This window comes from Cibotium barometz, chromosome 48, assembly GCF_041138505.1.
Source record: "Cibotium barometz isolate CiBa-2024 chromosome 48, ASM4113850v1, whole genome shotgun sequence".
NCBI classification, from domain to species: domain Eukaryota; kingdom Viridiplantae; phylum Streptophyta; class Polypodiopsida; order Cyatheales; family Cibotiaceae; genus Cibotium; species Cibotium barometz.
Genome location: NC_141093.1, coordinates 39,377,360 through 39,449,448, shown reverse-complemented (window position 1 = coordinate 39,449,448; position 72,089 = coordinate 39,377,360).

The following is a 72,089-nucleotide window of genomic DNA, read 5'->3' as shown; positions in this document are numbered from 1 at the left end:
ACAATTAAGACAATTGTTAGAACAGGGATTCGTCAGACCCAGTGTCTCACCTTGGGGTGCGCCCGTTCTCTTTCAAAAGAAGAAAGATGGAACGTTAAGACTCTGTATTGACTATAGAGGACTGAATCAATTAACAATTAAGAATAAGTATCCTATTCCTAGGATTGATGAACTTCTGGATCAATTAAGTGGGACCCAAATGTTCAAAAGATAGATCTCAAATCCGGGTAATACCAGATCAGAATCAAGGAGCAGGACATCCCAAAGATAGCATTCAATACTCTATGGGCATTATGAGTTCACAGTCATGCCATTTGGATTGACTAATTCCCCGACGACATTCAATCGTCTTATGCAAGATATTCTCAGATGATTTTGTTCTTGTCTTCTTTGATGATATCTTGGTATACTCAATTAAAGCTGCAGACCATGAAGATCATGTGCGCAAGGTCCTGAAAATCCTAAGGAAACACCAACTCTTTGCAAAGAAGAGCAAATGTTCTTTCTCTGTTGACCAGGTGGAATACTTGGGATTCATAGTGTCAAAGGATGGGATTTCTCCTGACCTCGCAAAGATCCGAGCAGTCATAGAATGGCCAGAACCCAAGTCAATAAAGGAAGTCAAAGGATTTCTAGGGTTAACCGGATGGTATAGGATCTTTATACCTAGGTATGCTCAGATAGCATCCCCCTTAACTAACCTTCTCAAGAAGAGTACACTTTTTCAGTGGACTGTAATGTGTCAGAGTGCCTTTGACAAGCTAAAAATAGCCTTAGTAACCAACCCTGTCCTTGAATTGCCAGATTTTACCACCCTTTGTGGTAGTTACTGATGCCAGTGGGTTTGCCTTAGGCGGTGCTTTGATGCAGGAAGGTCATGCACTGGGCCTATGAATCCAGAAAACTCAGAACACATGACAGGAATTATGCGTCCATGACTTGGAGTTACTCTTAGTAGTGTATGCTCTGAAGTTGTGGCAACATTATCTTTTGGGACAAAGGTTCACCTTGATGAGAGATCATCAAAGTCTGAAGTGGATCTTCACCTCAACATGCATCAAAGGAGATGGATGCAAACCCTGCATAAATTTGATTTTGAAATAAAGTATCGGTCGGGGAAAGAAAATGTGGTTGTAGATGCGCTCAGCAAAATAGCCTCTTTGCTTGCAATAACAATGGTGTCAAATCCATTGATCAATGAAGCAAAGGAGAAAATCTTGCAGGACAAATTCTTTGCCCCTATTGCTACCCTTCTAATGCAAGAAAGCGAAATTCCTCAGGAAATGAGTCGCGTTCGTGGATACAAACTGGATGAAGGATGCATTTATTATAATAATCGGCTATGTATCCCCAATGATGAGGGAATAAAGGGAAGAATTCTAAGAGAAGCCCATGATAGCCTGATAGGAGGACATCCAAGGTTTATAAAAATCTATATGTCTATGAAGAAAATCTTCTTCTGGCCCACCAGGACTAAAAAAGGATGTACTTGATCATGTGCGAAAATGCTTGATGTGCCAAAGAGTCAAGGCAGAGAGAGTCAACACGCCAGGGAAATTGCAGCCTTGAGATATTCCACAGATGAAGTGGAAATGCATCAATATGGACTTTGTCACTCGATTACCTTCAGTGCAATCAGGTTACAACTCCATTTTTGTGGTAGTTGACAGGCTAACCAAAGTTGCCCATCTGATTCTTGCAGTGAAAGAAACATACTCTGCAGTGGATGTTGCCAGAGTTTTCCTTAAGGAGATCTTCAGATTATTGCATGGTTTACCTAGGAGGATAGTAAGTGACAGAGATCCCAAATTCACATCAAAATTTTGGACTGCGTTCTTTGAAGCAGTAGGAACTTTCTTGGATCTCAGCACAGCCTATCACCCCGAAGTAGATAGCCAGACCGAAAGGGTGAATCAGGTAGTAATAGAAGATATCATTCGGTCATGCTGCAGTAGGGAACCCAAGAAGTGGTTAAGTCATCTCCATCTGGTCGAATTTGCTTACAATGCTTCTTATCATTAGAGCATTGCGATGAGTCCATTCAAAGCTTTGCATGGACAAGATTGCCTTACGCGATTGACTTGGTCTGACCCATTGATCAAAGTCGAAATGTCCAGACAAATGCTTGATGACATGGACCAGCAGATGCAATCAATCCGTAAAGATATAAAGGCAGCCCAATACAGACAAAAGCGATATGCAGATAAAAAGAGGTCATAGAGAGAGTTTGAAGAGTCAGATATGGTCTTCATTTGAGTTCGACCAAAAAGAAGTTCCTTATCCTTAGGGAAGTACAAGAAGCTCTCTCCGAGATACTGTGGGCCGTATGTTGTGATAAAGAAAGTGGACGATCTAGCTTACAAACTTCTTCTGCCTCCCCATCTCAAGGTACATGATGTATTCCATGTCAGTTTGCTTAAGAAGTATGTACCTAGCCCGAGTCACATGCTTGATGAACAATTGATCTCTCTGACTCAAGGCCAGATGGTACTCTAACCTGAGGAAATCCTTGACGTTCGGGAGAAGATTCTCAGGAGCAGAGTCCTCAGAGAATTCTTAGTAAAGTAAAAGTTCTTCCCTCTAGAAGACGCCACCTGGGAGAAAGAAGAAGAGTTGGCGAAGGATTACCCCCACTTTGCGAGATGAGGACATCTCCTGTTTCTCAAGTGGGAGAGGATGTAAGATTTCTCCTCAACCTAAATAACAAATAAGCCTCTACTTCAATCCCTTGTAATCATTCTATGGTTTTGAATACAAGAAAATATTATTTTTCTTTATTTGGCCTAGTGAGATAAAAATTTCTAGAGAGTGGTAAATCAATATTGGGATATTTTTGGATAAATAAATTCTACAAATATAAAAAAAATATTTCCTTGAAATAGAAAATCAAAATAGATTTTCCAAGGTGCAATTGGAATTAATTAAAAATGATTTAGAAGACCTTAGCCTAAGGGTCAAGATTTTTTGAAAATTTTGGATTATGGTCCAATTAAGGTTCCTATGTACCAATAAGATTAATCCAAGTGTTGGGATGAGATATATCCAAAGAATAAAAGAAAATACCCAAAAATGAGTAAATGCCCACATAAGATAAAGAGTTGACTGAGTACTAGATTTATTAGTTAAAAATTATAAAGTATTAAAATAAAAAAAAATGAGATATTGTAGAGTAATCATTCATTTTTGATACATTAGTAACGAGAAGGGGGACCTTCAAGGAGGGGCCTATTTCAAATGTGTGGATGAGTTTTAAACTCAAAAATAATAGGATATTTGTATCTCTCCTCTCCTCTCTCCTGGATCAAACCAAATAAAAAAGGGAGCCAAACTCCTCCAAAACTTGTCCAAACTCAGCCAAACTAAAGCTGGAAAATTCTAGAACTCAGTTGGACTCAGTTAGTGGCCTCCCTCACCTATAAATAGACCCTCATTCTTTTGTATTCTTATCTGTGAACTAAACTATGCTAGTATTACTCTAAGATAAGCTTATTTTCTATTATCCTCTCTGCAAATTGAAGAGATTGGAGCTTCTCTCTCTCTTCAATCTTTCTTGGAGACTTCTTCAACATACCAAACCAATTGATTGGTTGGGGGCCTCTACTTTGATCAAAGAATCAAGCAATCTCGGAGGTAAAATGTGGTTTATGGTCTTTTTTCTTTAATCTCTAAATGTTTCTCTCTTCTCAACCCCTCTCAAGCTTGAGAAGCATTCAATTGAATGGCTTTTTAATACAATTGAAGTTTTTTTAAACAAATTGTAGTGATAAAACACATGAATTTCCATTTATGCTTAAATTATAATATTTTTTAAGCATTTCTCTCTCTCCCCCAAAGAATGGTCATTCCTATGACCTTTCCTATATTCAAATGAAGTTTCTCATGAAGCAATTGTCTAATCTAAAAGTAATTTCTATGCTTGTCAAATTAAGGCCAAATAAGTGGCTTTTTAATGCTTTTATGCTATTTAATTTATGGAAAATTTAAGAATCAAGTCCATAATTGGATATTGATCCAATTAATGGTTATTCTAATCATAGGGACATTACTAAACTTTATGCTTTCAAATTATTGAGAAATATTGGTAATAGTAGCGGAGCTATAGTAAATTTTTTTAAAAGTTAACACATAAATTATTTTCATTCATAATATGAAAAGAGAACTTCCTACCATATTCTAGGATAAATCATCCTAGATTAATTGAATGATTCTCATTATAATCATGGAAAATTTGATTTTTATGTTTATGCATAAATAGTTAATTAGGAAAAAGAGGAATTTCTAGTAATCCATTTTTATGTTAAAAGAGTAATCCCCATGACAATGGAAATCCATATATTCCAATGAAGTAAGAGAAAAATTGGGATGCTAAAATAATGTATATTTTATTTAAAAATTAAAGAAGAATTTTAGTTAAATTTATCTTTTTTCATAGATAAATTTAAATGATGAAAGAGGAATTCCCACTATATTGGAATTTAAATATTTAAATGAGAAAAGTGTAATTGGATTTTCCAAGGTAGATTGAAATTAGTTAAAAATGATTTAGAAGACCTTAGCCTAAGGGTTAAGATTTTGTAAAAATTTTGGATTATGGTCCAATGAAGGTTCCTATGGACCAATAAGATTAATCCAAGTGTTGGGATAAGATAAATCCAAAGAATAAAAGAAAATACCCAAAAATGAGTAAATGCCCACATAAGATGAAGAGTTGATTGAGTACTGGATTTATTAGTTAAAAATTATGAAGTATTAAAAAAAAGAGATATTTTGGAGAAATCATTCATTTTGACACATTGGTAAGGAGAAGGGGGCCCTTCAAGGAGGTGCCTATTTCACATGTGTGGATGAGTTTTAAACTAAAAAATAATAGGATATTTTTATCTCTCCTCTCTCCTGGATCAAACCAAATAAAAAAGGGAGCCAAACTCGTCCAAAACTTGTCCAAATTCAGCCAAACTAAAGCTGGAAAATTCTAGAACTCAGTTGGACTCAGTTAGTGGCCTCCCTCACCTATAAATAGACCCTCATTCTTTTGTATTCTTATCTGTGAACTAAAATATGCTGGTATTACTCTAAGATAAGCTTATTTTCTATTATCCTCTAAAAATCCTCTACAAATTGAAGACATTGGAGCTTCTCTCTCGCTTCAGGAGACTTCATCAACATACCAAACCAATTGATTGGTTGGGGGCCTCTACTTTGATCAAAGACTCAAGCAATCTAGGAGGTAAAATGTGGTTTATGGTCTTTTTTCTTTAATCTCCAAATGTTTCTCTCTTCTCAACCCTTCTCAAGCTTAAGAAGCATTCAATTGAATGGCTTTTCAATACAATTGAAGTTTTTTTAAACAAATTGTAGTGATAAAACACATGAATTTTCATTTATGCTTAAATTATAATGTTTTTTAAGCATTTCTCTCTCTCTCCCAAAGAATGGTCATTCCTACAAACCTATTCTATATTCAAATGAAGCTTCTCATTAAAGTAATTCTCTAATCTAAAAGTAATTTCTATGCTTGTCAAATTGAGGCCAAATAAGTGGCTTTTTAATGCTTTTATGCTATTTAATTTATGGAAAATTTAAGAATCAAGTCCATAATTGGATATTGATCCAATTAATGTTATTCTAATCATAGGGACATTACTATACCTTATGCTTTCAAATTATTGAGAAATATCGGTAATAACCAGCGAAGCTATGGTAAAATTTTTAAAAAATTAACACATAAATTATTTTCATTCATAATATGAAAAAAAGGACTTCCTACCATATTCTAGGATTCATCATCCTAGATTAATTGAATGATTCTCAATATAATCATAGAAAATTTAATTTTTATGTTTATGCATAAATAGTTAATTAGAAAAAAGAGGAATTTCTAGTAATCCATTTTTATGTTAAAAGAGTAATCCCCATGACAATGAAAATCCATGTATTCCAATGAAGTAAGAGAAAAATTGGGATGCTAAAATAATATATATTTTATTTAAAAATTAAAGAAAGATTTTAGTTAAATTTATCTTTTTGCATAGATAAATTTAAATGATGAAAGAGGAATTCCCACTATATTGGAATTCAAATATTTCAATGAGGAAAGTGTAACTCCTAGTGTAAAGGAATTAATGGAGATTTTTATTTAAATTTTAACAAAAAATTTAGTTAAATTTATCTTTTTGCATAGATAAATTTAAATGATGAAAGAGGAATTCCTACCATATTGGAATTCAAATATTTAAGTGAGGAAAGTGTAATTCCTAGTGTAAAGGAGTTCATGGAGATTTTTATTTAAATTTTAAGAGAAAATTTAGTTAAATTTATCTTTTTACATAGATAAGTTTGAATGATGAAAGAGGAATTCCCATCATATTGGAATTCAAATATTTAAATGAGGAAAGTGTAGTTCCTAGTGTAAAGGAATTAATGGAGATTTAAATTTAAATTTTAAGAGAAAATTTAGTTAAATTTATCTTTTTATAGAGATAAATTTAAATGATGAAAGAGGAATTTCCACCATATTGGAATTCAAATATTTAAATGAGAAAAGTGGATTTTTTAGCTTAATGGAATTAATGGATATTTTTACGTAATTTTTAAGAAGAATTTTAGATAGATTTAATTTATGGTAAAAGAAGAATTCCCATGATAATTGGATTACACTCATTGAAATGAGAAAAAAAAGGATTTCAAGTTTATTAAAAAAAAAGGTATTGATATTTTAGTTAAAAGAAGAATTTTTATGATATTTAAGAAAAGATGGATTTGAATTAAATTTTATTGTCAAAAGATGAATTAAGATTGAGAAATTATGTGGGAGAAGGCATATCTTTGGATATTTTAATTGGTAAAATCACTAAATTGATATTTACCCAAAACTAGATGTTTATCTTAAGGGAATCTTTGTAGAACTAAACTGAATGAATTTGGTTAGACTACGTAAAGGAAGGACAGTGAACCTAATTGTCCTTCTCTCGATCTGAATTAGACAAAAACATTGTGACCAATTCCAGCTCCTAAATACAAAGAATAGACTACTGGAACTAAACTAGTTTTTCTTGACCGAACTCATCAAGAATCTAGTTGGACAATCAGACTGGTAGATTACCCTGATGAGAGATCAAGGATCCTCATTATGAAACTGGGAATTATGGAAAAAGGGTTTTTGAAACCAATCTCAAATTGGAATTTTACTTGCATTGGAACCTCTTTTTTTTAAATTCAAAGGATTGTTTTACGCTAGAATGCCGGAGGAAGCATTTGGCTTATGTTTTTCTAAGAGGAGGTTCATTGGAACAGTTGGCGGGGAGTCGTTAAGGGACATCGCTCGTCGCGACGACGGTAAAGCCTGCCGAGGTCTTGACCAGCCTCGGTACGGTTAAAATGGTGCACTTTCGGTTGTACAATGGGTGAGGACCGATGAAGCGGTCCCTGAATGAAGTGCTAGGACACCTAAGGAGGATCCTAGAGAGTTCTGACCAAGCGATGCACGGGCTCACAGTTGCTAGGACACCCATGCAAACGTCGAGGAGAATTTTGGATGGACTAAAAGAAAAGATTTTTGGGAACCAAATTTTGATACTAGATCTCGTTGGTTGGCGAGCTGATCTTCAATGGAGAGTCCAGAGGATAATATTGTAATACAATGGACTCGGAATTTTGAAAAATGATGATAAAAAATATTATGATTTCCTCTGAAGGATTTAAAGCCAGTCAAATCTGTTATATAAATGGTAATTTCATATTGGGTGTATACATGCGTACCTTAATTTTTACATGAATCGTCGGCTAGGGGGCCTGGGATTTCTTTTCCACTGTACCCAGGCAAAAACACAACCAAATAGTTATAAAGGAATCCCACCAATACAGTGGTCAGGTGGTTGGCTAACCCATGGGTGTAGGCTGGATCGGAGGATTCCTGAGAAACAACTAGATATGATTAGTTATGTTAATTAGTTTAAATCTTGAGAAGACCTTGTTCTGTGGGAGGGGATCAGTGACTGTGCCTCGTAAATGAGGAAAAAAGCGGTGATTCCATGGACCAAGTGCAAGTCTCTTCTTGATCTGACTATGTGACTTCTTCAGGCTCAGTCAGATCAGTTTATCTAGTTAAGACTTTGACTCGTAGTGGAAGCGGCTTCAGGACCAGGACAGGAGGCCTGATGAGAGGATAGGCATCTCCCACCTGCACTTCGAACACCTCGTGGATTGGAGATACTACCATTCGCCGATGCTAAGCTAGGTGTTTAAATCAATCACCGGTTCCATCATGCTACAAAGTCTATTCAACATGTCATGGCTCTCTTATCAAAGCCGACCACTAGCACGGTATTCTCCCAAACCCTTCTAGAGTAATTCAATTATTATGATGTGTATTTCTACATTAGGGGGTTATCCACCTATATTTTATCTTGTTTCTACAGGGCCCCACACAGTTTCACACCCAAGCTTTTACTTCACGCTAGGCCAAGGAGAGAGTTGGGGCAGCATCACATTTACCAGCGCCCCCTAGCCATGTGAGAACAATGTTTGAATTATTTTCCCATTGCTCAAGTATGCTTTCTTGTATTTGTCTTAATATTGATCACTTTCACTTTTCAGGATACTGAGCTAGATGAGCTTCATCAATAGGTGTCATAGCTCACTCTAGAGTTTCAGGAGTCACACCAAGAGATTGAGTGCTAGAGACAGTTAGTTTGTGAGGTGGACGTGGAGAGATGGATTGCATACTACCGCGCACATCACTACACGAGGGAGTGGACCAAAGTTGGTAGAGATTCATCTTGCCATCATGTGATGCCGAGCATTGCTATCTATCCCGTTCTGGCCAGACTCTTTGGTTGCATGATCACGTGCGGACACTGGTATTGTAGTTTGTGGAGTTTTCCTCGACGAGTTTGACACTTGGGGGTGGTACACATTAGGGTACCACCACCAGTTTCATCTTTACTGCCTTATCCACTCATTGGCGATGACTGCTAGGTCTTCGACTTATCGGTGCATTGTCGGTGCAGTGTAGAGTTTGGCCTATATTGCCTTTGGATGATAGACGACTTGTCAGCCGGTAACTGTGGATCTTATCTCTCACGAAGGCCCATCATTAGCATTGATCATCAGTAGGCTATCCTAGTTATCATGGAAGATGATGGATATGTTGTTGAGGATATGCCTGGGGATTTTGAGATTACCATAGAGAGGGATTTATCACCAAAGGGGGAGAAGGCATAGAGGGCACGATGGGCAATGAGAAATTTTTAAATGAAGAAGAAGAATTCCCATGACATTTGGAATTCAATCATTTAAATGGTAAAAGTGGAATTCTTGACATATTTGAATTTAAAGAGGAATTTTAGATAAATTTATTTTATGCATGATAAATTTTTAAATCATAAAAGAGGAATTCCCATGACATTTGGAATTCAATCATTTAAATGGTAAAAGTGGAATTCTTGACATATTTGAAATAATGGATATTTTTTAAAGAAAAGATAAATTTTAGATAAATTTATTTTATGCATGAGAAAATTTAAATGATAAAAGAGGAATTCCCATGACAATTGGAATTCAATCATTTAAATGGTAAAAGTGGAATTCTTGGCATATTTGAAATAATGGATATTTTTATTAAAGAAAAGAGAAATTTTAGATAAATTTATTTTATGATAAAAGAGGAATTCCCATGACATTTGGAATTCAATCATTCAAATGTAAAAAGAGGAATTCCCATGATATTTGAGATCCAAGAAATTAAATGGAAAAAGAGAAATTTTTTAACATAATTCAAATTATGAGTATTTATCAAAAGTGGAATTTTGAGCATTATTGGAAAATATGGGTAGAATTGATTTTTGTAAATCCCATGAATCTTTTACTCAAAAGTAGAATATTCAATATATTTCTCTTGAGAAATTTGAGAAAGAATATGAAAATATCCATCAAGAAAAAGTACCTTTAACTAGGCCAAGCGATTGGCAGAAATTTAGAAAAAGTCGCAATACGTTGTGATAAGATGTGAATGCAATGTGATAGTATGTGAGTGGATGTGATAAGATGCGAGTGGATGTGATAAGATGTGAATGTGATGTAAATGGATGTGGATGTGAATGTGATGTAAATGGATGTGGATGTGAAGAGATGTGGATGGGATGCGATGTGATGTAAATGGATGTGGATGTGAAGAGATATGGATGGGATGTAAATGATGTAAATGGATGTGGATGTGAATGTGATGAGATGAGATTGAGATGTGATGATATGCAAAAGGAAGTGATGTGATGTAAATGGATGAGAATGAGATGTGGACGTGATGTGATATAAATGGATGTGGATGGGATGTGATGTGATGTAAATGGATGAGAATGAGATGTGGATGTGATGTGATGTAAATGGATGTGGATGTGAATGTGATGAGATGAGATTGAGATGTGATGATATGTGAAAGGAAGTGATGTGATATAAATGGATGAGAATGAGATGTGGATGTGATGTAATGTGGATGGGATGTATGTGATGTGATGTGGATGTAATGAATGAGATGGATGTGAATGGATGCGATGAGATGTGAATGGATGACATGTGATGTGATGTAAATAGATGTGAATGGATGTGAATGTGATGTGATGTAAATAGATGTGAATAGATGAGATGTGATGTGAATGGATGTGATGTGATGTGAAATAGATGTGATGTGAATTAGGATAGATGTGAATGGATGAGATACAATGTGAATGGATGTGATGTGATGTGATATGGATATGGATAGATGTGAATGGATGATATGTGATGTGAATGGATGTGATGTGATGTGATGTGAATTGAGATAGATGTGAATGGATGAGATGCAATGTGAATGGATGTGATGTGATGTGATATGGATATTGATAGATGTGAATGGATGAGATGTGATGTGAATGAATGTGATGTGAATGAATGAGATGTGATGTGATGTGAATCGGGATAGATGTGAATGAATGAGATGTGATGTGATGTGAATCGGGATAGATGTGAATGAATGAGATGGGATGTGATGTGAATCGAGATAGATGTGAATGGATGAGATGTGATGTGAATCACAATAGATGTGAATGGATGAGATGCAATGTGAATGGATGTGATGTGATGTGATATGGATATGGGTATATGTGAAAGGATGAGATGTGATGAGATATAATATGATGTGAGTAGATGAGAAGGACGATAGGAATACATATGATTGGATGTGGATTAGGCAATGTGAATTGATGTAGAAGAATCTGGAATAACGAGAAATGATATGGAACAATGCGAAAATATGAGAGTTCGTTTAGAAACTGTATATATGACCTATTTTTAAATGATTGTTTTATGTCAAGATTGATGGGGAAGCATTTTCACCATCTTGTGAATGAGGTCGTGGAGACCTAAGTGATAAAGTTGAAACAGCTGATGAAGAGCCAACGGAGGACGTCTTGCGTAGCAAGGTCGATCGAGGTCTTGACCAGCCTCGGTTCGATTTAAATGTTGAGCTTCTGGTACAGTGGATGAGAGACCAAGGAAGCGGCCTATGAGTGAAGCACTAAGTGACCTGGGAAGGATCCTAGAGGGTGCTGACCATACGGTGCTCGGGCTTTGGGTCGCCAAAGATACCCACGCGTGCATCGAGGAAGAAAATGGAACAAGGTGTTAGAGTTGTTTTCTAAACTCAGGCATGGATCTGGCTGATTGACCTTGCTGGTCCTAAACGGATGAGTCCATGGCTCTTTTATATGGATCTGTTAATCTTGCTAATTTTTAACGGAGAGTCGATCTGGATTTTTATAAGTGAAAATATTTTCGGGTACTATGAGCTAGGAACTATTGAAAAGGCCCCTGAGTGAATAGGTGGTAAGCGTTCTGGTTGCCAATGATGCCATGGGTATATCGATGAAGGAATGATTGGAAATTAGAATTCAACCGGATATTTTGGAGGATTATGATCAATGATACTATGGTTTCATTAAAAGATTGTTTGAAAGACAGCTGAATCTGTGGAACAGGTAATTTGATATTGGGTATGTAAGTGGTGTGACTATCTTGAACTTTGCTTGAACTTTGCTTGAAACACTGACTAGGGACTTGGGAACTCTTTTCCCTGGTACCCAGGGCAAAACATAACCAAATTCCTAAATGGATCCTATCACTACAGTGGTTAGGTAGTCGGCTAACCCATGGGATTGGATGGTGGACTGATGAATCCCTAAAATGAGACTCAATTCTATTAAGTTACGATAGATGAAGTAAATCTCGGATAGTCTTTATTCTATGGAAAAGAATCAATGGCTGTGCCTCTCGATAAAGAAAAAAACGTTGGTCTCTATGATCCAAGTGCAAGTCTTTTCCTTGATCTGATCATGTGACTTATGGCACAAAAGTGTACAAGACCTGTGTGGCTATAGACCTAATCTAGACCTCATGGGTCCTATCCAAAAAGGTGACTAGAGACCTAATCTCGACCTCATGGGAAAACCCCCAAGTGGGAGTGAGCTGCCTTGACTAAACGCTAGCCTAGCCTTTATATAGGCTCCTTTCTTACCCATGATCAGGCCGATTTGTTGCCTCGACTAGCAACAACAAAGGACAAACTCCAATATATATATATATATATATATATATGATATTTGACTTCATCTACAATCTCCTATCCGCATGCATGCCCAATTGCTATCCTGATCAAGTTGCACAGCTTTTACATATCAGAGCTTGGATTTTCCCCTAATCTATTTTTAATCTACTGGACATCAAGGATTAGCCTTAGATTAGGCATGTCAAAGTGTATGCATCATTAGCGTTACCCATTCGAACAAAGGGAATCCTTGCCTATAACATAGATAAGCTATGCTTCAATCCCAAAGTGAGAGGTTTAAGTTAAAGCCGAGCTTACTTGATTTGCCATGCATTTTACTCATTCGCTAAAGGGTTTTTCATGTTGGCTTGACATTGAAGTTCATACTCTTGCTTCATGGTGCTAACTCTTCTTGCTTTAGGGTGCTTTTACTAATTCTGACCTTTATGTTGGAGCGATGAAATTATATACCTTGGAATCATGCTGGCAGCCACAAGGTATTGGAATGTTGAGATTATGAGGAGCAGGATTATGAAGGAAGAGCTACAAAGGGGGGTTTGTACCCTATGTGTAGGTTAGCAACCTCTACATCAAGCTAATTTGTTGCCTCGACTAGCAACAACAGAGGACAAAACCCAATATATATATGATATTTGACTTCATCTACAGATTCCTATCCGCATGCATGGCCAACTGCTATCCTGATCAAGTTGCGCAGCTTTTACATATCAGATCTTGCATTTTGCCCTAATCTATAGTTTATCTACTGGCCATCAGGGGTTAGCCTTAGATTAGGCATGTCCAAGTGTATGCACATAACACATCATTAGCGTTACATTTTCTTGACAAAGGGAATCCTTGCCTATAACATAGACGAGCTAAAAGTGAGAGGTTTGAGTTAAAGCCGAGCTTACTTGATTTGTCATGCATTTTACTCATTCACTAAAGTTGGCTTGACATTGAAGTTCATAATCTTACTTCATGGTGCTTACATTTCTTTCTTTAGGGTGCTTTTACTAATTCTGAAGGGTGGTATATAACATTCGAAGACCTTTATGTTGGAGCGATGAAATTATATACCTTGGAATCTTGTTGTTGTGCATGTTCAACTAGCAAGATTCTCTAGGAAGACGTGGGCTCCTCAAGTGGGTGTAGGAGGAGATTCTCTAGGCTAGAATTTAGTGAGAGAATCAAGGAGAGAATGATGGAAGGTGGAGATGATTTTGCAGGAGGATTCCTGACCTTATTAATGATTAATCGACCTTGTATTTGCACCTATATATGAGGCAAGATCTAATGGAAATATAACTCCGATGTTCTGGTCATTTTCTAGTTATTATGCTCATTTAATTAGTGATAAATTTAATATTTTCTTGCTTAGTCCAATTATGTTCTCAATTCCTCTGCCTCGTCACTTCTGCTCACTAGCCCGAGCTTCTCCAATCAGGTTGCCTCTGCGCATCTCTAGCATATGCCTCTCTCACCATGGCATCGTCTGTCTACATCATGTCATGTCAACTCCGCGCATCACCTTGTCTTCCAATTGGTGTGCTACTACAGTGTATCTGAGATCAAGCGTATCAGCATCAAGTTATAATCCGAACAAATCAATCAAATGATATGCTACTAAGAGTTTATGACCTGTTGTGGCTGAGACAAGTCCAAGATCTACTATTGATTATCCACAACCTGCTGGCTCTGACAATCAGTGACTTGCTACTGACTATCCATGACCTGCTGTTGTTGACAGTCAAGGAACTGTTGTTTGACCGGGTTTACTTTCCTAGCTAGGTTTACTAAGTTACTGCTTCTTCTGACCTGTTGAGTCTACGTCAGCTTCTGACATGCCATGTCAACTTTTTGACTTTCTGGACGCCACATTAACTTCTGATGTGTTGATGCAATGTTAGCTTATGAGTATCTAAATCAGTTGTCGGAGTCAGCTGCCTTAATCAGATGTCTAAACTAGCTGTCTCAGTCAGTTATCTCTTAATCAACCTATCAAAGTTAGCTATCGAAATCACTCAATCACCTCTTGATTTTTTTGCTTCTACTAAGGGTTTCAGATGCTGCCGTTATGCAGTGGTAAGACCACCCATGGACACACTTCAAATGGATAAATTCAACAACACAGGATTTCACACATAGCAGGTTAAGATAAATTTCTCCTTAATGAAAAAGGGGTTAAGGTCAATTGTAAATAGTAAAGAAAAGAAACCTTTTACTATAGAAGGAGAGGGAGCATGGGTGCTAAAGGATTAAAAAGCTATGGCGATTATAGCTTTAGAACTCAGTGACTATATACAACATATAGTTGATTCTTAGGATGCTGCTGATGCTTAGAACACACTAGATAAAATATTTGGAGCCAAGGGTAAGCACTCTAAAATTGGGTTAAAATTAAAAGTTTTTTATTAAAAAATAAAGCATGCAAATACTTTTCCCACACACCTCAACTATATGAAAAGTATGTTGGCACAATTAGCAGCAATTGAAGCTTTTGCGAAAGACGAAGATGCTATTGTAGTGCTTCTCGAGAGCATGCCCACTGAGGAATATGGTCACTTGGTTTCAACCTTGCAAAATCTTCTAGAAGTACCTTGGAAGCCATTGAAGCCTTCTTATTTGAATAATTCAAGAAAAAGAAAGAGAACCATGGTTTTGAAAAGAGAGCTTTCTCTATCAAGAAACAACAATAATGATGGAAAAAAAGCTAGTTGCACTCATTATGGTAAAACCGGCCATGTAATGAAAGATTGCAAGTACCAAAATAATCCCAAGTGCAATGCAAATATTGTGGAAAACTAGGACACTTGGATGATAGGTGATTCATCAAAGCCAAAGCCAATGAAGTCAACACTTCACCTTAGAGTGCCCCCTGTATATGGAGGCAAATTTTTTTGATGAGAAGAATGGGCCTTATAAGGCTTAGCCACTTTATTATTATTATTTTATTGTCCATGGTCAACCCATAGGGGGTATTGGAAGACGGTTCATCCATGGACTACTACTCCAGACTCATTAAACACACATAAATATGGTGTATTTGATGGCTTGACCTTAGACATGCGATGGTATTTTGGACATTTATTGTATTTGAGATATTTGATAGATTTGGCATTAGAATAGTATGGTTTTATGGGTGTTCATCTAGCAAGATTATCTAGGAAGGCGTGGGCTCCTCAATTGGGCATAGGAGGAGATTCTCTAGGAGGCTAGAACTTAGTGAGAGAATCAAGGAGAGAATGATGGGAAGGTGGAGATGATTTTGGTGGAGGATTCCCGACCTCATCAATGATGTAATTGACCTTGTATTTGCACCTATATAAGAGGCAAGATCTAATGGAAATATAAGCGATGTTCTACTCATTTTCTAGTTGTTATTCTCATTTAATTAGTGATCAATTTAATCTTTTCTTGCTTATTCCAATGATGTTCTTACCATGAAGAATGATGTGTGCTTCGATCCACATGAAATCTAACATAGTTCATTAGCATGTACCTTCCTCACACAAGCTCTTGGGCTTGTTTTATTCACTCCTTCTCCAACATGGTGAAGAGTTGTCTTGCACAAGGGAGGTAGCTTCAAATCTCTCATCCAAACCAATTTCAATGGTTACGATGTCAACATCATCTTGACAATACTTCTATCTACTCTTTGATGGCTTCTTCTTTTTGATCTCATTTTTTGGTCAACTAGCCTTTTCACGGGCTAATGTGGCCTTTTGAGCTTACAACTAAAACTTTTTAGATTCTTGCTAATAAGTTATGAAGCTTGAGCTTATTAGAAGCCTTGGATATTTCCCTTCTCTTATCTTAAGTCATGATGGAATTAAGTGGCTCTGTATGCATAAACTCTCCTTGTAGACTCAATAAGTTAATGCGCATTGAAGTGGTTGTTGGGACTTTTGCCACTACGGCAATTGCCACTCTATTGGGAAAAATCTTATAGAATGATCAAATCCACACTTGTAGCATGTAACATGATATCTTTGAGCATTGGGGGGACTTGGTGCTAGGTCCTTATGATGACACTCTATAGTACGGTTTTCGATCTTTACACTAGAAGCATTAAATCAGTGTACATTCTATATTGTTGATGTCTCTTTCTTATCATTGCCTATTCTAGATCATACTACTTGTATGGGTCTTGTTGCTCATAAGGTGCATAGCTCTCCTATTTTTGGGTTTTGACTCTACAAGTAGTCACTGATTAATGTTTGTTTGGTGTGCATTTCTAGGAGAAATGAGTTAAGATGGTAATATGAGAGGTGGGCATCGTGATCGAGTATTGAAATTTCTATACATATCTTGTTGGGATTTTGGTAGGTGGTAGATCTTGTTGTGTTGACGATAGAGTGCTAGGGTTGTTGATAAGGCTCCCCAAGAAAATTATCCTGCTCAGATCAGTAGTGTAAATTCTGATTCTAAAACCTAAAAATTACTAAATTATTGTACCAGTCACCTATGTCATCTATTCTCAACAGCTCAGTAGCTTCCTCCACGTCCAAGAAGGAAGGATTGGGAGAGATTGCATATCAACCACTTCACGGATCAGCTTCAAATCACAGATCAGAATTTTGAAAAAAAATAGGGAAACCGAGAGAAGACCTAGTCCACCAGTACGCGGATGTGTTCCACTATCAAGATATGGCTTCCTCTCATTTTGAATTACTATTGACCTACAAGAGCATGCTTTCTTACTTTTTAGAATTTTCTATATGTACATGTGGGTGTTGTACACACGTCGTGTGATGCCCTTGTTGCACCAAAATGGTTTGAACTTATGTTTCCCCTCTTCTAGAAATTGTCTTTAGCTATTTCTCTTCAAAGAAGGCTCAAAAGGGCAAGAAAGGGACGCCTCCTAGTGTTTCTCCTTCTTGCCAAAACCGCCTCCATGATTCTAGCTACTTGTGTACATGGCATCCAGTTTGGCATCTCATGTGGATTCTTGCTTGGACAGCTCATATCCTATGTGTACAACATATGCCAACTCATCTCTACATTTCAAGCTCACCTACAAATCAGGAAAATATGTGATTTTTTCAAATTTTATAATTTGACTCCGAGTCTGAATTGTGCAGTCCTTTGACATTGGCAATCCTAATTCATTTTTGGTTTTGACCTTGAAAAGCATTAGTTCTTGATATTTCAAATGATGGCTTAACTCCAACTCCATTTGAAGCCTTCATAGTAGATAAGATTTGTTGCTGTTTGGCCTAAATTAAAAACTGGTCATTTGTATGTTCAAATGAAGACCAAATGGAATAAACTTTGGTACAAGTGTTCTCAAACCTTTGGAGAAGGGACTTATAAGATCAGATTTGAATTTTGTTCAAGATCTTCGTTTAGACCCCTAATTTTTGAATTATACTTTAACTATACTTATTCTAATTTCTTGAATTGTTCTTGACCTCCTTTTGTTAAGAAATGTTTTCCCAAAGAGCACAAGGAAGAGGTAGCTAGAATGAGTAGCCAAGAAAGTATAAAGCATAGCATGCAGCCACAGGAGCAAAGGGATTTATCCCACATTGATGTACAAGCCCAAGGGTGTACCTCCTCATATAAAAGGGGGCCGTACCCTCTTCATCTTGGTGGCCAAGCTTTCTCTTGTGGGCTTCACTTATCTCTAAAGAATCAAGCCAAAACCCAAGGGTAAGCCTAAATCAATGGTGTTTTTCTATCTTTTTCAATGGTAATCTTCTTCCCAACCTCTCTAAGGCTTGGGAAGCGTTTTAATCAATGATTTTTTCTTAAAACCAAACTTCTAGTGATTCATATTGTTTAAATGGTTTAATGCTAATATAATGTTTTTGATTAGTAAATCTCTCTTTTAGAAAGATTACTCATCTTTATGGTTAAATCCTTCTTGGAGGGATGGATCTTAGTATTAATCTCATTTTATTAACCAAAACTCTAGGCTTAACAAGCTAGAGATAGAGATGAAGCATTTTTATGATTCTAATTAAAATTAGGATTAATTTATTCAAGCTTGTTTATGATTAGAAAATTCATAATTATTCATTTTAAGTTGAAAGAGAGTCTATGCTAACTATGTTCATATGGGAATGATAATGGGATATTTTTAAAAATAAACAAGAGGTTTAAATATAATTATGCTTAGGTATGCATAATGAATTTTTAGATTAAAACAGAAAATCCCACCATATTTTAGATAATTAGGAGTAAATATTAAAAGTAGAATTTTTGAGAATTCTCAAAAAATGCAACAAAGCTATGGTTAAAAATAAAATAAAATGAATTTAATTCTATGCATAAACTTGATAATGTAAAAAGAGGAATTCTCATCATATTCTATGCATAAGAATTTTAATGCTAAAAGAAGGATTTTGTTACATTTTTTGAAAATACTTTTATAGTATTTATGCATAAATATTTAAATGGAGAAAAGATGAATTTTTGTTATAATTATTTTTATATGTGCATGCATAAAAATTTAAATGCAAAAAGAGAAATTTTCACAACATTTTATGTACAAACATTTTAAATATCAAAAGAGGAATAATTGTCATATTTCAAAATAAGTATATTCATGGTATGTATATGCATTTGTAGTTTTTATTTATTTATCAAAAAGATGAATTTTTATCCTAATTTTAATTAGAAAAATGCATAAATTAAAATTGGTAACAAAAGAGAAGGTTTCACCATATTTTATGTAGATAATTTAGGGCATGTCAATGTCAAGGTTCAAATAGAGAAAATAAAATTTTGGTATAATTCTATGTGAATATTTTAAATAAATGATGTATATATATTCACAAAAAGGATCATTGGAAAAAGAAATATTCTTGTTAAACTCCATTATTTATGAATAGAATTATTTATAATTCTATTATGCCCAAGAAAGAATGAATTTTCATAATTCTGGATTTTTACCCTTATGATTAGAAATCACAGTTAATTTATCAGATAAATGGAGAAAAATCTTTAGGAAATAAATCTAGGAATAAATCCGAGTAGTTTAGGACTAGACCGTGACCACATGAGAAAGGCGGATCAGTAAGACCTGCCCTTCTCTTGAATCAGAAATTAAACCAAGTCTTGTGACCATTTCCCATTTCTTCAGTACGAAGAATGGATAATTGGCTAACTTAGAGAAGTTTTCCTTAAGACCCAAAATCATCGAGAAATAGGTTAGAAATTTGTTTAAAATGATGGGTGGATCACCGAGATACGAGATTCGTGATTTTCATTGAGAAAGTCTGGATTATGAGAAAAAGGGTCTTGAAAAATCAACTTGATGGGAAATTCTTACTTGCATAAAAACTCTGTTTTTGTAATAGACTATCTTATGCCAGAATGCTAGAGGAATAATTTGGCTTATGGTTTACTCAAATTGAGTAATGCGAATGGGTGTGATGGATTTTGATGCAAGAGAGAACTTTTCATAGTATATTGATACTCCAATTATGCAAGGGTAGTGGTGGTAGCTTATTTGTTGCTCATGTTGATGTCGATGTAGTGGTAACCTCTTGGTTGCTATGACCTTGACTCCACTTCTTGTTCTCCTTGTAAACTACATTTCCTTATTCACCTTGTTGACTGCTTCCCAGCTCTTGGTCTTTTCTCTTTGGCTTAGCTCTTTGTCGACTTCTTTGATGTGGATGCAATTCTTCTTGTTGTCACTTGATGCTTGGTGCTTTGATGCTTTTAGTGTGGATGCCATGTTGTCTGCTATGGTCATCTCATTTACTAAGTCCATAGTAGGAAATTTGGAAAAATCCATTCATTTTTGAAAAAATGAAATCGATATCTTTAAATTAATTTTGGTAATTTCAATGACTTTGGTAATTTCAATAAATTTGAAAGAGAAAGTGTTGTTACTCAAGGTTGATAATAACACATATGGGGTGTTTACAAACACCGTTTTAGCTACAATAATGTAGCCAAGAAAAGATCCATAAAATTTGAAAGAAAATTATAAAAAATAATCAAATTCTAAATAGTAGGGGACTAACATGCACTAACTATAATAAAAAAGTGACCAACATAGATCCTAACTAGTAGTCTAAAAATCTAAACTCACTAGCCCTCATCATAAACCTCGGATGTTGCCAAAATCTCCTTGGCCTTAGCACACACATTTGCTATAATCTTAATCTTTTGTGGCACTTTTTCCCCCTCAATGATCTATGTAAAAACTATCATTTCTGATAGTTCCCAACGCATAGAATTCTTCTTGTTACACATCCATAATTTGTTTCAATAATCTCTATAAACTTCAACATCACTAACAATTTTTCTTTTTGCATGCAAGTTCCCAATATTGTATTATAATCCTCTTGTACTTTTCACATGATTTGTTCACATCTATGTTACTCTAAGATACACCCAACCATATAGGATATATTGGTTTTGATGTCGAATAAGAGTAAAGTCTCCATATTTAACATCAACTATGGGTTGAAAAGCTTACTTCGGCCTTTTACTTTGTGTTCCACAATAGTGATCTTCAAATTCCTCCAATCCCAAGAATTCATCATCAGTATTAATAGTTATATCATCATGCACATGTGTGCATAAGTTCTTGGCCAAAAGCTTTAATAGAACACTTGGTCTCTCTAGTGCTTGAAACATGGTCTCCCAATAGGACATGTATACAAGGTGAAAGCTACATTAGATCCTTGAACACTAAGACCATTTTTTCCAATATCTTATGTAAGTCTTAATTCCTTTTACCACCTCTAAGTGATCTTTAATGTACTCAAACATTAGAACAACATATAAAACCCCTATCATAGTATTGGGTTACCATGACTTCCTTCTTCCATAATTCAATACCACCACCCTTCGAAAACTAATAAATGGATTTAGGATGCACCTTATATTACATGACTAGAAACTTTTCCTATATGAAAGAATCTAAATTTTAATGGCCTTGAGTAACCCACACTAGCATAACTTGTACATTGGACAAGTACCCATCAAATGAATCCATTGAATTCTAGGACATTCATCAACAAGGGTTGGAGCAAATACTTCGCTATCCTTGAATATTTTCATTAAATGTGGGAAAGTGAATGTCTAACTAGACCTCAATTTCTTAGAAAGCCTACTAAACATTGCATCAATATCCTCATGTGTATGACCAACCATCAGAAATCCTAACTAGACCATCTTAAATACTCCTTTGGAAACCAATAATGATAGATAGGCAAACAAATACCGATTCTTGTTCTCTGAGGCACAGTTGTCCAATTACAATATCAAATTATCTAGCAACTACTTGAATTCTAAACTAGGATTTGTGTTCAATAATTTTATTGCTATCCCAACATCATTAAATGTAGTTGAACAACCCTTAAACAAGCACCCATGTATATAACATGCACTAGTAATGGGATCAAGAGTCTTTCTAGAGTTGAAAACATTCAACAATGTGCTAGTAAATTTGGGCATACCATCATTGGCAAGATCTCCATACTCATGTCTATCACACCTCACAAGGAAACATAATCTCTTTGTGAAATTTGGGTTAGATGGCCAGAAGCTCATAGAAAAATGTCCATAGTGCCCTTGTCCATATCATTCCCGTTAGTGACATTAGAAATTATGTTAACTTGTCACTCTCCTTGGAATGCACCTTCAATCTTGGGATCATTGTTTTCTTCTCGTCCATATTATAATGTATTATGCATAAATACTTATCAGGATTTAGTTGTGAGGTCAGTCTCCAAGCATAGTAGAGGTTCTTGTAGGTTGTTTGTTGCAACATGTGGGATTTTCTTTGATGCATGAATCTATTACATTCATCTTGGCACTTTGTGGCTCCTTTATATCACTGCATATAATGCACTTTGAAAACTCACTTTGTGGCTCCCAACTGATCCTTTATACCACTGCATACAATGCACTTTGAAAACTCACTTGTTTTGGAAAGGCTAACATGTTTGAATGCTATATTCCAAATCCTACCAAATGTTAATGTTGATATTGCTTTTTGATTGAGATGCTTCAATGTCATATTAACCTCATTAAAAATTTCCACCTACTTGTAGATATCTAGGATAATTAGTTGGGTTTTCCTAGAACCACATGTCATTGTCTTGCTCCTATGAGGAATACTATTAGAATTGTTTTGTATAAACTCTTTAATTATTGACCTTCATAGTTTAGTGTGATCTCATGCCTTTCTTATAATCCCCTTGTCTCCATGCACATTGATCTTCATATAATACCATTCTTAAACTAACCCCTATACTTGTAAAATGTTATAGTTGGAATACCATGCATCTCATACCACGCCCTTGAACATTATTCCACACCATTGAATGTGAAGCTATATTATCTTGTCCCCACTCCATACAGGTAGCATGTCATTTCCATGGAATCCTACACATAATTAGAAGATTGTAAGCAATGCTCCTATTGCAACATGGTCAGCAATTGGCAACATTTTCTCCTACAACAATCAATTATAGATACATAGAAAATAACATCTAGTTTGTACTCTTTGAGTTCCCTATTATGCCCAACACTTTGGGCTGCCTCTTCACCACAGTATCTCCTCTTATTAGTTAGAGCATAAAGACATTTATCGATGAATTGTTCATCCATATGAATTGGAATCCTCTTCAACGAGGAGCATTGAACCATCCTCAAATGTGAGTCTTTTAATAGGCCACCTAATGAGATTAACACCATTATCTGAAGAGTGTAGTAATGACTAAACTTGTTGGATGGCTTGATGGCTTGATCAGCCACCATCAGCACATCATCTCCCCCTAAAAACTTCAAAACCAATGGCCTCATATGGAAACACCAACAATATGACCCCTTTTCCAACACATTCTCTTTGTCGTCTGACCCCTTTTCCAAGACATTCTCTTTGCCCTATGACCACAACAACATAATTTTTTCTCTCTAACCCTCACAAACTAAAATTCCATCATATGTCACTACTCTTAAATCATCGTCACCTTCCATGGTTGAATCGTAAACCTTCTTGAATGTTAGGTGCTACACCCAAGCTCTCTAGAGAATGTTACACCACTTGATAATGCTACCAACAACTTTATCAACTAATTTTCTTTCATCTAAAGTGGGGATTGGTAGTGCAATGTCATTGGTTGAAAAATTTATCAATACTCATAGAGACGTGGTCTTTCCTAAGTGTCTCTCCATGGCATACATATTTCTCAAGGGTTTCATGTATCTTCCCTATAACCACCATCACATTATTATTGATCAACTTGACACATTCTCTATGAGAAAACTGAGATGACATTTTCCTTACACAGGAAAATAAACTCCAAATTTGATAAAGTGCACAAATTCAATCAGTAGAGTATATATTATAATCTATCATTAATATCATCTTCTTTCACTTACCACTTGGTATAGAATTGGTCAATTATCCAAATCTATATACAATATGAATATCTTTGAGATCATGGCCAAGTGTCTAATCCTTTAACTCCATCAAATACATGGACCACTCCCTTTTTGTGGGATTTTTACCTAAATATTTGTATATATCCCATCCCCACTTACAAAATGCCACAACTCTCTAAAGAAATGATCAAGTGTCCAAATATATTTGGAATTCTATCACATCCTAATTTTATGAACCTACCCACTTGTATATATATATATATATATCCCATCTAATATACCACTCAATATACATTCGGGGCCAATTGTCCAAATCTTTATATAATATGAATTGCGTCATGAACATCACATGTGAACTAGCCATTTCTATATACCCTCTGCCATCCACCAATGCGACTTCTTTAGTAGTTACCTAGGTGTCTAAATCTATTTATGATATTGACACACATCACATCCTACTTTTTAGGACCTAACAATCTATATGCACCCTCGTCTAATGCCAATTCTTTCCAAAGTTTTGACCAAGTGTCCAAATCTACCAAGGCCCTAGTTATGGTCAAGTGTCCAAATCTACCACATGGATTTCTAACAAGGCCCTAGTTTTGGCCAATTGTCCAAATCAATGGGGCTAACATGGATTTGTAACAAGGTGCTAGTTTTGGCCAAGTGTCCAACTCAAACTCTAACATGGATTTCTGGCAAGGCCCTAGTTTTGACCAAGTAACCAAATCAACCTCTAGCATGGATTTCTAAGAAGGCCTTAGTTTTGGTCAAGTGTCCAAGTCAACCTCTAAGATGGATATCCAACAAGGTCTTAGTTTTGGCCAAGTGTCCAAATCTACCTCTAACATGGATTTCTAGTAATGTCCTAGTTTTGACTAAGTGTCCAAATGTACATCTAATATGGATTTCTAAGAAGGCCCTAGTTTTGGCCAAGTGACCAAATTAGCCTCTAACATGGAATTCTAACAAGACCCCAATTTTGGCCAAGTGTCTAAATCAACCTCTAACATTGATATATAACAAGGCCCTAGTTTTGGCCAATTGTTCTAATTATATCCTTAGCTATATCTGTATATATATATATATATATATATATATATATATATATATATAAACTATATCTATATCTATATCTATATCTATATCTATATATATATATATATATATATAAACTAAGCCAATTGTCCTAATTCTACCTTTAGTCATATCATATATATATATAAATGTAGATATATATATTTATCTACATGACACACATACACACATATTTATCTACATCGTCAAATATATTTATTTATATACAATATATATAAATGTGTGTGTACACATATATATGTACATACAATATATATAAATACATGTGTATGTATATGTATATGTATATATATATTGTATGTATATGTATATATATATATATATATATGAACATACAATATATATAAATGCGTGTGTATGCATATATATATACACACAAACATATATACATATGCACATACATACAGCTAAAATATTATATATCTATATGTGCATATATATGTGTGTGTGTATGTATATATATATATATATCAATGTGTGTGTGTGTGTGTGTGTGTGTCGTGCATGTGTATCTCTCTCTCTTTTTCATCCTTTTTTCTTCACGTAATACTTTAGGTTCACTTCCCTTCTTAGGTTCACTTCCCTTCTTAGGTCCTGATTTCTCCGCTATGATCCTCTTAGTGGTTTATATAGGTGCCATTTCTGTGTCACTTTCATTTGTAGTGATGATACCAGATACCAAAATAGTGAAAATCCATATATATATATATATATATATATATATATATATATATATATATATATATATAACACATATAAATGTGCACACACACACATAGACAAACACACACACGATAAAGGAGGATAGTGGTAAAAAAGAAGGAATGGGGGAAAGTAGCAAGAAAAAACAATGGCAAAAGGGGCGTAGTGTTTGATTTTGTAAAAATTAGGAGCATGTGTGTGTAGGGTGGAAAAATGATGTGTGAGAAGAGAACGTTAGGTGTGAAATAGGCCACCAAAATATTTTTTGGTTTGGCATTAACTAATTAATAAATGCATCATTTTTGGTTTTTATTTCCCTAACCTTTGATTTGAAATGAAAAACCCTATTTTAGTATGAAATCGAATAAAATCCCTATTTTATCTACATGACTACTACATGCCTGCTCTTCTAGCTTCCCCACACCATCTCAAGCGTACAACATAGGGTATGTGCGCTCTCTCTCTTGGCACATAGGAACACATAAGGGCTCCCTTTCTCTCTCTTTCTCTCTCTTTGCACATAGGGTCTATGTCCTTCCTCTCTTTCATCTACACATTGTAGCATCCCCAACGTCTCTCTCCTCAATGTGCTTTCAAAGAGGTTGCCTCTCTTTATCTGTTATAGAGCAAGAACGAGGGGCAACCATCACCCCTATCTCTATCTTCAACTCTTCTCTCGTGCAATGTAAATGTCTCTCCTCTCTCTCTCTCTCTCTCTCTCTCTCTCTCTCTCTCTAAAACTCTGCTCGACTCCTTCCTTGTGAGGCAATCGTCGCCTTTCTCTTTCCAACTTTGCTCATTCTGCACGAGTAAGCTACATGCCTCAATTATGTCCTCGTGTTTATCCCACACATGCTTGTAGACAATGTGGTTGGACTTCAAGCCAAGGTGCCTATATGTTGAGAGATGTAATCGCGGTGTTGTGTGTATGTGGAAAATCACCCTAAAGGTGCAAGAAATTGTGGCAAGATAAGAATTCCACATGTAATTTCGTATTGTGTGCGAGTGTTGTCCAAAAGGAGTGGAAAAGGGAGTGCCACATGGATGATGATGTGTAAAGTGGGACAAGGCTAGAAAGCCTATATCATTGTATGGTTCACTTGAGATATACAATAGAATAGAGCTATTGTTGAGTGTGCAATCTGCCTCTCTCTCTCATGGAGTTCTTAGTGTGGTTTAATCCACCTTAATCTTATGCTTAATCTTGTGTCCTTCACCATGATCAATCCCATTTTTGGATTGTTAACATGGTATCAGAGCTTGGGTGGGGCTCTTGGTCATGGTGATTATCTATGTATAGATTTCTTGGTTATGTGTTTATTTGATTAAGCATTATTTTTAGTTTATTATGGAAAAAAATCAGCACACTCATTGTCATTATTAGTATTGCATTTGGAGAGAGATTATGCCCATGGAGATTTGGAGTTTATGGTGCTACCCAAAGAAGCTGAAAATGTAGATTTCAGCATTATGAAGGCTATGGAGTCTTCAAAGAAGCTGCCCAAGAGAGTTGCAAATGGAGTTTTGCAACAAAGAGAAGATTTGCATCAAGGGAAGATGCAAATGGAGTTGGAGACGGAGATTTCTGTCATCAAGAAGCTGCCAACAAAGATTTGTGAAGGTATTTTGTGATTTGTTTTGCCTCATTTCAGTTTTTTGGTTGAGCATGGATTTGCTCAAGTTGGAAGGGTTGCTATGTAATGGGATGAGTGGATCCCATGGCTCTTGCACTTAGGCAAAGAGCATGAGAAGGTGCAAGCTTGTCCAAGTAAGGGACAAGTAGTGTGGGCAAGGAATGAAGCCCATGTTTGAGCACACCAAAAAGTGGTAGTGCTGGTTAGTTTGCTCAACAAAGAGGAGCAAGTTGTGTGGAAGCAATGGAACTTCCACAATAGTTTTTACACCTATGGTTTCATTTGAGAGACCATGTGAAAAGCACCTTAAAGGTTCAGCATGCAAAGAGGAGAAGCATGCAAGTTGTGAGCTCAATGGGGAGCTTTGGATGGCTAGCAGCCTTGGATTAATCCAAGAGTGAAGCTTGTGAAGGGATTAGCAAAATTGCAGCAAATGGAAGGGTTTGGAAAGCCTTAGCAAGCTTAATGATGGAGCTTTTAACAGGGTGCAATCTGGAGCCTAGAAAGCTGGATAGATACGTTCACATCGTAGACGTAAATTTACTCGTGTGAGGGCCATCGAATCTGGGCATAGCAGAGCGTCAAGACAACAAGGGTAGCTGAGAAGAGGGGATTGTAGACAGCCAAAAGCTCCAAATCAGAGTTTGGAGCTGAAAGTAGAGTAAAGGATTCACAAGAGAGAAGCCAGGGTGATGAGGGCACAAAAGCAAGGGTACCCAAAAGAACGTAGCAAAGCAGAGTGCAGAAGGTTAAAGAGAAAGCAGCCAGTAAGCAGAGCAAGAGACCTAGGCCGAGATGTTGCTGCGGATATCGAGTGGCTGAAGGAGATACAATGCTACAGAGGAAGACGGCACATTGCCAGCTTAGTCTGTAGAGGGCAGCACACGAAATGCAATGCACACACTAAAAAAGGCAAGAAGATCACTGTGGCAAGGAAAAAGAAGGCTCCAATAGCTTGCGTTTATCTACTGTGGAGTACAACGTGAAGAAGACAAAGCCTATAGTAAGTTTCAAAAACAACTTGGCGCCGTTTGGAGATGATGACAAAACAATTAATGCTCATATGTGGAGGTTGGTGTGTGGCAGGTGCTGAAAGTTGCAAACTTTCAATAATGCACAGAGTTGGGTGGCATGCTGCAAAATAGAATTTTGGATTATTTTTTGTTTAACTTTTTAGACCCTTATAAATTTTAAGGGTATCCTCACACACTCCCTTGTGTTGATAAGAGGCCATTTCACATGCTCTTGAGAATTCACACACAAAATACCTTAGAATTTTTATTCTCACCCATGATTATGACATGGGTAACCATACACGAGCTTTAAGCTCAAAACGAGATATGTTTTTATTTGTTTTCATCCATTGGTATGAGGGTTGCCTTGCCCAAGCTCACCGAGAAGATCAAAATGGTGGTTGTGATGTATGCATGAGCAATGCACGTGTGAGGTGCATGCATATGGGTTGGTTCCCACCCGAACTTCCATGTTCAAATCGGACTCAGTGGTTCCGCTCTGTAAGCGAATCGGCTCAAAACGGACTTGGTGTCTAAGATGGTAGACACGCGCACACATGATTGGTTGATGGACACTCCAATGTATCATTGAGGGGGAGTGTTGAGAGGTAGCGATTGTGTTTGTGCAATGCTACATTGATATGGGTGATGGATGATGGGTGAGTTATGGAACACCTCGATTAAGAGGGGGTGTTGAGAGATGTAATCGCGGTGTTGTGTGTATGTGGGAAAGTACCCTAAAGGTGTAAGATATTGTGGCAAATAGCTTAATGTAGGCATGGATAATAAAAAACCAACAAATTCTCATTAGACCAATGCCTCAATTTATAGAGTTTACATCCGAGCATCTAATCCCACTGATTTCTCCTTGATTCACTCCACCTCTTTTGCTTGATTCTCTCCACCTCTTCACTTTTCCCAGAGTATCTCCCAAAATATCTCCACACTTCCTAAATCTTCTCATGCTACCCTTTATTCTCTCCCAGTAGATTATTCTCACCTTTTAACATGTTCTTTCACATTTACACATTCTCTTTTAGAGCCTCTAACCAAGGACTTGTTCCCGCACATACCCTATTCACTTGTATATTTCAACATAAACCCAATTGGGGACTTGACTAATTCTCAAATCACTAGATTTGTCCAATCATATATTTAGACAATTGTCCAAAGCTTACCACAATTCATAGCTCACTCCTATTGGAAACTTCCATAATACTCCTCTCACTAGACCTCACTTCTATTGGAGACTTTCCTAGGGCTAAAGAGAGGCTAAACCTTATTGGATATTTGTTTATTGATGATATCACTAGGTTTGGCCAACGATTTAATGTAGATTTGCACAATTGTCAAAATATAACTACAATTCATAGCTTGTTGCTATTGGGGACTTCCATAATTCTCCTCTCACTATACCTCACCCCTATTGGAGACTTGACTAGGCTAACTCTTATTGGGAATTTGTCTAATTAACCTCTTACTAGATTTAGGATTTAGGTAACCATTCAATGATGTAGATTTTGGCAATTGTCCAAATCTATATACAATTCATAACTAACATCTTATTGGGGATTTACCTTATTCTTCTCTCACTAGATTTGACTATGCATTCAATATAGATTCAAACATTTATCCAAATCGATATACAACTCATAGCTCACTCCTACTAGCGATTTATCTTATTCTCCTCTCATTAGATTTGACTAACCATTCAATATAGATTCGGACAATTGTCCAAATAAATACACAATTTAGAGCTCACTCATATAAGGACTTGCCTAATGCTCTTATAAGATTTGGCCAACCATTGAATATAAATTTTCTCACCCCCGTTGGGGAATTTCCTAGTGCTCATCTCCCTACGGCCAACTACTCAGTATAGATTTGGACAATTGTCTAAATTTATAGGTCACTCCTATTGGGGACTTCCATAATTCTCCTCTCACTAGACCTCACTCCTAAGTCTAACCCTTATTGGAGACAAAACTAATGCTCATCTCACTAGATTTGGCCAACCATTCAATAAAGATTTGGATAATTCTAACTACAACTCATAGCTCACTCCTACTGGTGGGGACTCGCCTAGATGCTCCTCTCACTAGAGTTGATCAACCATTCAATAAGAATTGTCCAAATCCATATAAAATTCAAACTTGACTCTCCTATTAGGGATTTGCCTAATGATCTTCCCACTAGATTTGGCCAACCATTGAATACAAATTTGGATAGTTGTCTAAATCCATGTAAAGTTCATATCTCACTCCTATTGGTGATGAGGACTGACCTAATGCTCCTCTAAATAGACCTCACCCCCATTAGAGAATTTCCTAATGCTAATTATGACCCCATGAACTTGCCTAGTGCTCCTCTCATTATATTTGACCAGTCACTTAATTTAGATTTGGATAATTATCCAAATATATATATAAATCATAGCTCACTCCTATTAGGTACTTGCCTAATTCTCTTCTCAATAGATTTGGGAGACCATTAAATGTAGATTTGGACAATTGTCCAAATCTACCTATATAATCCTTACTTCACCCCCCCTGTTGCTCTATTGTTATTACGTTTGGCCAACCATTCAATATAAATTTGGACAATCCAAGTCTAAGCTCACGACAATACAAGTCTAACTATAATTCATACATTCACTCCTATCGGGGACTTGCTTAATTCTCCTCTCACTAGACCTCACATCCCTATTGGGGGCTTGCCTAGTACTAACCCTTATTGGGGATTTGCCAAATGTTTCTCTCAATATTTTAAATTCATAGCTCACCCTAAACCACTTGCATGATGCGTTGATCTGATGCCTTTTGATGAGGTCATGTCAACAAAAATTTGGAGATAGTGAGAAGAGATGAGGAAGAGATCATCTTCATAAATACAAGTATTGGATACTTTCTGGTCAACACTCTATTTATGCAGCCAAGGTTTTCATAGAGAGTGTGACTAATGAATCCATGAATCAAAGAAAGAAGTATTATATAGAAAGGGTGGCAAGGATAGTGCAAAATCACCCTCCAAAGGAGGAGAGTGTGGAGTTATCTCGAATAGTAAACCTAGAATCTCAAAATGTAATGCAAAAATATTCATATCATGATAATCTAATGCAAGTAAGGGATCAATGGATTACATTCAATAGACTTGCAAAGCCTCACCAAGGAGTTGCAAAGGAAAGTGAACAACATGAAAAATGGGATGTAAGTAATTATCAATCTTTTAATATTTGATATTTTTAAAAATAGGTCAATATATTCTTTGTTGTCATTTGATAAAGTAGTTTATAACAAACTAATGTTGAGAATGTTATGCAACAATTTATCGAGCTAGCATGAGTCGCATTTGGTGATAGTGTTACAACCAAGGATGCACACATGGTAATATTCCTAGAAGATGTGGATGAGGATTATAGATGCATATAGAGATGGATCACTACCCCATCATCACACTAAGAGTATAGTAATGATTTCAATAAGGGTGGGAGTTAACCTACTACTAGCATGTTTAGGTGTTTATAAGGTTTAGATTAGGAGAATATTAAGATCATTTAAAAAGAAATATTGGATTGTAAGATTGTTATAGCTAGGGGACAACATGATATGGACAAGATGGATATGGTAGAAAGACCACATAAAATGAAGGAGGATAAGGTGTTGCAAAGAAGAGCTTATGATGGAGTTTAAGAAAAAGTCAAGTGACAAGGTTGACAGGTGATAGGAGTAGTTTGTGAATTACTACAACATCCAACTAGAATACTATGAAAAGATAGTTAGATTAAGTCAAACATGGTTGGAAAAGAATCTTGATCATAGGGATCATAAAAGATGCATTGTCTCGATTGGAAAAATCATACATTCAATGGATTATAAACTAAAAGGAGGGAGCTAGTTTGCATTCTGATAAGTATCATTGGTGTATATACCAGGTTGGACCAGACATGGAAGGGATAGAGTTCATGTGCAACACATTCAAAAGGAGGGAACTAGTTTGCAGTCTAATAAGTATCCTTACAGTGTACTAGGTTTTAGTAGACCAGACATGGAAGGGATGGAGTTAATGTGCAACACATTCAATAAACCAATTACCATTGGCACAGTGGTGATTGATGCAGTTCAAGGGATTCATAGCATGACATGGAGCTCAAGTAGGTTTGAGATGATGTTGCATGGATTTTTAAAACTAGCTCTGCTGATGAACTTGCACAATTTTTCATGATCACATTTGTAATACTCAAGCAACTTTTAACCTTGGAGAGTGATTTTAGAGAAGGTAGTTTGGAAATATAAGTTGGCAATTGGTAGCATGGATATGAACCCTCCTATTATAGTTCATGTGGATGGATCAAACAATACTTTTATGATACATGTGTTAGTGAGCAAAGAGAAGGAATTTGTGTACAATCATCACTACAATCAAAGATTTAGAGTATAGACTATGTATTTTGGATACTATTAACAATAGTGATAGTGACAATGGTGGGGACTCTGATACACACAAAGAGTGAGCCAGTGCACACATACTATTACTAAAGATGGAAGATGTCATTTTTTTAACTATACAATCTTTTTGTAGGAATAATGAGTATGTTTTTGATGTATTCACATTGGGAAGTGTATGAAAACCATCCACAATATGTGGAAAACTAATCATATTACCAAATTTAATTTTATGTAGTGAAAATATATGAGAAATATATTCAATATTTGAGAGAAGTTATATGTGTTTGTGATTTTTTTATTGAGTTTTTTGTCAATTTGACAAAATGTCTTTTATCTTTTTTTCGATAGATAAAGTATATCACAAATGTGTTAAGATAATGGTAAAATAGGATTAAAATATATGAGAAATATATTCAATATTTGAGAGAAGTTATATGTGTTGTGATTTTTTGATTCAATTTTGGTTGATTTGACAAAATATATTTTATCTTTTTTTTTTTACAGATAAAGTATATCACAAATGTTTTAATGAAGATAAAATAGGATTGGATGTAAGAATGTAACATGCCAAATGTCTCTAATATTGGATTTTAATGGATTATTATTAAAATGTTGCTTTCACAATTTGAAAGTTAAAAAAGCATACAAGATTACGTTGTGTAGAGAAACAATGGATTGTACTTCATCCAAGAAGATGCATAGTGTTTTTAGCCAATCTATTCATAAAATTTCATGTTAGCATTTGGTCCACGGCTTTGCATAGAAATGTCGTGCATATGGTGAAATCCTTAGAATTTCATGTAGGGAGACACTTACTATTTTTAATTGTATGGGAGGACAGGAGGAGTGTTATTCGTTCAGAAGATATTTAGGATTGAAAATATGAGTATGAAGGTGATGTTCAAACCACTCAAAAAGGTTTAACAAAAATTTAATTCGCAATGCTATGTAACAAGGATAGTTCTCATTGATGGTAGTCCATACAAAGGATGTGTAAATCCAATATTATAGTTTTGCACTCAAATTTAACATTGATGCATTTTTTCACCCAACTTTTACATTTATGCATATGACAATACATTAGAAGACTTATCTAAATACTTGTGCCATCTAGATACGGTTATGTCCATACAATGATTTCTTTAATGCATATAGATAGTTGCCAATCCAACAAGGACATACCTTGGATAAACACTTTCGATGCATGGTTATAGAGTGGGGGGAGATGTACAAGGATGAATCTAAGGGACATGTAGCCTCAACATGTGATACAAATGATGTAATCACTTCATGTCAAGGTGTTATTAAGCATGCAACATGTGATTCTAACATTACATTTTGAAGAACAATACACTCTCTTCTAGTGACTCTAAGTACTCAACAATCAAAGATATTGAAAAAAATGTCATTAGTGTCAAAGCTAAATGAAATGGTTACAATTCACTATGCCAAACAGCTAGGTTAAAAAAAAAGGTTTATCATAGGAGTTGTAGCTAAGGGTTTCATATCACAACCCCAAGGATACCATAAGTATAAAGAGTAATTGGGTTCTTTTATATTGTTTAGCCCAGTGCAAAACTAATGATCGTGATTTTCAGTAGTAAGGATATTTGATATTTCTCCACTTTGAGTTTACGATAGAAATGGAAACCATTTACAGCCACCTCATTGGTGAGTTTAAAATGGTGAAGTATTTTACATTAATGAGGTTGCCTTCATGGTTAAGAGATCGACAATTGTGGGTGCTGGTCAAGGGCTATTCATCCAATCAAGTGTTCCTCTTGGCCAAGCTTTTTTGCACTACTATGGATCTAAATTTCTTCATGATGACTAGAATTTGTTGTGTTTCATGCACCCTAGAACAAAGAGGTACTTCATTTTTAAGGACTCAATAGTTGACATCGAAGAGGATCGAGTATATATCGTGGGTGATGTTCGAGATGGAATTGTGGTGCGTTATAGGTTTCAATGAGAAAGGAAATATGAGATATATGTTTCCTCCATCTTTGTCGCCTTGGCGTAAACAAACTCACATGTCAATAAATAACCTTAAATATGGATATGTTTATGTTGAATCTATATGTAACCTCAAGGTGGGAGATGAGCTCTTTGCCAACTATGAGTTTTGATTGTAATATGCTACCAATATTAAGTTTCTATCATTTGTCATTATGTTTCATTCAATCTGTTTTGTAAAATAAGCATTGGTTCTTTACACTCATGGCAATTTTTAAGTGTCATTGTTAAGGCCTTATCTTTAATGATCGGTATATCTCCAACTATATGTTTCTTGGATTCGCAAACATCATTTTTTCTATCTCCATTTATTATCTTTGGGTGGCTTTCAAACAAATATGATAATTGATGCCATATTAGTAGTTATATAAATGGACATAAGGATGTCTGTCATTTTCATCAAGTTAACACACTCAATGATGAGTAATGTTCGAGGATGTAATGTTGAGTTCATGGAAGTAAATACATTTGTGAACTTTGAGTTTGGAGTAATACATGTTATCTTTGTAAATATATGAACTTTGAGTTTGGAGTAGGACATGTTATCCTTGTAATACTGACTTTGAATTGATCAAAAGTCATTTTCTATATTTTCCCATATATGGTTGAGGCAACATGATGAGTGTGATCATACTTTGGATTTATTCAACAAACTCCATGTTCATCCATTTCTTTGGCACCTGTTTACCCGAAAAGAAAAGGCATATGTACACAATGTAGAGAATTTAGAGGGATCATATTCTCTTGCATCATTGGCTTGACGTGGTTGAGAATAACTTTGAGGTTACCCTTGGGGATATCCCTAGCATTGCCCTAATCGATTAAGAAGTTTTTAATTGACATCCCTTCTATGCCATCCCTTCTATGCCATGTGGCGCTAGATTGTACACTATCTCTAGGTTTGGTGTTTCATGCCCCGTAGGATTGGGTTGCGTAAGTTCTAATCACCTTGGAAGAGACATATGTTGTTTTTATCACAAGGGGAATGATGGGGCTACCACGGGCATTCCTAACTCAAGGTCAACACCAAAAGTTGGAAAAAGTATGGAATCAAACATGGTTTGAGAACTACACCTAGAGAGCAAATGTGGATGGTCCTGATCTCGCTATATTCCTCCTTTACTAGAGATTTGGAAAGAGGTGGTACAATTTTCCTTTTCACAGAAATTATGGTATTATTTCACTAGGCCTAGTGAATCTTGGTCTTGGAGAACCATGGCTATTTCCAAGGGTTTCTTCTCCCATGCCTGTGCTGCTTATTTGGCTCATTTATTTCCAAAGTTCCTCGCTTGAGGTATATTTCAAGGATTCTTGCCAAGAAAGTGCTCTGTTTTGATGATTATTTCATGGGTTTGATGCACTATAGCCAACTGGTGGATCATCATTTCCAACAATTAGCCGGGACTATAAAGGGTTTCTCTCAGGAAATTGATCTTCAGAGTGGTTGATGGTTGGCTAGATGAGCAAGTTTGGTAGAATAGCATTCAAGGGTGATTGCAAGATAAGGGGAACCACTTTTGACACTTGGGCACCCTAAAGGTAGCCTGAGAACTGGCATCTTTACAACTTAAAAGTCCAATCTCTCATAGTTATGTTTGGAATTTAGTGTCATGGTGTTTGGGGAACATTGTACATATAGTGGGTATTCAAATGGCAACCCCTGATACGAAATCCAATTTATTTTAGTGATTGTTTCATTGCATGAAAGTTTTGGCATTTGCATTTTCCACCTTTCTTTATTGCAGTATATGTCACACATATAATGCTTATTACTTCTACATCCCAAGTCCAATGATCATCTCATGAATGTAACACATTACATAGAGCTTAACTTGATTTATTGGGAACTTTTTGGGCTATTTAAATATTTTCTATAAATATTTTTTTGCTGCTTTATATTGTAAAGCAACATGCGATCTTCTATTCAAGATCTTGGCAAATTTGAAGCTGATCATTGAAGATCCAATGGTGAGAAGTTAGACAAATATGTATAGAATGTGGCCATATTATCAAATTGTAATTTTAACAATTGAATTTCTTCCGATCTTCTATAGAAAATTCACTCAGTCTCTTAGAGGGACGACAAAAGTTTATTAATTTAATTATATAAATTTTATACAACTCTCATTGCACTTAAATTTGTTTGCGGATCAAAGTACTTATCATGATGAATTTAACAAAAAATAGTTGAGTGAATTTGAGTAAGGGAAGCCCATTTTCCAAACCATCTTAATCAAAATTTCACTATTTATCCACCCAAAGTCTAAAACAAAGGAACCCAATTAGGCTTGGTGTTTCACCAAGCCTAGAGAGTGTACCATTTGTCAAGAAATTGAGCTATGGTAGCATAGTCTTAGTCCTACATGCCACATCATATGCCGGAGACTCCACATAAGCATCTCGTCATCTCATCATGCCTTGTCATCATGCCACCTCAACTTAGTCAACAAGGTTGACTCCCTAAAGCGCACATGGCATGCCACATCAAATGCATACATGGAATTTCCACGTAATCAAGCATGTCCATGTCATCTTGCCACCTTAGCACAATCAACTTGGTTGACTTTCTATGCCTACATGGCATTTCCATGTAATCAAGCATGTCCATGTCATCTTGCCACCTTAGCACAATCAACTTGGTTGACTTTCTATGCCTACATGGCATGACACATCATATACACACATGCCATTGCCACCTCACACTTGAGCATGAGGAATGCCCACGTGGAGGTTCCATGTCAGTAAAATTTTGCCACATGACAAAACGCCTGCCACCTCACCATTATATTTCTTGATTTAATTAATACAAAAAATAAAAAAATCATTTTTGAAATAATTTCTTTAATTAAAAAATTTGAAATAAAATTATGTAATATAATTTTAAGGTTATGCCCAAGTGCACCCTTGAGTGTGTGATGTGATTGATGATTATGGTTTCTCATTTGATGCCCACAGCATGGTAGTGGTAGGTCACTACTATGCACAGGGTCAGATGCGCAAGAGCGGCATTGAGTTTGTGCAGTATGAGTGAAGCAAGGAGGCAATCATATACTCTTATCTAGTTCTTGCAGTATGAGTGAAACTCATGCTTCGACAAGTTAATAGCAAGAAGACATGCCCCTCATGGTGGACCTTATCCTAGCACAAGCATGTTAGCATCTTGGACACCCTTAAAGCTAGAGAGTCTATGGATTGATATTGTAGACTCCTCCCTCTTATTTGTTGTATCTATTGCCCTTCATTTTGTATCTATGCAAAAATAGCTAGTTTGGGTGGGGCATGATTATCTTACGTGTCCGATGGTGATTAAAATTTGCAAGGGGGTCCATGGGATTGATACCCCTCCGCTTGCAAAGTTTCACCATCATCCGACTCCGGATGGGTGGGACGGGACAGTGTGTTGCCACCCGCCGCTATTTTTCAGATAGTGCCCACCAAGGGGTCCCCTGTGAAAAAAATAGTGGGTTTGGGTGGGGAATAATTATCATACAATGTCCAATGGTGTTAAAACTTTGCAAACGGATCCATGGGATAGCTACCCCTCTTCTCACAAGGTTTCACCACCATCGGACGCCGGATGGGCGGGATGGTATGTTGCCACACCCGCTATTTTTCACATAGTGCCCAAGGGATCCCCTATGTAAAAAATAGCAGATTTGGATGGGGCATCAATATCATATTGTGTCCGAGATGGAAGTGAAACTTTTTGAGCGGCGGGTCCATGGGGAGCCTACCCCACCGCTCACAAAGTTTCACCACCATCGGACGCTGGATGGGCAGGATGGTGTGTTGCCACCTGCTATTTTTTTGCACAGTGCCCAAGGGGTCCCCTATGCCAAAAATAGCGGGTTTGGGTTGGGCATCATTATCATACAGTGTACGATGGAAGTGACACTTTGGAAGCAGGTCCATGGTGGGGTAGCTACCCCTTTTTCCACAAAGTTTAACCAATCAATATCATATGGTGTCCGATGGAAGTGAAACTTTGTGAGCAGGTCCATGGGGATCCTACCCCAATGCTCACAAAGTTTCACCACCATAATTGGACGCTTGATGGGCAGGATGGTGTGTTGCCACCTCCTATTTTTTTGCATAGTGCCTAAGGGGTCCCCTATGTAAAAAATAGCAAGTTTGGTTTGGGCATCATTATCATACAGTTTACGATGGAAGTGAAACTTTGCAAGCAGGTCCATGGGTAGCTACCCCTTTTCTCACAAAGTTTGGGTTAGGCATCATTATCATATAGTGTACGATGGAAGTGAAACTTTGCAAAAAGCAGGTCCATGGGGTAGCTACCCCTTTGCTCACAAAGTTTAATCACCATCCGATTCTATATCATGATAAAGCCCCACCCAAACTCACAGTTTTTCACGTAGTGCCCAAGGGGTCCCCTATGCAAAAAATAGCGGGTTTGGATGAGGGATCATTATCATACGGTGTCCGATGATGGTGATAAAACTTTGTGAGCAGTTACATGGGGCTCCTACCCCACCACTTGCAAATTTTCACCACCATCGGAGGTGCGATGGTGTGTTGCCACCCACTATTTTTCACATAGTGCCGAAGGGGTCCCTTATGCAAAAAATAGCAGGTTTGGGTGGGGCATCATTATCATACAATGTCTGATGGAAGTGAAACTTTGTCAGTGAGTCCATGGTGAGCCTACACCGGATAGGTGCGATGGTGTGTTGCCACCCACTATTTTTCACATAGTGCCGAAGGGGTCCCTTATGCAAAAAATAGCAGGTTTGGTTGGGGCATCATTATCATACACTATCTCATGGAAGTGAAACTTTGTCAGTGAGCCTACCTATTGTCTTGCAAAGTTTCACCACCATCGAATGCTGGATTGGCTGGATGGTGTGTTACCACCCGCTATTTTTTCGCATAGTGTCCAAGGGGTCCCCTATGCAAAAAATAGAGGGGTTGGGTGGGGCATCATTATCATATGGTGTCCGATGGAAGTGAAACTTGGCAAGTGGATCCATGGTTTTTCTATCCCTCGGCTTGCAAAGTTTCACCACCATTAGACGTTGCATGTTAATGAAAAAAATAGTGGATTTAGGTGGGGCATCATTATCATACAGCATGTGATGGAAGTGAAACTTTACGAGTGGATCCATGTTTCTCCTACCCCTCTGATCACAAATTTTCACCACATCAAACATCAAATGGACTGGATGGTGTGTTACGACCTGCTATTTTTCTGTCATATGACAATGAAGGGGTCTCCTATGCAAAAAATAGCAGGTTTGGGTGGGGCCTCCCGAGTGTCTGAATAGACATCTTGAACGCCTTGTATTGTGGACCGGGACCACGTAGACAGACTTCCACCTTATCATCATCATCTACTGAAACGCCAATAGATTCCAGAGAATTCACAATACCCTTGATCTTCAATGCATAGTCATTCATAGACATACTCTTTTTCTCCACAATATGAAGTTCATTCTTCAACTGTATCTTTTGTGCTTTGGTATTCATTTCATAGAGTTTTACCAAGGTGTCCCACGCCTCCTTGGGGGACTTGGCATCCTGTATGTGCCCAATCATGGTGTCCTCTATACTAATAGAGAGCCAATACACAACTTTTCTGGCTCCTTGGTTCCAATCCTTGAACTCTTTCACATCTGCAGTAGTCCGATTGATCTCCGGTATCTCCCGTGCCTCTTCATGCTCACCTTCTATATAGTCCACCCTTTCCTATCAGGAAATTTGTCAATCTGAACCTCCAAGCATGGACATTGTTCTTATCAAGCTTCTCAGCAACAATCTGGTTTATGCCATCATTTGATATCTTGCCAGACACACAAATTTACCAAAAACAGCGCTCTGGTTTGTCCTACACAAACTGCTGTATTTTCTGCACAAACTGCTGTATTTTCTACACAAACTGCTGTATTTTCTGCAGTGGTACTGTACTACACTCAAATGTCACAACCAGTGACCTCAATATGCATAGATACACCCAATGGCAACTGTTGACCTCCTTATAGCACACCCAATGTCTGCACAACCAATCTGTCTTCTTGCAGTTCTTAAAATAGGTTCTGCAGAGAATCGATGACTTACCCGCAGTGCTCGAAATCGCCTGCTTTCTAAAAAATGAAGCTCCTAACGCGCCCGAAATGCGTTTTTGGCCTGAAAAACTCTATGCAATAGGACCTTGTCCAATAGGACAATATAGTTGCCCTATAGCTTTACTCCCACGAAGAAAGCTCCTCAATCAGAGATCGTTTGCCAGTGCCTCCCGTAGAGCTCCCGAGACAAGGATGTAGTCGCAAACACAAATAGGGAAGAGTAGTTGAAGCTATTACCCTCGTACTGCTTCCTGTGCTTCTCTTTCTTGTTGCAGCTCAGCCCTTAGCATGAACCAGGCTCTGATACCATGAAAAGATGTAAGGTAGAAGAGAGCTTGAGCTCTTGCAAGCACACACACTCTCACAAAACCCTAAAAGAGAACACACAAGGTGAGAGGCTAAAAATCTTCTTCTTCACACAATACTCAACACACCATATACAAAGATAAGAGTACACACAATATGAAAAGGTGCTCAACCAAATACATACTAGGGTTCTCTATAGTGTGAACCCTACTAGAAATGAGCTGGCGTTATAACTATGCCAGTCTCTAGAATGGCTGTCACACACAGCCTGTCATCCCACTGGCCACATATCACCCATGATCTCACCAACCATGCCAGTGGTGTAAGTGTGGGGCCTATCCCCGAGGCGGTTCATCAGTGTCCACCGCCTCACTAGATGAGCTCGATATCTCAATAATATAACATAATGAGTAGTAAAGCAGAAAGATAAGACGTTGCAAGCATGTGAAACATAGAGAGAGGAAGGGACACATACCCCATAATTTTTCAAATGCTCATATTAGACCACCCATATATTGATTGCAAGTTCAATATGGAGAGAATAGTGCGCAAAACTAAAACATGTGCTCCACGCTAAAGTGGTAGATGGGCAAGTCTACATAGCTCTTTCTCCTCTCAAGAAGCATGCTCCACACGTTCTCTAATGTCTTCTACTTCTTGGGCCACCATTTGCATGCTCCAAATCATGATCCTCTACTCCGTGGCTTATGTCGTGCGGGCATCTATCATGTCATCCATGTCATGTTCTAGAACTTCATCCAAGTCCATCAAAGCTTGCTAGGGTTCCAGCCCCATCAAGGTTGTCTCTACCCTTATTCTTTTGCTCCGCTCAGGTTGGATATCCATGTGATCAACTAGCTCATTATTGTTTGGGCAAACATTGAGGCTAGTAAGTAGATGTTGCAAGTGCTCCACTTGAAATATGCCCCATTTTTTGGAATGCTCATTGCAAATTCTTCATCAACGTTGGGCAACTTGGTACTTGCAATGACTACATGGGCACAACATTTTCTCCTCTAAATCGACAAAATTTGAAAGTTTCATAGTAGTCACGGGCTCCATGTATGTTGAATACACATGTAAATTTGCATTTAAATGAGGGGGAGAAGCTTCTTGTATAGTTCATGCATAGCCTAGTCAGTATATTCTAATTTTTTATGGTGGTCTACCAAAAATTTAAAAATTTAAATGAGAATTTGCATGAAAAAGTGAACTATATCGGGCGTCAAAATAAACGTCGAAAACACTTTTCAAAATTTGATGTTTTTATCAACGCTTATTTCGATCGCTTATTTCGATGCTAGTATCGACACTTATTTTGACAGCTATTTTGACTCTGGAAAATTTTTAACAGAACCACAACACCTTACTTATAGCGTTTTCAAAATTTATCCATGTTCTGCCCCATCCCTTTCTTGCTTTTGATTTTGTGTATGTGTGTGGTCTTTCTTCATTTCTAACATGCTATGTTTTTTGTCTATTTTGTAGGTTCTAATTGGCCTCATGTTGCAAACCCCAAACCTTTGAGATTCCAAGTTGCCCTTCTCCTTTTCCCTTGCTTTTGATTTATCGTTTTCCCTTTATTTTGATTATATGTGTGGTGTGGGGTGTGTGTGGTATTTCAAAATTAGCTAACATGTGTGTTTTGTTTGTTTTTTAGGCTTATGCAAACCCTAAATCTTTAAGACTCTAGGCTCCTCTCATTAGAGTCATGGCATAAGTATGGGATTGTTTTTGGGCAAACCCAAAAGGATGAGCATGTTGTGATGGTATGTGTGTAGACCATGGATCACACACTAGACGACACACCTACATACAACCCCAATCTTGCCATCGTGCCTACACCACAAGCAATGTCCCCAAGCAAGTTTTATCATTTCATCTTGCAAATGATCCCTGAGCAAAGGGCTATGGCTCAAGCCTACTTTCAGGGGAGGCGTTGGCACTTCAGCATAGCCATCATAGCCCACCACCACACAAGCCACAGCCTCGGACACTCCACGGCACGTCACACAAGATGTTTCTTCTCCTAAGCACGAGCGCCCACCCATTGCTAGTTGTTGTGAGGGGACATCACGCTCGTGCTCATCCTGCCGCTTCACACAAACCCCTCTAGCCCCAATCTGGCTCATTCTTGATACCAAGTAGTGGATGGAAATGTGGTCCTCAATGATGTTGGCAACAAGATTAAGTCTCAAATCCACGCGTTATTCCATATAGTCTTTGCCCACGACTTGATGACTACATGGCATAAACTTGATAGTGGAAAGATGGATTGAGTCATCAATCAAATCAAGAGTGAGTTTATGCGAGCACCAGGTAGTGAAGAGGTCCATCCTAGATGGATTAAAAATCTCATGAGGAATATAATAATGCACTGGCGCAGTGATGTTGCACGCAGGGTAAAGATAAGGGGAGAAAATCCTTGGCATTGTACATAAGAGATTTAGGATAAGGCGATTGGTTGGGATGTTGTCCACATGTACTTTGTAAGTATTAATAGTACCATCACTCATGTTTTTTGGCATAGTGTTAATTTCATTTTTGTTAATTTTTATGCAACGAGACGAGTGATGCAAAGGAAAGGTACACCCTATCATGGCACGTATGCCCTGCTCCTCAAGCAACTTAAGCGAGAGGGCGTCAACGTGAACCGCACGGATGTGGTCAATATGATAAGCCTCTACATTTTGTACCCATCAAATAGTTTTTGCCTCACTTGACATTTCTGAGTTTTTGCATTATGAATACTCTTTTCACGGACCAATGCCAAACCCTAAGGGCAGTGATGATTAAGTTCAGCCTTGCATCGAAGGCACTATGTACAGGAGTTGGGACTTAAAATTTATTTTTGTCGGATTCATGATAGTATTTTGTGTACATAGTTTTATCGGCTCCATGAGCTATGTAACTTCTTCTACTTAATAAAAATTCAAGTTTTATGACCTTTGAATAGAGAACATGGAAGTACTCTTTAAAGCTGCATAGCAGTGCATTCAAGTGCAACACTGCACCTAGGTGTACCATTATTTTTTTTAAAAAGCATCCGTCAAAATAGGGATCTTTGTTGTAAGATTCCTCCCCAACCCCTCAAGATGTCCAGTATCTTCCCTTGTAATCAATCCCCTCTTCAGATTAATAAAAGATCTTGTTTTCACCTATTTTGGCTTAGAGAGAGAAAATATTCTAGAGAGAGGTTATTCACATTTTAGATATTTTTGGATGGAAAAATATCTCTTCTTATTAAAATAAATTCCCCCAAAATAGAAGTTCAAAAAGATTTTCAGAAGGTGCATTAGAAATAAATTATAATCTGTTCAAAAGGCCTTATCCTAAGGGTTGAGATTTTCTGAAAATTTTAGATTAAGGTTCCGAGGGGCCAATCAAATTAATCCAAATGTAGGGAGGAGATAAATTGAAGAAATAAAGAAAATCCCCCCAAAAATGAGTAAATACTCACATATAATGAAGAGTGGACTAAGGACCAAAGGAAATACTAAAAAAATAAATTTTTGACACCTCAGAGTGGGGATTCCCCCTCATGAAGGAGGCACCTATTTCACATGTGTGGTGGAGTTTTGAATTCTCAAATAATGAGATATTTCATCTCTCCTCTCCTAATTCAAGTCTAGTTCCAAAAAGTAAGCTAAACTGACCCAAAAATGGTCAAAAATTGACCAAACTCATTTGGAAAATTCTAGAATCAGTTTGCTTGGTTAGAGGCTCACTTTTTCCTATAAATAGAGGCCTCACCCTTTGTAGAAGATTAATAGTGTTTTATGCGCTGTTACTCTACTCCTCCCCAGAGCCAAAAACATTGAATTCTTTGATAATTCACTTGTCTTTTGACTATTTCCTCTACAAAGAATTGGTGGCCACTCTTGATCCAAGCAAGAGTAGAACCCTCAATCCCTCAAGCTAAAGAATAGCTCACAAAACTCCATGTAAGTAAGAATTTCTACTTTTTTCTAATTCTATTCTATGGTTTTATGAATTCTTGCTTCTTTTAAATAAAAATTGGATATTATGCCTTGATAGAAAGGCTTCTCCCTTCTCTTCATTGAATTCAGCCCTTCTTTATCCATGATGTGTAATCAATTAAATAGAGTTAAACTTTTCATATTGTTCTCTCTTAAAAAAATATAAATTGATTAGATTAGAGTGCTAATTCATCTTGGGTTAAATTCTAAGTAGAACTACAATGCAAAAATTGAAAAATGATCAGCCATACAAAGGAGGTTATGGCAAAATTTTCTTAAATTTTGTAGAAATAAGTTTTATCTTTATGTTATTCAAAAAGAGTAATCCCCTTCGTTTGTGTATTCTAAAAGTGTTATTTTCATTCTATGCATATTATAACTGTTTTTATTGTAAAAGCATTATTTTCATTAAAATTAATTTCTATGCATAGAAAGATGCATATTGAAAATAATTTTATTGTAAAAGCATTATTTTCATTAGAATTAATTTCTATGCATAAAAAGATGCATATTGTATATTTTTTATTATAAAAGTGTGATTTTCATTAGATTTAAATTCTATGCATAGATTTAATTTCTATGCATAAAAAGATGCATATTGTATATTTTTTATTATAAAAGTGTGATTTTCATTAGATTTAAATTCTATGCATAGAAAGATGCATATTGGATTTTTTTTAATTATAAAAGTGTGATTTTTATTACATTTCAATTCTATGCATAGAAAGATGCATATTGTATATTTTTTTATTATAAAAGTGTGATTTTCATTAGACTTAAATTCTATGCATAGAAAGATGCATATTGGATATTTTTTTAACTTTAAAAGTGTGATTTTCATTACACTTGAATTCTGTGCATAGAAAGATGCATATTGTATATTTTTTAATTATAAAAGTGTGATTTTCATTAGATTTAAATTCTATGCATAGAAAGATGCATATTGGATATTTTTTTAAATTATAAAAGTGTGATTATCATTACATTTAAATTCTATGCATAGAAAGATGCATATTGTATATTTTTTTATTATAAGTGTGGGTTTCATTAGATTTAAACTCTATGCATAGAAGAAAGATGCATATTGTATATTTTTTTAATTATAAAAGTGTGATTTTCATTAGATTGAAATTCTATGCATAGAAAGATGCATATTGGATATATTTTTTTTATTATAAAAGTGTGATTTTCATTACATTTAAATTCTATGCATAGAAAGATGTGTATTGTATATTTTTTTATTATAAAAGTGTGATTTTCATTAGATTTAAATTCTATGCATAGAAAGATGCATATTGGATATTTTTTTATTATAAAAGTGTGATTTTCATTATATTTAAATTCTATGCATAGAAAGATGCATAATTGGAAATATTTTATTATAAAAGTGTTACTTTCATCAAAATTGATTTTTATGCATAAAGTGATGTATAAAAGGTTTATTTTATTATAATAGTGTTACTTTCACCAATATTGATTTTTATGCATGAAGTGATGCATAAAAGAGTTTTTTTGTTGTAAAAGTGTTACTTTCATTAAAATTTGATTTTTATGCATAAAGTGATGCATAAAAGAATTTTTTTTATAACCCCAAATCTGTCTGGCATTCCTGGACTCTTCCAGAATCAGGATATGTTAGCCTTTGCATTCGAGCATCTCATCAATTCCACTACGACCCGAGTAAGTAGAGTGAGACTCACACATCATTTTGAGGGTCTTCACTTTCCGGATCCTGTAGAGCGACATCGGTATATGTGGTTCTTTGGAGGACAATGTATGAATATCAATACCAATCAGCGTTAGAGACTCAGGCAAAATATTTCTTTAGCCATGATCTTGATAAGGCTAGGGGTTGTTCAGCATGTACAACTCTTTAATCATTCACCCAGGAATTTTAGAATTTCTTGCCGAGTTTTTAGGCTTCTTAGCCGCTTTATCCCTAGAAGTAGAATTACACCACCTCTTTTGATGATGAATCCTGTTATCATGGCATGTCTCCTTTGCAGTTTCGCTTCTTTATACGTATGTAATTGAGGCAGTGACTTTTGAGCCGTGATACTAAACGATGTTTTGTAAAAAAATTCTAAATTTTTTTCATGATTATGAATATGGTTGATAAAATTATCAAAGTAAATCTTGTTTCAAGAAGTATGATGAAATAATTATCTGTTTAAAGAATAAATTGTAAAAAATAAATAATCATAAATCTGTTGTCAAAGTTAAGTTAATGAAAATCTCATTTTGCCAGAATCATGAGGCGCGCAGCCCGTGCAAGGCAACCAGATCCTCTAACCAATGAGGAAGAGTTAGATCCGGATGTTCGTAAAGCCCTACACAGATCCCAACCTGGTCCCTTCAAGGGTGAAGGGGAGCAGTTAGGTGAAGTAGTGGAAAAGTGGATTGAGGCAATGAAAGAATACTTTGATGTAACTAGCTATAACGAGAGAAGCAAGATGGCCAAGGTTGCATGGAGGAAATGGCCAGGGTTGCATGGAGGAACCATTGCGAGACAAACCGTCTTGACAGAAATACCCAGACCTGGTCTGATCTTAAGGCATATCTCACAAAAAGGTTCTGTCCTCCGGGCTTCCTGGAAACCAAAATGAATGAATTTTTAGAACTAAAGAAGGATAGATGGAGAGTACCATCAGGCCTTTGCCCTTCTCCTCAAATATTCCCCGTGATTGGATGAAGAGCAGCTGATGGCCATATTCATTCGAGGAATGAACGAGCCATTGGACACCTTAGTGAAGAATGCCAAACCTGTCTCAATGGCCGAAGCTGTAAAAATGGCAAGGACTTTGCCAAACCATTTGTTGTTAAGGTCTCGCCACCCTCTAACTTTAAAAGATTCCAAACCCCGGGAAGTACTTCAAATTTTCCTCCCCCAAAGAGACAGTAAGGCCCAACTCATCATCAAAATCAGGGTAATCCCATGAGAACTCCAGCTCAGCCATTTGCCTCTATTTAGAGTAGTCTAAGAACTCCTTCCCAGAACTAGGGTAACCAAAGAGAAAGAGTTCCACCCCAGTCTGCCAGCATAGCCAGAGCAATCACAATAGCAGAAGTAGTGGAAGAGAAAAGAGGATAGATTTATGCAGCAATTGAAAACCAAGGGCCAAATCATCAATTATTCGTCATCCATACTCTAGCTGAGTATCAAGGTAAGCCTTTTAAGCTTTTGATTGATTCAGGCAGTACTCATTCATTTATTTCCCCTGGATGCTTGCGTAAGCTAGTCTTAGATCAGAAATCAGGGAAACCTATGCAAGTTGAATTGGCCAGTGGGAAGATTCTTTTCACTCACCTTGAGACATAGCCTACGAGATTCTTCTGCCTCCTCATCTCAGAGTACATAATGTATTTCATGTGAGCCTTCTTAAAAAGTATGTGTACCAAGCTCGAATCATGTGCATGAAATCTTAACTTCTTCAACCCAAGGGCAGATGGACCTCCAACCTGAAGAAATCCTTGATGTTCAAGAAAAGGTTCTTAGTAACAGAATTAAGAGAGAATTACTGGTCAAATGGAAGTTCTATCCTTTTGAAGATGCCACCTGGAAGAAAGAAGTCGAACTATTGCAGGATTATCCCCAGTTTGCGAGATGAGGGCATCTCACGTTTTTCAAGTACAAGAGAATGTAAGATTCCTCCCCATCCCCTCAAAGTGTCCAATATCTTCCCCAGTAATCAATCCCCCTCTTCAGATTAAGAAAAGATCTTGTTTCCACCTGGCTTAGAGAGAGAAAATATTCTAGAGAGAGATTATTCACATTTTAGATATTTTTGGATGGAAAAATATCTCTTCTTATTAAAATAAATTCCCTTGAAACAGAAGTTCAAAAAGATTTTCAGAAGGTGCATTAGAAATAAATTATAATCTGTTCAAAAGGCCTTATCCTAAGGGTCGTGATTTTTTGAAAACTTTAGATTAAGGTTATGAGAGACCAATCAGATTAATCCAAATGTAGGGAGGAGATAAATTGAAGAAATAAAGAAAATCTCCCCAAAAATGAGTAAATACTCACATAAGATGAAGAGTGAACTAAGGACCAAAGGAAATACTAAAAAATTAAATTTTTGACATCTCAGAGTGGGGATTCCCCCTCGTGAAGGAGGTGCCTATTTCACATGTGTGGTGGAGTTTTAAATTCTCAAATAATGAGATATTTCATCTCTCCTCTCTCCTAATTCAAGTCTAGTTCCAAAAAGTAGGCTAAACTGACCCAAAAATGGTCATAAAGTGACCAAACTCATCTGGAAAATTCTCAGAACAGTTTGCTAGGTTAGAGGCTCACTTTTTCCTATAAACAGAAGCCTCCCCCTTTGTAGAAGCTTAATAGTGTTTTATGCATTGTTACTCTACTTCTCTCCCCAGAGCCAAAAACATTGACTTCTTTGATAATTCACTTGTTTTTTTGACTATTTCCTCTACAAAGAACTGGTGCACTCTTGATCCAAGCAAGAAGAGAACCCTCAATCCCTCAAGCCAAAGGATAGCTCACAAAACTCCATGTAAGTTAGAATTTCTACTTTTTTCTAATTCTATTCTATGGTTTTATGAGTTCTTGCTTCTTTTAAATTAAAATTGGATGTTATGCCTTGATGGAAAGGCTTTCCCCTTCTCTTCATTGAATTCAGCCCTTCTTTATCCATGATGTGTAATCAATTAAATAGAGTTAACCTTTTCATATTGTTCTCTCTTAAAAAAATATAAATTGATTAGATTAGAGTGCTAAATTCATCTTGGGTTAAATTCTAAGTAGAATTAGAATGCAAAAATTGAAAAATGGTCAGCCATACAAAGGAGGTTATGGTAAAATTTTCTTAAATTTTGTAGAAATAAGTTTTATCTTTATGTTATTAAAAAAGAGTAATCCCCTTCGTTTGTGTATTCTAAAAGTGTTTTTTCATTCTATGCATAGAAATATGCATATTAGAAATATTTTTATTCCAAAAGCATTATTTTTATTATAAAATTAATTTCTATAGAAAGATGCATATTAGAAATATTTCTATTGTAAAAGCATTATTTTCATTAAAATTAATTTCTATGCATAGAAAGATGCATATTGGAAATATTCTTATTATAAAAGCATTATTTTCATAAGAACTATCTTCTATGCATAGAAAGATGCATATTGGATATTTTTATTATTATGAAAGTGTGATTTTCATTACATTTAAATTCTATGCATAGAAAGATGCATATTGTATATTTTATTATTATAAAAGTATAATTTTTATTAGATTTAAATTCTATGCATAGAAAGATGCATATTGTATATTTTTTAATTATAAAAGTGTGATTTTAATTAGATTTAAATTCTATGCATTGAAAAATGCATATTGGATATTTTTTTAAATTATAAAAGTATGGATTTCATTACATTTAAACTCTATGCATAGAAAGATGCATATTGTATATTTTTTAATTATAAAAGTGTGATTTTCATTAGATTTAAACTCTATGCATTCAAAGATGCATATTGTATATTTTTTTATTATAAAAGTGTGATTTTCATTAGATTTAAACTCTATGCATAGAAAGATGCATATTGGATTATTTTTTTATTATGAAAGTGTGATTTTCATTACATTTAACTTCTATGCATAGAAAGATGCATATTGTATATTTTTTAATTATAAAAGTGTGATTTTAATTAGATTTAAATTCTATGCATAGAAAGATGCATATTGGATATTTTTTTATATAAAAGTGTGATTTTCATTAGATTTAAATTCTTTGCATAGAAGAATGCATAATTGGAAATATTTTATTATAAAAGTGTTACTTTCATCAAAATTGATTTTTATGCATAAAGTGATGCATAAAAGGAATTTTTTATTATAAAAGTGTTACTTTCACCAATATTGATTTTTATGCATAAAGTGATGCATAAAAGATTTTTTTTAATTATAAAAGTGTTACTTTCATCAAAATTTATTTTTATGCATAAATGAAATTTTTTTTAATAAAAGTGTTACTTTCACCAATATTGATTTTTATGCATAAAGTGATGGATAAAAGAATTTTTTTAATATAAAAGTGTTACTTACATCAAAATTGATTTTTATGCATAAAGTGATGCATAAAAGATTTTTTTAATTATTAAAGTGTTACTTTCACCAATATTGATTTTTATGCATAAAAGAATTTTTTTATTATAAAAGTGTTACTTTCATCAAAATTGATTTTATGCATAAACTGATGCATAAATGATTTTTTAGGGTTCTCTTTAATTCTATGTTTAATTTCTATGAATAATTGATAATTGAATAAGTAAATACTCTGCGAGAGAAAATTTTATCGTTTCATATTCACTCGGATAGTAATGAGAAAATTCAAAAAATCTATTGAAGTCGAAAATTCAGATAAATGATTAATTTATTCCTGATAGAAATTTGTGATTAGTTTAGAAATCAGTTAAGTGAATATTCAATGAATGAAATTCAAAAAAAAATAGTAATTAAAATATCACCCCCTTTCGAGAAAGGTAGTTCAGGAAGAATCTTACCAGACTCGAATCCTGAATCAGGCTATGACCAAGACCCAAACTCCTTCGTCACAGTTTCAAGGAAAGACGATGTGACCAATTCAAGAAAAATACACTCAAATCACCCACCGAGTGTGGAACTAAGTTGAGACCCTTTGATTTTGATCTGAGGATCAAGGTTATAGAATTCGAGGAATTCTGATTGGAATTCAGACCTGCGATCAGAAAGTCTTGGGATACAGATTTAAGATATACTCATTGTATTCAAAAGAAAATCAAAACTGAAAACTTGCATAGAAACCCTGTTTTCTTAAAGGACAGCATTTGGTATATGTGTTTTTCTAAGGGAAGTTCGGTTGCAACAACTGGCGGTGGGGAGTGTTCAAAGAACGGCTCACGCAGCAAAAACTTGCCTAGGTCTTGACCAGCCTTGGTATGGTGAAAAATGGTGTGCTTCCGGTACGATGGGCGAGGGCCGACGAAGCGGTTCCTGAGTGAAGTGCCAGGACACCTAAGGAGGATCCTAGAGGGTTCTGACCAGGCGATGCAGGGGCTCCTGGTGCTTAGAACACCCATGCGTATGTCGTGGAAGATTTAATATGATAGACCAATGTTTATTGTAATCTGTTACTGGATCTCGTTGGCTAACGAGCTGGTCTCAACACGGAGAGTCCAGAGTGATACTATTTTTTGTGAGATTCAACAAGGATTGGATGGAAATTTTGAGCTATGACATCTGTAACCAATAATTGTTTGTCAATGGATTGTTTTATAAGTTAAAGTTTAAAGAGGAGTGTGTGCGTATCTGTATTCTAAAGCAAAAGTTAAGAAAGGCATTCAATTATGGTTGGATGAGTACTTGTCTGGTTCTACCAATTCGAGTGGTTGGGCGGTGGCTAATCCGTGGGTCGGATGGCTCGAATCCGTAGAGTTTTAATAGTAAAATTGATTAATAGGAATACGCTTAGAGCTCGAGTAGTTAAATAAAAGCTTGAAGACTTGTCTAATGAATAGATCAATGGCTGTGCCTGATTCAATCAGGAAAAAAGCATTGATTCCTTCAAGTTAAGTCTGTAATAGTTTCCCTTCTATCTGGTTTAGTCAGATGAAGGTTAGTTCAGTATCTTGACCTCGTTAGAAAAATTCGTTAAGAAGAAAAAAATGGTGGAATCGTCCCCGTTTTTCAGGCATGGGAAATTTTCTGGATTTCGATTTTTCTTCGGAATGACCACCAGCTTAGTCTCGTGCCCAGACATTCGAGGGCGAGGCCCTGAGTGAGAAACCCTGCCCCGCGCAAGAGGAAGCTACTTCCGCTCTGCTACCATCCGGGAATCCGGTTCGCAAAGGGAGCAGCGGGATCTCAAAGTTGTGTATTGGAATAAATGGTTTAGCTTTAGGATTATCTTTAATCCTTGTGGTGGGTGCTTTTACAAGGAGTAAAAGGGACTAGATAAGCTAGTCAAAAATAGGTGTTTAGGTGGCATGGGTGTCACATGGCATGGGTCATGTGTAGGGATTTCATTAACGTCTTCACAATTTCGTGATCACGTTAACAAAACCTGTTGTTAACATATTAAAACTTGTGATCACATTGTATATACACATGACCTGAGCAATGACCTGCCAGAACCCACTAGTCCCGTAACACCTCCGGGCTTCTTGTTTTCCCGGCGGGCCCGCCGGGATATTAGATATCTCGGTAGGCCCGCCGGGAAAATAAAAGAAGCCCAGCGGGGTTCTGCCATGTTTATAAACATTGCCCGACACCCATCATGCAACTTTTGGGGAGATAGTCTTTGTTTTGGGGGTGTGATATCTCTCCTCAAAGTACTTGTAGAGCTCTCGAGTTGCTAGAAGTGTCCTCTTGGGAAGAACGTCCTTATCTTAGGGGCTGTCGTCTTTCCTTGTAGGCACTCCTAAGGCTATTGAGTCACACGTCCTTAGTTCTTTGAATTGGGGAGGTGTGGTTCGTAGCTAATACTTGCAGAGATTTAGGGACAAAGTTGGAGTCATTCAGCTTTGCATTTGAGCTACGTAGGTAATCTACCTCATTCTGCTTTATGAATGGTTTGATGGAGCCAAGAGTCCTCCTTAGGGGCTTGTATTGGTTCTTGATACTTGATATAGTTTAGAGTAGACAAGGGTCTATTGTCCTATACTAGAGTATTGGGCAAGCATAGATCTTTGATTTTCTTTGTGAATGTTAGAGAAGGTCTATTGTCCTATACTAGAGTATTGGGCAAGCATAGATCTTTGATTGTGTAAAGTATCCTTAATTGGGTACAAAAGGCATCCTTCATTGGGGGTGCAATATGCATGATAGTTTCGAAGTAGTTTTGTAGTCAGACCTTGCAAGATAGTTTCGAAGTAGTTTTGTGTTATGTGATGATCTTTTGTGTTTGTCAAGATAGTTTCGAAGTAGTTTGTCTGCTAATGTATGTTTTGTAATATGTGAGTGACTTTGTTGTTTTTTCATCTGTGTATTCATTGTTATATGCTTGATTGAATAGATTATTTGAGATGGAGGACAATGTTGGATCCAGTGATACCTCCAATAGAGTCCAAATTCCAAATAGTAGGAAAAAAAAGGCACCTGGGATAGAGTGGCAATATGCAATTAACGTTGGTGATCGATTCATAGATTGGGAGTGTAAGCTATGCCACGCAGTAAAATCACATGGGGCGTCTCGACTAAGAGAACACTTTTTAGGCGGAGCGAAGAAAAAGTCATGTACCCACCCCTCTGCACCTGCAGTGGCCAAACACATAAGAGAAGAAATGGGTGGTTGCAAGATCAGGGTGCCCAGTTTTGTCCACTCAGGCACCCTGTAAACAGTAAAAAAACAGGCATTTGTTTACCTTTAGTGGCTTATCTCTCCTAGTAAATGAAGGAATTTCGTTTCAAGCTCTTTTGTTGAAACATCATATTCAAAGTTGGAAATATAGTTGCATAATTTGATTAAGCATTAGATAGTCAAAAGTCCTGATTTTCTTAGGTACAAAGTCAATGTATACACCCTGTCTCAAATTTGAGCTGATTCCATAAAATGCTAATATCTTTTACATATACACTCATATGAGATTCCCACTTTGTACCTTAGATCTTCACATAATATGGAGCTTAACTTGATTTTTTGAGAAAATTTTAAGATATTTATCTATTTTATTTAAATATTTCAAGGTCTTTAAAGTGTTATAATATACGCCACTTTTTGTACCCACAATAGGTACCACTTAAAGTCCTCAATCTTGTAGATCAAAAGAGTGGGTAGATACCGAGACATTAGTAGAATGTGGTGGTTAGTGAAAATTGCAAATCCAATGGTTGGATTTTTAATGATCTCTTTTTCAAAATTCTTCCAGACTATCAGAAGGCCTGTAAATATTAATAATCTAATTAGTAAAATTACTTTTTTGATGTGAATCATCTAAAACCTATAGGGACTAGTGTACTTGTAATGGTGCATCTATGGAAAAATAAATTGGATCACTCTAAGTATGGAAAGATCATTTGTTTATCATTTCATCATATTTTTAATTAATTTTGATTAATTAGACTAATTTATATTAATTTAAGTTATACTCGGTTAATTTAAGGGCAAGCATATTTTCTATTATTTGCTTGATCTCATTTTAAGTACCTTACCCCCTAAAATTTGCTCTCCAAGCATTGTCCCAGTCCAGCAGAAACTGGATAAAACTGGATACCCTGATCTTGCAACAACCCAAATTCAAAAGAAAGATTCAAGAAAACATTACACTCCTACCATTAATGTATCAAGGCAGCAAGAACACTGTTGTTCTAATCATCAAACTCCCGCTACATCGCCTGCTTGTACTACTCCGAACGTCAATGTGCAACCAGAAAGTAATCTACCCAGTGCATCTTCCTGCAAGCGGAACTTTGACGTAGGAAATATATCCATGCGTCAAACTTCATTGCAAGAAAGCCTACGTCAAGGTCGGCTCGATGATGCACAACTCGCCCTTGCTAAAGCGATTTACTTTCCTGGGAGTGCTATGATGATGGTGGACAGTGAGCATTGAAAGAGAGCATGGACGAAAATTGGTGAGTTTAGACCAGGGTTTTCACTGCCTACGTACCATGCTATGCGAAATGATCTATAAGAGAAATGTTATGCGCAAGTAAAAGAACGTGTACAAAGAATAATTATTAGCAATATAGAGCTTTCTGGATGTAGTATAGTAAGTGATGGATGGTCTAATGTACAAAGAAAACCATTAATTAATATAATGGTTATTTCACCTAGAGGTGGGACTTTCATCCGTGCCTTGCATTCTGCTGGTTCAATCAAAACTGGGGCTTACATTGCTCAAGTCATTGGCTCTGTGATAGAGGAAGTGGGTGCCGAAAATGTAGTCCAAATCGTCATGGACAATGCAAAGAATTGCAAGAATGCATCCAAAATCCTAAAGCGACACTATCCACATGTTTTTTCGGTAGGCTGTAATACTCATAGTTTGAATCCTGTATTAAAAGATTGGTATAAAAGTGATGATACCAAATGATTTTCCTCAATCGTCGTCGACACTGCTCGCCAGCTTGTGAGATTTATGCTCAAGAGACAGAGAGTGTTATATATTTTTTGACCTCGCATGTCAGTTATGTTAAAGCTTCCAGCGGAGACTAGGTTTTGCACTCACTTTTACACTTTTGAGTCTCTTCTTCGAAATAAAGATGCAGTTTGCGAAACATTTACATGCATGGCATTTCATGACTGGGAGAGCACTCAACTTGAAAAAGTGAAAGAGAAAATCAAAGTCTTGAAAGCAGCGCTTACGAGAAGAAGTTGGTGGAACAGTGTGATGGATGCATACCATGTAATGATGCCTGTTATGTATGTCGTACGAAGTCTTGATCAAAGAGCGCCTAATCTCGGGAAAACATGGATGCAATGGTGGACTGTCCAGCGGAGTTTGGAGTGTCCTGAGAAATTAGAGCATTCGCCGGTGGAAAAGCAATGGTGTGTACCATTCTCCAGTAGACAAAGAAAAGTCCTATTGAAGTCTTTTCATGCTAGATGGATTGAAGCACATTCACCACTACACAGTGCTGCTTACATGTTAGATCTTGAATATTGGAATATGGTTTTTGGTCCAACGTTGAGGTGGTGCAAGATTTTTATAAAGTGGTAAACACTTTTTATAATAATGTTGATGATCGTGTAAAGTGCATAAAGGAGATGACCTCATTTCGATTGAAAGAGGGTTTATTTTCCAACTCCCTTGTTCAACAAATGGCTAAAGAGCAACCTGCATGGAAGTGGTGGATGATGAATGGTGATGAGCATTATGCTTTATTGCGCAACCTTGCGAATGAAGGTTCTAAGTCAGTGCTCTTCAAACTCAGGCTCAGAAAGAAACTGGAGCATGTACAAATATATTCACAGTACTATTCGCAATCAACTTCTTGTAGATCAAGGAGATAAACTTGTTTACTTGTATTGCAATGAAAAGATCTTGTGAGACATTGAAAGCGAAGAGTATGAAGAAGATATGCCCAAATGGATGTACGATTGTGATGATGTACATAGTAGACGAGAACTTTGATGTTGGGGACGTACGTCGTGCACTACCCTTGAGATAGAAGACAATTTGGACATTGACTTAGATTAGCTTAATTTAGTAGACGAGAGGGTAAACGGTGAAAGAATTTTGCAGCAAGATACTAACATAGAGGAAGAAGTCATTTCATTAATTTCATAAAAAGTACTTGTACAAATGATTGTATTTGGAGAAATTATCAATACAAAAGTAGGATTTATGTCTTTCTTAGCTTTCATCTTGAAATAAATTGCGAATTGCACTAGGAGTTGCATCTAAAGGTCCTGGTGGTTTATATTCGCTAGCCATGCCGAACACTGTATAAATACCTTGATTTATTAGGACACTGCACAATGCACATGTGGAAATATTTTACATTTGCCTCACTAAACATATTAAGTGGTAGTAGTGTCCACAGGGTAGTATATACTAGCCGCTCCACCCATCGAATACTTTGTAACATACAGGACATTGGGGGGTGGAGGAACTAGTAGCCTCAGCAGAAACTCCCACAAGATGAGGATGTATCAAAAAATGAGAGATGTGGTTTCCTTGGCGCGCAGGAGCTATACGTGAAGAGATGGTCTGTACATCTTGGCTGATCTTTGTGAGCTGCTCTTGAATCCCTCTATTGGCCAGGGGAGGAGTTGACGCTTGAGATAATCGTACAGCTTCTTTCTCCTTCTTTGCTAGCTGTGCCCCTAAGCTTTCTTTGACCTTGTTTAACTCCAATCCAGCGCCCTCCACCATGAGAGCAAGTTCCTCCCTTGTGAATGTCATTGTCTCTTCATGTATGTCATGGGTGTTGACAGTGGCCTCTCTGGAGGCGAAGTCCACTGGAGTTTCAAGGATAAATTGTGCATATAGCATCTTAGCAAAATAGAGTGGAGCATCGGTGTTATGGAGAGGACGACCGTACACCTCCAAGAAAATGCGCTCGGCATTAATTTTGATATCATTATGAGTGCAACGCGAAACCTTCCATCTTCCCTTCTTAATCTCGCCATCTGGACATGGCCATATTTCCTTTATCATCTCTGTGGTTACGCGTTTATTTATGTCTTTCCATTGGGCATAAGTAGGATTTGTCCATTTCGACAACCTGCATGCTGTTCTCGTAGCTTCGCGGGCTGTCAGTCCATGTGCAAGGGCCTTCTCTCTCTCATATGCCTTCTTGGCTAACTCCTGATGCTCGTTTGCTTGCGCTTCTACCATATCTACATGAACGTAAATGACTTTAGGATTTTTATGAACTGTAAAGATCAACGTAAGATAAATTGACCATTACCCTAAAAAACTTAAAGTTTAACATCACGAGATGAGATATGTATTGCAAAGACTCAATGAGAAATATCCACTTGACTCAAAAAATACTTCAAACAATGCGCGTACATCAAATTTTGAAGAGAAAACATAAACTTAAACACCACAAGAGGAGAGAGATATTGCAAAGACTCAATGAGAAAATATTTCAAACAATGGGCACATATCAAATTTTGAAGAGAGACAAACAAAGAGCCATTCTTGAAACTTAATCTCCTCATACTATATCATTACAAAATTGGGGTGAATGACACCGATAGCTCTACAAGAGGACGTTGTGCCCTTGTTGGGTCAGTATTTAGTGATCTACAAAATTCCACTACTTGCAAAACAGATTTTCGCTCGTCGCGATTAGGCAGACACATCCAATTTTTGACTCTATAAATAATAGTATCCGTGGTAACTTTGTCATAGGAACTATTGTCCATCCACAACTCTTGTAATTTTTGCCAAAAGTCATATAAAATTTGTAATAAATACCCTAAAGCAAAAACATCAGATGCAGGAGTGTATGCATCTGCCAAAAACCGATCATAAATTACCGGGGCTATCCACGGTCGTTTATTTCGCTCTCTGTCTGCGTAAGAGACCGCTTGTGCCACCTTCTCAGGGTTCTTGTCTGCTTCAAATACAAAATTGAGAGACACCCGTTTTTTGGGCACTCTCAGCAATAACCCCCAATCGATAATACCTATGCGTGGTTTCAACTCTTTTGTAAAATCCAACACTACATTGAATGGATGTAGGTCGGTATGTACAATTCCTGCCAAATGTGCTGCCGCTAGGCCTTCCACCAGGGCATGCATAATATGTGGCATGGTTATTACTATTTGTTTTATTTTAGAAAGTTCTAGATGACTTAAAGGAATATTATCGGGCGGGGTTTTCTCCATCCTCGATCCAAACAGAAAATTGCTCTGGTGAACTCACTGAATCTGAAGGGGACCTTCAGAAGAGTATCACCAAAAGCGAGCCGCCATTATAGTATGGGAAAATAGTGATCCAAGGAGATTCTTTTGTGAAGGCAATACACCTGACACATGATTGATGGGTGTAGAACCTGCATGCCTTGCTCTGCCTGGAAGCTCTCAAACTTGGCGCTGCCTTCTCCTTTGTAGTGCTTTCCGCAAAAAGTAATGTGCTCTGGCAAAAATGATATACTTATAACTGTATACTCTTTTACTGTGCCAAAAACACCAGAGCCTATTGTTCGCCCTTTGAGCAGAGCCTCGTGCGGGATGCCAATGAGGTGTGTGCACATAGAATTGTAGATTGTACGATTAATGGCACCTATCCCATTCGCATCTGCCTGGCTGGACATTGCAGCGACGTCCTAGGCAATGCACACTCTTTTGGGGAGTGACGCTGCATCTAGCGCCTTCATGCGCTTGCTCTTGGCTCTTTGCTCGCTCCATACAGTGTCCCATAACTGTAGACGATGCATATTAGCTTCAGACGGGGCAGCATCTCTAAGATCATTGCATGCTACCCGCATGCTCCCCAAAATAGTTCGTGTTATATGTTGATGGTTGAAGTCTGCTATCTTTTGTCTATCAAGCAACTCAGCGTTGCCTCCGCTTCGAAGTCGACGCTGTGCATTTTCCCATATCTGCTCTAATAGATCTCGCATGAGTATCTCAGACTCATTGATCTTTTTGACGACATCATCTGCACATTGTGACACTGTGATGACTGCTTCAATGCGAATTGCTCGTAGAACGATTTTACGCTCTTCAGGGGAAAGCATGTTGGTCGTCTTTGTAAAACTAGCAAATATCACTAAACACAACAAAAACAGAATATTAAACAATATTACTGAAATCAACATCAATCAATACATCATCAAACATGAGAGAATAGCAACAAGTGTATCATTACTTATCAATGATCAAACAAAAATGGAATATCAAATAATATTACTGAAATCAACATCATCCAATACATCATCAAACGTGAGACAACTGCAACAAGTGTATCATTACTTATTATCAATGATCAAACAAAAACGGAATATCAAACAATATTACTGAACTCAACATCCTGCAATACATTATTGAATGTGAGACAACCGCAACAAGTGCATCATTACTTATCATTACTTATCAAGTGTATACATGTTGCACTCCTCATCTACACACCTACCATGACAGAGAGAGAGAGAGAGAGTTGTAAAGTGTATCATGAGAGAGAGAGAGAGGGGGGAAGGAAGAGAGAGAGGTGTGACAGATAGAGAGAGAGGGAACATTAGATGACATTTTTAATAGTTTTGTGCGTTCCTAAAGAGAGGAAAATAATGTTTTGTATTCCTAAAGCACTCCTCATCTACACACCTATCGTGAGAGAGAGAGAGAGAGAGAGAGAGAGAGAGAGAGAGAGAGAGAGTTGTGAAGTGTATCATGAGAGAGAGAGAGAGTTGTGAAGTGTATCATGAGAGAGAGAGAGAGAGAGAGAGAGAGAGAGAATTGTGAAGTGTATCATGAGAGAGAGAGAGAGGGGGGGGAGGAAGAGAGAGAGTTGTGACAGATAGAGAGAGAAGAAACATTAGATGACATTTTCAATAGTTTTGTGAGTTCCTAAAGAGAGGAAAATAATGTACTGTTTTATATTTTAAGAAAATAGAAGGAGAAAAAGGAATTTATTAGGGATTATGTATATTTTAAGAGAAAAAAAAGAACTCCTCATCTACACATCTATCGTGTTGTGAAGTGTATCATGAGAGAGAGAGAGAGAGAGAAAGAGTTGTGAAGTGTATCATGAGAGAGAGAGAGGGGGGGAGGAAGAGAGAGAGAGATATTCATTTTTTCGAGTTACGATATTATGAAATTAAACTTAAAGACAATATGATGTAAACTTTGATCCATGAAATGCTCATGCCGCGTTACCAACCAAGTATCGCATGGATCACACACAATAAAAACAATACAAGTCAAGCAAATTCACGACATTTTTCCGATCGTGTTAACGATCAAATGCCGCAATATGCAAAAAACAATATATGCACTAGCGGACGACACCAACTTGCCGCGTTAACAACAAAATGCTGCTCGATTCTATGGGAATACGAATAGGATATGGACATACACTGGCTGCGTTACCGACCATATGCCCGCATTTGACAAAGGGAAGGGAAGGGAAGGTGACATCGGCATAACAATACTATGCTTGTCGCGTTACCGACTAGTACCGCTACGGCGTGCCATACTTACCATAGGACACAGACCAGCCGCGTTACCGACTAAGTGCCCCATGATAAGTACCATTCCGAAGAATGGCCTTACACACACACCCCTCGTGTGGTGGACCACCCACATCCTGTCGTGCATTGCGACAATGGGCGGCTGCCCGCATGAACACACACCCACACACACCCACACAAACACACACACCCACAACTATCATTACCTGTGTATACTGTCAGCAATGAACTCCCAAAGGGCCCCCCGGGCCCATATATATACAAAATTGTAGCCCGTCGGGTTAGATGACGACCCCGGCGGGATCCGTCGGGTTTTTAATTTTCCCGGCGGGACCGCCGGGTATTGCAAAACCCCGGCGGGTTAGATGACGACCCCGGCGGGACCGCCGGGTATTGCACAATCCCGGCGGGATTTTAGCCGGTTATCAGGGAACCTCTCACCGGCTTTTTTGGGAACATGTTAACATGTTAACATGTTAATAACATGTTAACACATGTTATTAACAAAAAAAAATTTGTGATCACGTGAATATAAAATCATTGGTCATGTGGGCACCCAATTTGAAGAGGTCTTGGAGGTGGCCTTAGATGTTCTCAAGGGGCACTATACATCATGGGTGCTGTCATGGAGGTAGGCGCCTTCTTCATCCTCTCCCTATAAATTGGGAGGCCACACTTAGCTCCTAAAAACCACTGTTTAGCTCTTATATTTAGCACTTTAAGAAAAGGGCTATGTGCCTAGTTCTTTGTGGACTACATCTTGTGTCTTCTTGAGTTATCTTGTTGCTTAATGTGCTTATGGGGTGCTTGTAGTTGTGAGGCTATTTCCAATATGGTATCAGAGCAATGTCAACTCTCTCTATGTGAGGTTTTGTTCTAGCTATTTGTGGTCAAGTACTTTGTAGAGCATATCTAGCTTGTGGTTGAGCTCTTTGTGATGCATGTTTGGGTAGGAATTAACTTTGTGTTAAGTTCCTCATTAATGTTTTCAATGGGACTTATCCTCATGAAAGAAGTATCCCATGTGTGTGTGGGGCTACTTGAAATGTTTAAGTTCTCATTAAGATTCATGTCTCTCTAATCATATTCTACTAAGCATTCTCTAAACCTTGTTGAGAGAAAGAGGGAGTAGTGCTAATAATACATTAATATTTTTGTAAGAGTACCATGCTAGATGAGGCTTCTATGTGAGCTATTTGCATCATGCTGGATGAGTTGTTTATGTGAGGGCCGGGTGAGGCATTTGATATTCTCTGATTGCTAGAGAGAGAGAGAGAGAGAGAGAGAGAGAGAAAGAGTTTTTGTAAGAGCGAGTTCTACTTTCAGAGAGAGAAAGGTAGCTTCTTTTACTGAGAGAGGAGAAGTTACAAGATTGTGGGATTTCAGTGAAGTGAGAGATCAAAAAATCTCTAGTTTCCTCTTCAAAGGGTTAGGGATGAGTAGCTGCTGATTATCCTAAGCTTGATGGCTGACAGAGTGCTCTGATTGATAGAGAGAAAGCTACTGATTATGTCCAAGCATTGTGGCTGACTGGGTGCATTAGTTGGTGTGCTCTAGAGGATCTCCATCACCTTCATGGCCATATAAAGACAGAGTCAAAGGCGACTGAGAGAGGCTAGAGAGGCGACTCAAAGTTGCAGAAGTAGTACAGAGTCAAAGGTGACTGAGAGAAGCTGGAGTGGTGACTCAGAGTTGCAGCAGTACAGACTCAAAGGCGATTGAGAGAATCTGGAGAGGCGACTCAGAGTTGCAGCAGTATAGAGTCAAAGTTGACTGAGAGAGGCTGGAGAGGCGACTCAGAGTAGTTACAGTGGAATAATTACAAGAACAGAAGGGGAGGTTTTTACACCTTTACACCTCAAAAGCTAGAGGGAGGAGTCTTACATTGTCTAACCCAAAGTGTATCAATATGCCTTGTCCTTTTTCTAGCAGTTTGTTTTACTCTAGAAGTCTGCTCCCTTTTTTTGGATGTGACCTTTGAGCTGCAAAGTACTCCCTCTCTCGACCCATGCTTGAGTATTTTGAAACTCAATGGACGAGTCTGAAGAAACTTCTACCACCCCTTGCTCTTGATTCCTTGATATATGAAAAAATTTCTATTATCTTCATCTCATCATACCCAATAAGAACCTTTTACAAGTGATTTTCTCCTCAATAGTGAGTGTACACAACCTTTGCTCCAAAATTGGACCCTTTCATAACTACACCATGGTTGACCCACCCACCAAAAGTAGTAATTCAAAACAGGCCATGGATATGATTTATTACTTGGAAAACCTTCCAATTAGAGTTGCCATTTCCTTTTAAATAACTCCAGCTCACTGGCCTTTTTTTAGTATGCTAATTCACGTGCACCGACCAGGGCTTCCTTGTCAGTAGTCGGCCACTCCTCCACTGCCAAGGCTTCCTCGTCAGTAGTTGCTTACCGCTGCTTTGAGAACCAGGGCTTCTTCAGCAGTCGGACGCTCCACTGCTTCCAAGCTTGTGCATCTCGGCTATCTCCTCAACGTCATGCAATAGTATCTCAGACCGCATCTTGGACTGCAGCTCTACTGCAACTCTCAGTCGCTTCTCTCAGTTGCCTATGACTATACTCTCTCTGAAATAGAAGAAAGATCTTGTTTTACCCTATTTTGGCCTAGAGAGAGATAATCCTAAATTAAAATATCTTTGGATATAAAAATCCTCCTAGTGTCTAAAATAGATTCCCCTAAAACCAAAATTCAAAAAGAACTTTCTAATGTGCATTTGGAATTAATTGAAAATGTGTATTAAGGACCTTAGCCTAATGGTCTACGTTTTCAAAAAAAATTAGCTTATGGGGTCCAGTTAAGGTTCCAATGGGTCAATTGAATTAATCCAAGTGTTGGGATGAGATAAATCCAAATAATAAAAGAAAATACCCAGAAATGAGTAAATGCTCACATAAGATGAAGAGTTGACTAAGTACAAGGTTTATTAGTTAAAAACTATGAGATATTACTAAAAAAATGAGATATTTTAGAATAATGATGCATTTTTGACACCTTGGTAAGGAGAGGAGGACTCTTGAGGTAGGCACCTAATTCACACATGCGGATGAGTTTTTAATTTAAAAAAATTATGTTTTTTCAATCTCTCCTCTCTCCTAGATCAAACAAAATAAAAAAGGGAGCCAAACTGATCCAAATCTTGTCCAAATTGAGTCAAACTGAACCTGAAAAATTCTAGAACCTAGTTGGACTTGGTTAGTGGCCTCCCTCACCTATAAATAGATCCTTAGTCTTTTGTAAAAAAATATGTGAACTATACCATGCCAGTATTACATTAAAATAATAATATTTTCTATTATCCCTTAGAAATCCTCTACTTTTAGAGAGATTGGAGCTTCTCTCTCTCTTCAATAATCCTGAGAGCTTTCTTCTCAACATACTTAACCAATTGATTGGTTGGAGGCTTCCTTCTAAGATAAAGAAGCAAGCCAAATCTAGAGATAAGAAGTAATTTCATGGTTTTCATTATTAATATTCTCAAAAGATTTCACTTCTCAACCCCTCTCAAGCTTGAGAAGTTTCAAATTAATTCTTTTCAATGCAAATCAAGCTTTTTATAAGAATTCCTTAGTCAAATATGCCCTCCATTTAATGGCCTTTCCTTAGACTTTTGTAAAAAAAATTGTGAACTAAACCATGCGAACTTAAAAAAACTATGAACTAAACCATGCGAGTATTACATTAAAATAATCATATTTTCTATTATCCCTTAAAAATCCTCTACTTTTGGAGACCTTGGAGCTTCTCTCTCTCTACAACAACTCTTGGAGCTTTCTTCTCAACTTACTAAACCAATTGATTGGTTGGGGGCTTCACTTCTAGTAGATAAAGAAGTAAGCCAAACCTTGAGGTAAGAAGGAATTTTATGGTTTTTGTTAATATTCTCAAATGATTTCACTTCTCAACCCCTCTCAAGCTTTAGAAGTTTCTAATTAACTGGTTGTAATGAAAATCAAGCTTTCCCTAAGAATTTTAATGATTAATCACAAAAAAGTTAATCTTTATGCTTATTTAGAATGCTTTTTATAAATATCTCTCTCTCCCAAAAGAATAGTCATTCCTATGGCTAATTCTTTAGAAAAAGAATGCTTCTCATTGATAAATTCTTTATTCAAAACTAAACTCTAATCTTGTAAAGCTAGAGGATAAGAAAATGATATTTTTATGCTTTTATGATAACAAAATAATGGTAAATTATTTTAAATTATTTATAAGTAGTTAAAAAAACTACTTTAAGTGATTCTAAATGTGAAAGAGATAATCCTATCATTTTGGGAAAAGAGGAATAATAGAAATAGCATAATCTAGTAGAATAATTTAGCTAAATTTATGATTATGGCTAAATTTATGATTTAATATCATAATTTGGATTTAAGTTTAAGAATAGATCTTCTATCATAATTGTATTGCAATGTCTTATTCTTTTTCAAAAAAATTAAAAAATATCAGTAATAGCAGCGAAGCTATGGTAAAATTTTTAGAAAATAATACATATCTTATTTTTATACATAATGCTAAAAGAGGACTTCCTACCATATTCTAGGATTGGACATCCTATGCAAAAAGAATGATTTTCATCATATTCATGAGAAATAATTTTGTAATTATGCATAATTAATTAATTATGAGAAAAGAGTAAATTTTGATAAATTTATTTTTATATAAAAAGAGGAATTGTAATAAATGGTAAAAGAGGAGTATTTGATAAATTTATTTTATGCAAGAAGAGGAATTCCCATGGTAATTGAGATCCAAGTAATTAAATGGTAAAAGAGGAATTTTTATAAATTTATTTTATGCAAAAAGAGAAATTTTCATGATATTTGAGATCCAAGAAATTAAATGGAAAAAGAGAAACTTTTAGTATAATTCAAATTATGAGTATTTATCAAAAGTGAAAATTGAAACATTATTGAGAAATATGGGTAGAATTGATTTTTGTAAATCCCATGAATCTTTTACTCAAAATAAGAATATTGAATATATTTCACTTAAGAAATTGAGATGGAATATGAAAATATCCATCGAGAAAAAGTACCTTTAACTAGGCTAAGCAATTGGCAAAAATTTAGAAAAGTCTCATCGGTTCGAAAGTAGAAAATGTTACTAAATATGAATAGATGTGAATACGATGTGAATAAGATGTGAATACGATGTTACTAAATATGAATAGATGTGAATAAGATGTGAATACGATGTTACTAAATATGAATAGATGTGAATACGATGTGAATAAGATGTGATAGGATGTGAGTAGATATGATAAGATGTGAGTGAATGTGATGAGATGGTGGATGGGATGTGATGTGATGTAAATGGATGTGGATGTGAATGTGATGAGATGTGAATGAATGCAATGAAATGTAAATGAATGCGATGAGATGTGAATGGATGTGAATGTGATGTGATGATATCTAAATAGATGTGATGCGATGTGAATATGATGCGATGAGATGTGAGTATGATGTGATGAGATGTGAATGGATGAGATGTGATGTGAATGGATGTGATGAGATGTAATGTGAATCGGGGTAGATGTGAATGGATGAGATGTGATGTGAATGGATGTGATGTGATGTGATGTGAATATGGATAGATGTGAATGGATGAGATGTGATGTGATGTGAATATGGATAGATGTGAATGGATGAGATGTGATGTGATGTGAATGGATGTGATGAGATGTAATGTGAATCAGGATAGATATGAATGGATGAGATGTGATGTGAATGGATGTGATGAGATGTAATGTGAATCGGGGTATATGTGAATGAATGAGATGTGAGGTGAATGGATGTGATGTGGATATGGGTAGATGTGAATGGATGAGATGTGATGTGGATATGGGTAGATGTGAATGGATGAGATGTGATGTGAATGGATGTGATGAGATGTAATGTGAATCGAGTTAGATAAATGGATGAGATGTGGTGTGAACGGATGTGATGAGATGTGATGTGAATGGATGTGATGTGGATATGGGTGAGATGTGATGAAGATAGATGTGGATAGATGTGATGATATGTAATATGATGTGATTGGATGAAAACAATAGGAATACATGTGATTGAATGTGGAATAAACAATGTGAATTGATGTAAAAGAATGTGGAATAACGAGAAATGATGTGGAACAATGTGGAAAGATGAGAGTTCATTAGAAACTGTATTTATGAAACCTGTTTTTAAATGACCGTTTTATATCAAGAATGTTAGGAAAGCATTTTGACCATCTTGTGAATGAGGTCGTGGTGGAGACCTAATTGATAAAGTTGCAACAGCTAACGGAGTCAACAAAGGACGTCTCGCATAACAAGGTCGGTTGAGCCTCGGTTTGATTTAAATGGTGAGCTTTCCGGTACGATGGATGAGGGACCAAGGAAGCGGCCCCTATGAGTGAAGCGCTAGGTGACTTGCGACGAAGGAGCCTAGAGGGTGCTGACCATACGGTGCTTGGGCTCTAGGTTTCCTGAAGATACCCACGGGTGCATCAAGGAAGAAAATGGAACAAGGTGTTAGAGTTGTTTTTTGAACTCGGGCCTGGATCTGGTTGATTGTCCTTGCTGGTCCTCAACGGATGAGTCCATGGCTCTTTTATATAGATCTGTTGGTTGATCTTGCTGATATTCAACGGAGAGTCCATCTGGATTTTCATAAGTGAATATATTTCCGCGTACTATGAGCCAAGAACTATTGAAAAGGCCCTTGAGTGGATAGGTGGTGGAGTTCTGGTTTATTACACCCACCTGTAATAGTGAATATAAATATAGAGATCATGTTATTAGTCATTTATGTGGATGACTTAATTATCCACTAGTGATAGTTAGTGATGTTGACATACATGATGATAGGACGATTTTAAAATAGAAGTTTTTGATGAAGGATTTGGGTGAGCTATGACATTTCTTGGGTATAGAGGTGATGAGATCATTGTATGAATATGGCACAATGGGAAAAAAACACATCAAGGAAAAGTACACCAGAGAATGCAATACAGAGAATGGAGAGAATTTTAAAATTTTGCTTATACCAAACAAGAGGTAGGTATAATATGATGGTGTTGTCCACTCATGCACTTTAGTGTAGAGATAAGATGGTAATCTATATAGAGTCTAGATGGAGGGCATACTAAGAGTATAGGGAATATATGCTCACAAGCATTGGATGCCTTAGCTTATGTCAACTATGTCCATTTATAGTGCTACATGTGGTCTCGGGGAGTTCACCTAAAAATATGTAAGTATAGCATGTGAGTTCAAATGAAGGGGTTTTTAAATTCAAAATTTTAAGGTAAATTTATAGAAATACATTTATAAGAGCCATTTTTTAAATCGATTTTAAAAGAAACTCCATAAGTCCATAAAGAAAAAGGGGTCATTTGATTCATGAAAACTTCACACGTAAGGGGTTGAACACACGTGATACATAGGGTTTCTTTTAGTAGGGCACCCCTCGAGAAGGTAGTGCAATGGATGCATCCAAGACGTGGGTGGCTATGTTGCATTGATGCAGCTCATTACCTGCGTATTCATAACACATCCCAACTGACCATCGCCCACTAATGATGAAATGACTATCCGAGGGAATATTTCCTATAACTATCAACGGTCATAACTATGACCCCTTCCAGCATCTAAGCTAGGATTCCCACTAAAGATATATTCCCCAATGGATTATCCTCATAATGGAGGCCATACAAATGTGCACTATACACATCAATGTGAGATACATGCTGAGAAATGGCCATTGAACATATACTAACACCCCTCCCCCCTCAATAGACTAACATTAGTTTTTGATTCTCTTGGGACTATTTGGCATGTCACCTCTGTATCTCAAAAATTTTCTCCTTCTATAATCTCCAAGAAGATTGATATCTGACACCTCAGCTTGCAGCTGCATAGCTAGAGTAGCAAAGAAAGTATCCTGCTCTTGAGGCATTGAAACCTGCAGCATATCCAAAGATTCTAAGAGCAGCAGCTCTCTCTAGAAGCAAAACCTTGTTAGCATTTATTTGAAGGGGAGTGTATCCCATGAACCTTGACAACACCTTCAAGGCAAATATTGGCAACTCTTCAGCATCTTCAGAGAAGTTCATGTGGAATGCACAGAACACAGCCTTATCCAATGTAGGCAAGTAGTGCATGAGAGCAGATGAAGGCCTTCTTGACCTAGTGTCTGTAGATTTCACTTTGCTGCCTCTAGCTCTTCCTAGAAAATCATCCTTATCAAGCAATTCAATCTGCAAGACAAAAACCTCAATTTAAAAAAATTACAATCACAATAACAATTTACAAAAGATTAAATGGAAGCTACCTTCTGCAACTCATCCTCAATTACTACTTTGTCTTTCATCAAGTTGCATGAGCCAACCCTTTCCACTTTATCAGAATCTGCCTGAAGCTTGAAATCTCTGGCAAAAGACTCAATACCTAACTCAATAAGCCTGTTCTCAAAATCCTCATCTCTAAGGGAAGGTTTCCCCTCATCCACTTTTTTAAGGCATAAGGCAAGTGCATCAGCAGAAGTAGGGATAAATGATTGGTCAGATGTTTGCAAATCAAAAACTCTTCCTTTGACTCTACTTCTGTATCAATAAAGTCTTTGGCCACTTCACAAGCTTCTGAAATTGCTGCAATACAGTAGTCTTCTCTGATATTGAAGAGACATTGAAGAAAGGACAGAGGAATAAAATCTTTCTCATTGATATAGAAGAAAGGAAGATTTGGAAGAGTAACAAAAGATTCAGATATGCTTGCTTCCTCTGAGGGCTCTTCAATAATAGTGAAAGCCCTAAATTATGCAACATCAAGATGGGCACTTTCTCTCTCCTCAGCTTGAACATCAATTTCTTCCGCCTCTAAAATCTCACTTTTCTCTAACTTTGAGACTGTGGTGACATTTAAATTTTCTTCCTCATTCTCTGCATCAATTTCTGGTTGTTGCTCTTTATCCTGTATTTCTGCTTTCAAAAATAGGAAGAAAAGAAAGGAGACATCCTTGGGGACAAGGTTGCAATGCTTTTTATGGATTGGACAAGAAATGGATGAAGGGCATGTGAAAGAGGTTCTATTTGAAAATCTACTGAATCTCTTTGTAACTTTGGCTTTCTCCACTGACAGCTGTGTAAAATCTGTAAGGTGACAAAAATCATGGTCTCCGATACGAAAACAATGAGCTTCAATTGACATTTCAAATTGTTTGTACTCATCTTCAAGAATGTCCTTAAGCTTCAACAAACATCTGAAAGAGAAAACCTTGGATTGAATATCTCCACTGCATCTACGTATATCTTCATATCATGACCATCTTGCAAAATAGCATTCAACAATTTTTCACTTGGGCTTTCTTCAACAAGTTCATGTCGACCCGCAACACTTTTACTCATTGAGATATTTGAAAAAAATGCTCGAATAGTTCTGATGAGCCCGAACGAAGCGAAAATGAAAGGTCCAAAAGTTTTGGAATTCCTTTATCGCTTGGTGCGGGCTTTGGCAATTCCAAGGTCCCAAAAAAAATATAGAGTTTTGCAAAATAGGGCTAGGTAGACACTATGGTGCACAGCTTGATTTGACAAAAATAAGTGGGAAAAAAAATTGAAAGAGAGCTTTTAAGAATATTTGTAGCGTGATAAAAACACCTTAAATAGTGACGCCACGTGGCAAAAATGATTACATGACACGTGTATCCAACGGTCCTTTGTACGACAGATTCAAGGTATAAAATGTTAATTTTGTTGAAAATATTTCTAATTTTCACCAACACTGTATCAAGCGAGATCAGTCCACCTTTTTTCCCCAAACCTCCTTTTACATTTCTTACCCATATCAAGCAATTGCACGTTTCCACGAGATTTGGATTCCTTCAATCGCTTCGTTCCGGCTTTTTCTGGATTGCTCGAATCAAGCGATATAGCTCATCCGATATTTTTGGATTTGCCTCATCGCTTCGTTCGAGACTGCTTCATTTGTTATTTCCTGAACCACGCGATTATCCCTTTCCAACACATTTGGATTCGCTCTATCGCTCCGTTCGGGCCACTTTATTTTTTTATCTCATTATTCAAATCACTTCCATCGGGTCTCTTTTTCTAAGCTCCAATGGCAAGGACAAAACAGACTGCAAGGAAAGTCTACCCACCTTTGGAGACTGAAAAAGCTGAGGACAAACCAGGACCTTCCAAACAAGAAAAGCCTCTTCCAAAGCCTCGTGCGAGGGCGACAGCAAGAAAGAGATTAAATTATCAGGTGAAGTCCTTAAGAGAGATAAGAG